General features: G+C 37.9%; 1 protein-coding gene across 1 annotated transcript; it reads right to left on the reverse strand.

The window, feature by feature from the left end:
* Positions 1-19,214: 19,214 nt before the first annotated feature.
* Positions 19,215-47,056, reverse strand: SEM1 (SEM1 26S proteasome complex subunit). Its single transcript, XM_033192098.1, is given in 7 exon segments — positions 19,215-19,291; positions 33,556-33,732; positions 34,824-34,929; positions 34,931-34,985; positions 35,813-35,839; positions 37,180-37,394; positions 47,045-47,056. Coding segments are annotated over 7 exon segments (669 nt in total).
* Positions 47,057-72,089: the final 25,033 nt, after the last annotated feature.

Consider the following 72,089-nt stretch of genomic DNA (forward strand, 5'->3'; position numbering starts at 1 on the left):
ACATGAGGTTTGCCCTCTTAAAATTTTAAGTGTACAATACAGGTACAATAAGCACAGCAGATCTCTAGAACATATTCATATTGCATAACTGAAACTTGATGCCTGGTGGTTAACAATTTCCAATTTCTCCCTCAGTCCAAGCCCCTGGAAATGACTGATTCTATGAGCTGAACTATTTATGATATCTTGTATGAGTGGATTCAGGCAGCTTTGTCCTTCTGTGACTGGCTTATCTTGCTTAGCACAATGTCTTCAAGTTTCATCAATTTTCTTGCATATTACAGGATTTACTTCTTTTTTAAGGCCAAATAATATTCAGTGTGTATATGCCAAACTTTCATGATTCATGCATCCTGTGGTGGACATTTAGGTTGTTTCTACATCTTGGCTATTATGAATAGTGCTGTGATGAAATTGGGGTGCTCATATCTCTTCAAGAATGATTATTTCAATTCTTTTGGATAAACACTCAGAAAAAGATTTATCCAGTTCTTTTGGATAAATGATACAACTGCTACGGAAAACAGTTTGGAGCTTCTTCTTTTTTTTTTTTTTAATTTTTTTTTTATTATACATTAAGTTCTAGGGTACATGTGCATAATGTGCAGGTTTGTTACATATGTATACTTGTGCCATGTTGGTGTGCTGCACCCAGTTTGGAGCTTCTTAAGGAGAAATGGAGTTGCACCATTTTTATTCCCACCAACAGTGTATAAGGCCTTCAATTTCTTCACATTTTTACCAACACTTGTTGTCTTTTGTTTCTGAGATAATAGCCATCCTAACAGGTGTGAGGTGATATCTCTTTGTGGTTTTGATTTGCATTTCCCTGATAATTCATGACATTGAGCATCTTTTCATATACCTATTGATCATTTGGAGCAATACCTATTCAAATCTTTAGCTTGTTTTTAATTGTGTATGTGTGTGTGTGTGTGTGGTTTTTTTTTTTTTTTTTTTTTGCTTTTGTGTTGTAGGTATTCCTTAGATATTATGGAAAATAATCCCTTATAAAATATATGGTTTGGAAATTATTTATTTCCCATTCTGTAGGTTGCTTTTTCACTCTGCTATTTCCTTTACTACACAGAAGCTTTTGAGTTTAATGTAGTTTCAGTTTTCTCTTTTTATTTTTATTTCCTATGCTTTTGATGTCATTTTCATGAAACCATTGCTAAGACAAATGTCATAAAGTTTTTTCCATGTGTTTTCTTCTATGAGTTGTAAACTGTAAGCTTCAGATTTCATGTTTAAGTCTTTAATCCATTCTGAGTTGATTTTTGTATGTGGCACAAAATAGGGGTCTAATTTCATTCTTTTGCATGTGGATATTGTTTTTCCAGCATAATATATGTGAGATTATCCTTTCTCCGTTGTGTATTCCTAACACCCTTGTTGAAGATCAGTCGATGTTCATATTTCTGCTTTCTATTCTGTTCCATTGGTTATGTCTGTCTTCATTCCAGTACCATACTATTTTAATTACCACTGCTTTGTAATATATTTTATAATCAGGAGAAAGTGTGATGAATTCCACTTTGTTGTTTCTCAAGATTGTTTTAGCTATTCTGGGTCTTGTGTATTTCCATATGAATTTTAGAATTATTTTTTATATTTCTCTTAAAATGCCATTGAGACTCTTGTAAGAATTGCAATGGAATTTGTAGATCACTTTGGATAGTATGGACATTTTAACAATAGTAAGTCTTCCAATCCATGACATAAGATGTCTTTCCATTTGTTTGTGTCTTCTTTATTTTCTTTCATCAATATTTTGTAGTTTCCAGTGTACAATTTTTTCACCTCACTAGTCAAGTTTTTCCTAAGATTTTTTTAAATGCTATTGTAAATAGGGGTGTTTTTCTTTATTTCCTTCTAGTATAATACATTGTCAGTGTATAGAAATGCAACTGACCTTTGTATGTTGATTTTGCATCCTGCCACTTTACTAAATTTGTTTATTAGTACTACCAGTTTTCTTGTGCGTATGTGGAGTTAGGATTTTCTATGTATAAAATCATGTCATCTAAAAACAGTGATAATTTTTCTTCTTCTTTTCTGATTTGTATGAATTTTATTTTCTTGTCTGATTGCTCTGGCTAGGACTTCCAGCACTATGTTGAATAGAAGTGGCAAGAGTGGGCATCCCTGCCTTTTTCCTGATCTTGGAGGAAAAGCTTTCAGTTTTTCACCATTGAGTATGACATTAGCTGCGGGCTTGTCATATATAGCCTTTATTACATTGAGGTATATTCCTTCTGTAACTAATTTGTTGAGAGTTTATATTGTGAAAGAAGGAATTTTGTCAAATGCTTTTTCTGAATCTATTGGGTTGATATGATTTTTTTGTTCTTTTAATGGGATGTATTACATTAATTGATTTACATATATTGAGCTATACTTGCCTTCCAGCTATACTTATTCATTTAATGTGTTGTTGGATTTTGTTTGCTAGTAATTTTTGAGGACATTTGCATCTATATCCATCAGAGATATTGGCCTGTAGTCTTCTTTCATTATGATGTGTTTGTCTGGCTTTAGTATCAAGATAATGCCAGCCTCATAAAATGCTAGCCTGTAGTCCTCTTTCATTATGATGTTTTTGTCTGGCTTTAGTATCAAGGTAATGCTAGCCTCATAAAATACGTTTAGAAATATTCCTTCCTCTTTAAGTTTTTGGAAGAAGTCAAGAAGGATTGGTGCTAATTCTGCTTTAAATATTTGGTAGAATTTGCCTGTGAAGCAATTTGTCCTAGGCTTTTCTTTGTTGGGATTATTCATTCCATTTTCATACTAGTTCTAGGGGTTTTTAGATTTTGTCTTTATTAATGATCCAGAGTTAGGTTGTATATTTCTAGGAATTTATGTATCTTACCTAAGTTATCCTAAAACTATTAGTGTATAATTGTTCATAGTAATTTCTTATGATGTTTTAAATTTTTCGTAACATGAATTGTAACTTCTCCACTTTTATTTTTGATTTTATTTATTTGGGTCTTCACTCCTTTTTTCTTAGTCCAGGCAAATGTTTGTCAATGTTTTATCTTTTCAGAGAAACACTTCCCTCTTAGCACTGTTTTTGCTACATCCCATAAGTTTTGGTATGTTGTGGTTTCATTTCTATTTGTCTCAAGATACAATTTTTAATTTTTAATTTTTAATTTTTTGAGACAGAGTTTTTGCTATTGTAGCCCAGATTGGAGTGCAATGGCACGATCTCAGCTCACTGCAACCTCTGCCTCCGGATCCAAGCTAATCTCTTGCCTTAGCCTCCTGAGGAGCTGGGATTACAGGTGCCCAACACCACACCTGGCTAATTTTTGTATTTTTAGTAGACATGGGGTTTCATCATGCTGACCAGGTTGGTCTTGAACACCTGACCTCAAGTGATCCACCAGCCTTGGCCTCCCAAAGTGTTGGGATTACAGGCATGAGCCACCACACCCAGCCATTGTTTCAAGATATTTTTGAATTTTCTTTTTGATTTCCTCTTTTACCCATTGTTTGTTGTTTAATTTACACACATTTGTAAATTTTCCAGTTTGCTTTCTGCTGTTGGTTTCTAATGTCATACCATTGTACATGGAAAAGATACTTGGTATGATTTTCACCTTCTTAAACTTGTTAAGACTTATTTTGTGACCTAATATGTAATCCTTGAAAATTTTGTATGTACACTTAAGAAGATATTTATATTCTGTTGCTGTTAGGTGGAATGTTCTGTATATGGCTATTAAGTCCATTTGGTTTATAATGCATAATGCATATAATGTTCAAGTCCACTATTTCTTTGATTTTCTGTCTGGTTGATAGCACGTTATTGAAAGTGGGGGCACTGAAGTCTCCTATCATTATTGTATTGCTCTCTATTTCTCCCTTCATTTCTGTCAACGTTTGCTTTATATATTTAGGTGCTCTGATGTTGAGTGCATATATATTTATAATTCTTGTATCTTCTCTTTGAATTGATCCTTTTATCACTTTATAATGTCTTTCTTGGTAGGGCTTTTCCTTGAAGTCTCTGTTGTCTGATATAATTACAGCCACCTATGCTTTCTTTTGGTTGTCATTTGTGTAGAATACTTCTTTTCCATTGCTTTACTTTCAGCCTATGTGTGTCCTTAAATCTAAGGTGAGTTTTTTGTAGACAGCATATAATTAGATCTTATTTGTTTTTAAATCCATTCAGTCACTCTATGTCTTTTAACTAGAAAGTTTAATCTGTTTCTATTTAAAGTAATCATCATATAGAAGGATTTACTATTAGTATTACCATTTCAAAAATTATTTTCTATTTGTCTTATAGTTCTTATGTCCCTTGTTTCCTCTCTCACCATCTTCCACTGTGTTTTGTTGATATTTTTCTATTGATATACTCTGACTCCTTTTTCTTTTGTGAAATCTTTGAGGTTTGTGTTGTTTTGTTTTGTTTGAGATGGAGTCTCGCTCTGTTGCACAGGTTGGAGTGCAGTGGCACGATCTCAGCTCAATGCAATCTCTGCCTCCTGGGTTTCAGTGATTCTCCTGCCTCAGCCTCCAGAGTAGCTGGGATTATAGGCATGCATCACCATGCCCAGTTAGTTGTTTTGTATTTTTGGTAGAGACAGGGTTTTTTCATGTTGGCCAGGCTGGTCTTGAACTCCTGACCTCAAGTGATCTGCCTGCCTCGGCCTCCCAAAATGCTGGAATTACAGGCCTGAGCCACTGTGCCCAGCCTCCACTTTATGTTCTTAGTCACAATTTACATCTATTTGTATTGTGTACCCATTAACACATATTTTTAATAATACTTATTTTCAATACTTTTATCTTTTAACAACTTTTATATTAGAATTCAAAGTGATTTACCCAGCACCATTACAGTAACATATTATCTGTATTTGTCTATATATTTAGCTTTATCAATGAGTTTTAGACTTTCTTAAGCTATTATGTTACTGTTCAGTGTTCTTTATTTTCAATTTAAAAATAAAGAATAAATTTATTCTTTAAAAATAAAAATAAAAAATGAAAAATAAATTAATAATAATAAATAAATAAATCTCTTTAGTGTTTCTTGTAAGGCAAATTTAGTGGCGATTAACTCCATCGACTTTTGTTTGTCTGGAAAAGTCTTTATCTCACCTTCACTTTTTTTTTTCCAAATTGGGCAGTCCCTGAGCCACAATAGGTTCAGAGAGACTCCCTCACCTTCATTTTTTGAAACACAGTTTTGTTGTGTATAGTATTCTTGGTTGATAATTATTTTTTTCTTTCAGCACTTTGACTATATTATCACACTTCCTTCTGGTCTTCAAAGTTTCTGCTGAAAAATCTGCTGATAGTTTTATGGTAGTTCCCTTGTCTTTGACTTTTGACAATTTGATTGTAATATGCCTTGGTGTGGATTTCTTTGGGTTCATCTTATTTGGGTCCTTCGGGTTTCCTGGATCTGGAAGTCCATATTCTTCCACCAATTTGGGGAACTTTCAGCCATTATTTCTTCGAATAAGTTTTCTGGTCCTTTTTTTTCCTTCTTCTTTTCAGACTCCCATAATGCATACATTGTTCCACTTGATGATATCACAAAGGTCCCTTAGGTTTTCTTCACTCTTTCTTATTCTTTTGTCTTTTTGTTCCTTGGACAGAATAATTTCCAATGACATATCTTGGAGTTCTTGAACTCTTTCTTCTGTTTGATCTAGTCTACTCTTGAACCCCTCTAGTGAATTTTGTATTTCAGTTATTGTATTGCTAAGCTCTGTGATTTCTGTTTGATAGTTTTTAAAGTTTTTTCTTTTTTAATCTCTTTGCTGAAATTATCATGTTGTTCATGCATTGTTCTCCTGACCTTGGTCAACACCGTTAATTTTTTTTAAAATTCTGTCAGATGAATTATATATTCCTGTTTCATTAGAGTCAGTTTCTATAGATGTACCTTGTTCCTTTGTTTGGTATATCTTCGCCTGATCCTTCATTTTTCTTGACCCTCTGTACTGGTGTCTGTGCATTAGACAAAACAATCACCTTTCTTAGTCTTTAAGGACTGGTCTTGTACTAGAGAGGACACTCACCAATCAGCCCAGTCGTAGATTCTGGGGGCTTTCAAGTTTCTGTGCAAGTCCACTTTTTTGTTCTTTGTGGTTCCTAGGCATCCTGGAGTATGCTATCAGTGCTCTGTGACAAGTGAGACTGAGGTCAATAATTCAGACAAACTCAAGATAAATTTGCAAGTGTGGTGCACAATTTCCCCTCCCCTGTTAGAAGTTGCAAGCTGGATTTTTTTTGTCTACTCACTCATGGTAAGCTGAGTGGAGTTGCTATGGTGACTACTAGCCCAAACTGCATTATCTGTTCTCAGTTATCCTTGGTAGCTAGAGTATGTCATATTCTATTAGCACTTTAAGACAGGCTAGTATGAAGCCAGTTCTCTAGGTAGCACTTGGAAGAGTTGGAACATTGGACACACGGTATACCGCTTTCCCTCCCTGGGGAGAATTTGGAAGCTTGGGGGTTTTGTCCAGATTCTATGGTACTGTGCCGGGGTTGGGATTATTGCAAGAGGATATCTCAAATTTTTCTACTGGCTTCAATTTGGCTGATTTTACACTTGCCTAAAATGCAGAAGCCTTTTAACTAGTTTCTGAAATTCTCAAAAAGGAAATTTGTCTATGAATTGTTGCTGAATTGGTGTGACCATGGCAGATGGGGAAGAAGATCCAGTGCTTCCTATTCTGCCATCTTGGTCACTAGTCTGGAGATCTTTCTGAAATGCAGATTCTGATTCAGTGTGTTTGAGGATGAGACCTAAGATTCTGCATTTTTAATGAGCTCCTAGATGATGCCGATGCTGTTGATTTCACATGTTCAGTAGCAAGATTAGCAAATTCAATAAGACAAGAATTAAATAATGCAAACTTTAGAAAAGAAAAATAAACTAGCTTTCTGCCACGTATTTAAATTTATATTTAGAAAATCCAAGAAACTATACTAAAAGATTAGTGAAATTTAATAAGAGCCTAATATTTGGTAAATATACAAAAATACCTATATTCTATGCTAGCAGTAAGTACCTGGAAATAAAAATGGGAACAAACTTAAGAATTGCACAAAATCCAATAAAAGAAAATATATAATATTGTTGAAGAACATAAAATAAAATCTGTAGGGGTCAGATTTAGGGTCAGAAGAAAATCGATTTTAGACATGTCTAATGGGCAGTGCTGGTGGGATGTTGTAATGGTTAACACTGAGCGTCAACTTGATTGGATTGAAGGATGCACAATATTCAGCCTGGGTATGTCTGGGAGGATGCTGTCAAAGGAGATTAACATTTGAGTCAGTGGGCTGGGGAAGGCAGACCTACCCTTAATCTGGAGTCAGGTGGGCACAATCTAATCAGCTGCCAGCAAATATAAAGAGGCAGAAACACGTGAAAAGGTGAGACTGGCCTAGCCTCCCATTCTCCTGTGCTGGATTCTTCTTGCCCTCGAACATCAGACTCCAAGTTCTTCAGTTTTGGAGCTCAGACTGGCTTTCTTTGCTCCTCAACTTGCAGACAACCTATTGTGGGACCTTGAGATGGTGTAAGTTAATACTTTAAAAACTCCCCTCTTTAGGTTTATATATATATATATATATATTTCCTATTAGTTCTGTCCCTTAATTAACTCCCATATATATGTATATATGTGTGGTGTGCATATATATATCCTACTAGTTCTGTCCCTCTAGGGAACCCTGACTAATACAGATTTTGGTACCAGGAGTGGTTCTAGAGGAACACAATATTAAGGATGGAGTTCTTTCACTGTTTTGGGGTTTCTGGAGTTAGCTGCTTAATATGGTTAGACCCCAAAATGCTAAGGAGTCTACTTCTAAAAGTATGGAGAATACTGATAGTCCTTGGTGTGAACTGTTTAGAGAGTTATGCAAAATAAATGCCTTTGACAATCCTGATTCACCACTAGTGAAAGGAGTTTAGTGACTGTATATGTAATACATTTGACCATATGTGGAAAGCCAAGGAACATAATGAAACTGGGTGGTTACTCCTAAGTTCAGTGGACAAAGTGATGAAAGAAAATGATGAACTCAGGGATTCTGTTTCCCAGCTTCAGAAGCAGATATTGAGCCTCAAATCTCTAAGACTGCCCTGAGTGAAAGTCTTATCTCCTGTAGAGAAAGAGCTGAAATTATGGAAAAACAGACACAAAGCTCTTACTATGTGAGTGGCCTACCTGCAATGAAAGATGCATGCACAGCCCCGCCAGGTGTCTACTGTTAAAGTGAGGGCATTGATTGGAAAAGAAAGTGACCCTGAAACTTGGAATGGGAATATGTGGGAGGACTCTGATGAAGCTGGGGACACTGAGTTTGTAAACTCTCATGGACTTTCTTTGCCAGAAGGAACAGCTTCCCCATACCCAGTAGTGGCAACATCCCCTCCCCGATCCATGCTGCCATCAGCCTTTCCACCTTTGTCTGAGGAGATAAACCTTGCACTGCCTGAGGCAACAATAATGGTCTCTGTTGAGGCAGTTGCCAGGCAATATAATGTTGATTCTGCTCAGGAGCCACCCCTAACACCCCTGTTTACTTCTAGACTTATAACTAGACTAAAGTCCTGGTGGGCCACTAGAGGTGAGGTTGAGAATGTGACCCATGAGGAGGTGCATTACACTCGAAAAGAACTGTTTGAGCTTTTAAATTTATATAAACAAATCTGGAGAACAGGCATGGGAATGGATATTAAGGGTATGGGATAGTGGTGGAAGGCACATAGAGTTGGATCAGGCTGAATTTGTTGATTTCAGCCCACTAAGTAAAGACTCTGCTTTTAATGTTGCAGCTCAGGAAGTTAAAAAAGGTTATAATAGTTTATTTGCTTGGTTAGCTGAAATATGGATTAAAAGGTGGCCCACTGTAAGTGAGCTAGAAATGCCCTGATCTCCTTGGTTTAATATAGAGGAAGGGATCCAAAGATTTAGGGAGATTGAGATGGTGGAGTTGATTAGTCACTTTAGACCTATTCATCCCAGCTGCGAGGGTGGTCCAGAAGATATGCCCTTGACCAAGGCCTTGTGAAATAGATTTTGAGGGCAGAACTTGCATCTCTGAAGAGCCCTGTAATTGCTCTTCTCTGTATGTCAGATCTAACGGTGGGAACTGCAGTCACTCAACTACAGAATTTACATACAATGGGAATAATTGGATCCCAAGGTGGCAAGAGCCAAGTGGCAGCACTCAACCATCAAAGGCAAGATGGGCGTAGCTACCATAATGGACACCAGAGGCAAAGTGGCAATCAGAATAGTCTGACTCATGTAGAGCTCTGGCACTGGCTAATTAATCATAGCGTTCCTAGAAGTGAATCACAGCGGTGACCTTTAGGATTTTTGAGCAAGGCCCTGCCATCTTCTGCAGATAATTACTCTCCTTTTGAGAGACAGCTCTTGGCCTGTTACTGGGCTTTGGTGGAAACTGAACGTTTGACTATGGGTCATCAAGTCACCATGTGACCTGAACTACCTATCATGAATTGGGTGCTTTCTGACCCATCTAGCCATAAAGTGGGTCACACACAGCAGCATTCCATCATCAAATGGTAGTGGTATATGTGTGATCAGGCTCAAGCAGGTCCTGAAGGCACAAGTAAGTTACATGAGAAAGTGGCTCAAATGCCCACGGTCTCCACTCCTGCCACCCTGCCTTCTCTTCCCCAACCTGCACTGATGGCCTCATGGGGAGTTCCCTATGATTAGTTGACAGAGGAAGAGAAGACTAGGGCCTGGTTCACAGATGGTTCTGCATGATATGCAGGCACCACCCGAAAGTGGACAGCTGTAGCACTACAGCATCTTTCTAGGACATCCCTGAAGGACAGTGGTAAAGGGAAATCTTCCCAGTGGGCAGAACTTCGAGCAGTCCATCTGGCTGTGCACTTTGCATGGAAGCAGAAATGACCAGATACGTGATTACATACTGATTCATGGGCTGTAGCCAATGGTTTGGCTAGATGGTCAGGGATTTGGAAGCAGCATGACTGGAAAATTGGTGACAAATTTGGGGAAGAGGTATGTGGATGGATCATTCTGAGTGGTCAAAATCTGTGAAGATATTTGTATCCTATGTGAATGCTCATCAATGGGTGACCTCAGCAGAGGAGGATTTTAGTAATCAAGTGAATAGGATAACATATTCTGTGGACACCACTCAGTCTCTTTCCCCAGCCACCCCATCATTGCCCAATGGGCCCATGAACAAAGTGGCCATGGTGGCAGGGATGGAGGTTATGCATGGGCTCAGCAACATGAACTTCCACTCATCAAGGCTGATCTGGCTACGGCCACTTCTGAGTGCCCAATTTGCCAGCAGCAGAGACCAACTCTGAGCCCTTGATATAGCACTGTTCTTTGGGGGTGATCAGCCAGCTACCTGGTGGCAGGTTGATTATACGGGACCTCTTCCATCATGGAAAAGGCAGAGGTTTGTCCTCAATGGGATAGACACTTACTCCGGATATGGGTTTGCCTATCCTGCACACACTGCTTCTGCCAGGACTACTATCTGTGGACTCACAAAATGCCTTATCCACCATTATGGTATTCCACACAGCATTGCCTCTGACCAAGGCATTAACTTTATGGCTAAAGAAGTGCAGCAGTGGGCCCATGCTTGTGAAATTCACTGGTCTTATCACGTTCCCCATCATCCTGAAGCAGCTGGATTGATAGAATGGTGGAATGGCCTTCTGAAGTCACAATTACAACACCAACGAGGTGACAATACTTTGCAGGGATGGGGCATAGTTCTCCAGAAGGTCATGTATACTCTGAACCAGTGTCCATTATGTGGTACTGTTTCTTCCATAGGCAGGATTCACAGGTTCAGGAATCAAGGGGTGGAAATGGAAGTGGCACCACTCACCATCACCCCTAGTGATCCACTAGCAAAGATTTTGCTTCCTGTTCCCATGACATTATGTTCTGCTGGCCTAGAGGTTTTAGTTCCAGAGGGAGGAACACTGCCACCAGGAGACACAACGATTCCATTAAACTGGAAATTAAGATTGCCACCTGGGCATTTGGGCTCCTCCTACCTTTAAGTCAATGGGCTAAAAAAGGAGTTACAGTGTTGGCTGGGGTGAAAGATCTGGACTAGCAAGAGGAAATCAGTCTACTACTCCATAACAGAGGTAAGGAAGAGTATGCATGGAATACAGAAGATCCATTAGGGTGTCTCTTAGTATTACCATGGCTTGTGATTAAGGTCAATGGGAAACTACAACAGCTCAATCCAGGCAGGATTACAAATGATCCAGACCCCTCAGAAATGAAGATTTGGTCACTCCACCAGAAAAAAACAATGACCTGCTGAGGTGCTTGCTGAAGGCAAAGGGAATACAGAATGGGTGGCAGAAGAAGGTAGTCATCAATACCCGCTACAACCATGTGACCAGCTGCAGAAATAAGGACTGTAACTGTCATGAATATTTCTTCCTTAAATTGTTAAAAACATGTTTGTGTATTTATACACTTGTGCTAAGAAAATATCTTCATTTTATTTCCTTTTCCTTTATCATGTGACATAAGATTTATTATATCAGCATTTAAATGTTAACTTTATATAATAGTATTTGGATTGGGGATTGGTTCATTTCCAGTTGTACGCAGGATAGTTGTATTATGTTAGGTGTAATTATGACCTTATTATGGTCTTTATTTGAAGATTATGTATGATCTCAGGAGATGTGTGTGCATTCAAATTGACAAGGGGTAGACTTGTGATGGTTAATACTGAGTGTCAACTTGATTGGACTGAAGGATGCACAGTATTCATCCTTCGTGTGTCTGTAAGCGTGTTGCCAAAGGAGATTAACATTTCAGTCAGTGGGCTGGGGAAGGTAGAGCCACCCTTAATCTGGTGTCTGGTGGGCACAATCTAATCAGCTGCCAGCAAATATAAGGCAGGTAGAAAAATGTGAAAAGGTGAGACTGGCCTAGCCTTTCAGCCAACATCTTTTTTCCATGCTGAATGCTTCATGTCCTCAAACATCAGACTCCAAGTTCTTCATTTTTGGGACTTGGACTGGCTCTCCTTGCTTCTAAGCTTGCAGATAGCCTATTGTGAGACCTTGTGATCATGTAAGTTAATACTTAATAAACTCCCCCCCATATATATATATACACACACACAAATATATATGTAAATGTGTATTTTTTATATATGTGTGTATGTGTGTATATATATATGTATATCTCCTACTAGTTCTGTTCCTCTAGAGAACCCTGATTAATACAGATTTCCAATTAAAGATATCAAGTAGGCAACCTAATTTTCAGGGCTTGCCCAAGAGAGATGAATGCAGATAAATTTTGGGAGTTGTTGGCACAGCAGATCAGGAATACTTATTGAAAGCTTCATTAACAAGGTTCAGAGTGTCCAAGAACATTCTAAAATGATCTGGAAAAAATTATGGTTGTGTATTTCTTTTCTGTTTCTGGGACAAGGTCCAGAATTTTCATCAGATTCTCAGAGGGATTCATGACCCAAAAAAGTTTAAGGACAACAGATATAGATGATGGTAGATATTCTAGGAATTGATAAATTACTCAGCAAGAATATGTAGATTGAGAAGATAGTCAACGATGGGTTCTTATAGTAGAACAACACCTACAGGGTAGTTAGAGGAAGATAGAAATGACCAGGGATATAGTAAGAAAGCCAGAAGACTGTAATGTTATAGAGAATCAGTGGAAGAGAGTATCTCAAGAAGAAAGACATCTGTAAGAAATTGAGTAATCTAAGTACAGAATCCCACCCACTGAATGGCAACAAGGAGATCACTGGTTACTCGCAAGAGTAGTTGCAGTGATTTGTTATTAATAGAAAACTTAGTTGGAAGTAAAATTGACAGAATGGCTATAAGCATTTTTTTTCTAAGAGATGACTGTGAAGCAGAGGTGGGGCACATGGCTAGAGAGAGGGATGTAAGGTCAACTGAGAGACTTAAGCGTGTGTATACGCTAATTGGAACAAAATAGCAGAGAGGGAGAGATTGAAGAGGTAAGACAAAAAGGAATAATTGATGGAGTTGTATCTCTGCAGATCTGGGAAATGGACACCACAGCATAAGTCTAAGGATTAGCTTCAGGAGGATGAAGTCTTCCACTGAGACAGAAAACAGTGAAAAGGCCAAGGGTGGATTTAGCTAATGTTATAGATCTGAGAGTGGGGAACTGAAGGAAGTCTCATAGGCTTATGTCCTCACTGTTTCTGAAGCAGGAAGTGAGGTCATGCCTTGACAGAGAGATAGGTTTTGAACATGCTGCCTGAGAAGATTGATGAGGTTTTGATATTATTATTTAAGGAGAGAATGCTGGCTAGGAATATATAAAGGATTTATAGGCTATGCTGAAAACCAAGCAAAAATTAAAGATCTAGAATGTGAAGGGATACCAAGTGCACTGTGAACGTGTATGCTCTATTAACAGTTGGTAGATCATGGAAGTTAAAGACAGGATTTTACTAGGATAGTGTGACAGAAGGATGTGGGACAAGGTTGTGGGGAAGAGTGTTAAAGAGGGACGACACGATGGAGCATGAGGTCTAGGCTGAACACAAAACGATGGACAGAAAGGAGAGAACTGAAGTTCCAGGATAGGCATAGTGGGAATGAGGGAGGTAAAGCTGGAAAGAGCCTGTTATTAGACAGTGGAACACTGAAATTCATTACTTTAGAGAATGATGGCAATGTCTGAGGTATGATGAGAGTAGGTGAGGAAGTGGAGTGGGGTTTATAAGGTAAGCAAATGTCACATATGGATATTGATTAGGATAGTCACCTGGACAGGACTTTAGGTAGACAGAAGTATTATGATTCAGGGGCCAAAATTTTTGACTAAAACCATGTCTAGGTGGTTGGTGGTTGACAGTTGAAGGAAAGGAGATGATATGGTAAATGCCATTATTCTCAAAGAACAAACTTTGTTTTTTAGACTCTAGGACTTGGAAATATTGGTTTGAAAGCTGCATTGGGGAGTGAAAAGAGCATAGGAGCCACCTCTTAGAACTATGAAATATGGAACATGGGAATATGGCCCTTGAGAAGGCCACCACAGCAGTGGCCTTGGGAGATGCATCAAATTTCAGTAAGGTGGAAAGTGTAGGATGTATTCTGTGTAGCAGCTAAGAGTAGAGGGAAGTCTGTTTACTCTGAAATAAGTTTCAAAGGGTTATGTGACGTGATGCTTTCAAGGGAGAGGAGGAATTGGGGCTGGGTCAGAAGAGAGGAAGCACAGAGGAGCTAAACTGACTGAAGAGGACAGCTGTCAGGAGAGGCTTACATTTTGAGGTGGTGGCCAAGAATGGCAGGAATGAAAGGCACAGAATTTGCTGACCTTCATGTACCTGGCAAAATCTGCCTTAGAGTTGTATCAGACGCAGGCTACCTTTCAAGACATGAGTCTTCTGACAGAGAGTAGCTTGCTTTGTGGAACTTTAATCACTGTATATTTGTCTGGTATTTTCTTTAAATTATGAATCTCTTTAAAGGGTATCAGTTAACAGATATTTGAGCAAGTACTATGTGCAAAGTACAGAGGTTTTATAAAGTAGTAAGTGGGAAGATCTGACCTCATGGAGCCTACAGACTGTAGATTCTCTGGAGGAATTTATCACTAAACAAATGTGTAAAATTCTACAAAAGGATTCAACATGTACAGGAGTGTATCTTATGATACTCAGCCTTGTGTGGGGTGGAAATGGTCTGCTTATCTTGCTCTTGTGTATGTAAAATAGGTAGTATAAAGAAGTGAGAAGCACCTAAGACAGACTGACCTGAAGTCAAATCTGCTACTCCACCAATATCACTATGTAAACCTGAATTGGTTTTGTTAAACTTTGAACCAGTCTTTTCATTTGTAAATTGTAGACAGGTTATATCTTGTAGGGTAGTAGTGAGTACTAAGCAAGTCAATGTAAATATAGCATCAAGTATAGTGGTTAGCACATGGCAAGTAAGCAAAAGGTTAGTTTCCTTTCCCTAGAGTACTTCCTATAGGCACTTTATAAAATAAAATGTGACTACAACTATAAATGAAGGACTGTATTCTATCATTATTCAAGCTACTTCTTTGGCTTATTATATTTTGATTAAGAAAATTATCTTACTCACTTAGGTGACAAAATTTTTTAGATGAAGTTAAATGTATGGTGAAGGAGTATCTGATGAAACTGACTTGGCAACTAAGAAAACCTGCTACTCTGTTTTTCTTTTATAAAATTGAATGCTTAAAACAATCTCTGTTTAGGATTGCCATGGGTGTTGTTTCTACTTTTCATTTAAACTGTTGATTTGTCTATATCCACATTGTATTTTTTTAGTGACATGTACAAGTTTCAAGATGACCCAGTGTTTAATGACTTTACCTAATGCTTCCAGTTGAAATGTTTCACAAGGGAAAGTCAGCCAGCCATTTTTATTTTGTGCATAGTATAGGTAGAAAACACCAAAGCAAGAAAAAACAAAGTTATTGACTAGTTTTGTTGTTGTTGTTGTTTGTGACAGGGTTTTCTGCTCTGTCACCGTTGCTGGAGTGCAGCGGCACAATAAAAGTTCACAGCAGCCTTGAACTCCTTGAGCCCAAAACTAGAGTAACTGGGATATCTCTAAGTGTTTATCATTTCTTTGTGTTAGGAACATTCTAATTCCACTCTTTTAGTTATTTTGAAATATATAATTAATTATTATTAACTATAGTCATTCTGTTATGCTGCTGAACACTAGATCTTATTCCTCTAAATGTATTTCTGTACCCATTACCCACCTCATCTTTATTCCGTCCTTCCTCTCTCCCCTTTCTAGCCTCTGCTAATCATCATTCTACTCTGTCTATCTCCATGAGTTCTTTTTTTTTTTTTAGCTCCCACATATTAGTGAGAACATGTGATATTTATCTTTCTGTGTTTTAGTCACTTAACGTAATGACCTCCAGTTCCATCCATGTTGTTGTGAATGACAAGATTTTATTCCTTTTATGGCTAAATAATATTCCGTTGTGCATATGTTTGTACCACATTTTCTTTATCTGCTTGTTTGTTGATGGCATGGGTTGATTCCATATCTTGGCTATTGTGAATAGTGCTGCAATAAACATGAGGGTGCAGATATCTCAATATACTGATTTTCTTTCTTTTGGGTATGTACCCTGCAGTGGGATTTCTGGACATACGGTAGTTCTCTGATTAGTTTTTTGAGAAACCTTCATACTTTTCTTCAAAGTTGATGTACTCGTTTATAGTCCCACCAATAGTGCCCAGGGATTTTCTTTTCTCCACATCCTTGCCAGAATTCATTATTGCCTGTCTTTTGGATAAAAACCACTTTGAATGGGATGAGATGATAGCTCATCGTAGTTTTATTTGCATTTCTTAGATGATTAGTGATGTTGAGCATTTTTTCATATGCCTGTAACAAGAACATTTCTGACCCATGTCTCATTTCTTTGATCCTTCATAGTAAAACTTTGCAGAAGAGTTGTCTAAAATTGTTTTCTACATTCCTCAGGTGTTTTTCCAGCCCACCTTAATTGGAGTTTAGTTTCCTTTTAAGGATCATCTATGATTTCCACTTTGCCAAATCCAGTGACCTCTTCTGGGTACTCGCCTTCCTCCTCATTCCAACTACACTTGACTCATTGACCACTTCCTTCCTTCTTAACTGCCCCTCCTTAGCACTTTCTTCTCTTGGCTCTTAGACCATACTTTCCTAGATTTCTCCCTGCCTCTTGTTGGTTGCTCCTTTGCTGTTACTTTCCTCCTCTGTTTTTCTCTACATCAGGGGTGTCCAATCTTTTGGCTTCTCTGGGCCACATTGGAAGAAGAATTGTCTTCAGCCACAAGTAACATACACTAACACTAACCATAGCTGATGAACCAAAAGAAAATTGCAAAAAGATCTCATAATGTTTGGACCAGGCGCAGTGACTCACACCTATAATCCCAGCACTTTGGGAGGCCAAGGCGAGTGGATCACCTGAGGTTAGGAGTTCAAGACCAGCCTGGCCAACATGGTGAAATGCTGTATCTACTAAAAATACAAAAATTAGCCAGGCATGGTGGTGGATGCTTGTAATCCCAGCTACTTGGGAGGCTGAGGCAGGAGAATTGCTTGAACCTGGGAGGCAAAGTTTGCAGTGAGCTGAAATTGCGCCACTGCACTCCAGCCTAGGTGACAGAGCGAGTCTCCATCTCAAAAAAAAAAAAAAAATCATAATGTTTTAAGAAAGTCTATGAATTTGTGTTGGGCCGCATTCAAAGCCATCCTGGGCTGCATGCCACCCCTGGGCCATGGGTTGGACAATTCAGTCCCTACAATACTTTGCTGATGACTTTTACAAGTCTACCCTGAACTTCTGCCTGAACTCTAGGTCATCAATGAAGCTTCCAGCTTGACCCCTCTACTTTGATTGCCTGTTTTTCTGTCTTCTTGCAACCGCCCTACTGCCACCATCATTCCTCTCCCCTCAGCTATTGTAACAGCCTCTTAATTCACATCTCTATTACAACTTTTGTTACAACTATTTGTTACAACTATTGTTACTATTTGCAACAACTATTGTTACTTTTTCAGAGGGATTGTTCCAAAGAAATGCCACAGCCACTGTCTACCAAGAAAAATGTCTTGTTTCATATTTTTCACAGTACTTATCTCTATGGAATATCTAATTTGTTCATCTGTCTGCCTCACTAGAATGGAAATTGCATTAGAGCAGAAGTCGTGTCTGTCAGATTCACTACTACTTTTTCTTTTTCTTTCTTTTTTTTTTTTTTTTTGAGACGGAGTCTTGCCCTGTCGCCCAGGCTGGAGTACAGTGGCTGGATCTCGGCTCACTGCAAGCTCCGCCTCCCGGGTTTACGCCATTCTCCTGGCTCAGCCCCCCCGAGTAACTGGGACTACAGGCGCCAGCCACATCGCCCGGCTAGTTTTTTTGTATTTTTTTTAGTAGAGACGGAGTTTCACCGTGTTAGCCAGGATGGTCTCGATCTCCTGACCTCGTGATCCGCCCGTCTCGGCCTCCCAAAGTGCTGGGATTACAAGCTTGAGCCACCGCGCCCGGCCTACTTTTTCTTCATGTAGAACCGTGCTTTGTATTTAGTAGGTGCTCAAAAGGTTATTTTTAAAAATAAAGGAGTAAATGAGTAATGATAATAATACTATTTAACTAACATTGAATAGCATTTGATATTTTGGGGTGTCCTTTCATTCGTGTTATCTGGCTTCCTCTCCATGATAACTTCTGAGGTAGGGACTATTGTTACGGTCATTTACAGATGAACTAAATCATTTTATGCCCTTTCACCTCTGCATCCGAAAGGGAAAGAAATTGCACTTTTTATGCCTCCAAAGAAAAAGAGTGTCAAGGAACTTCAGGAAAATTATTTAATAGGCTGAGCTAACCATCTGTGAACTTTTGCTTTTTGTGTTTTAACCAAATGTTAGAAATTGAACTACATGTGTTTCTATCCTGAACACTACAAACCATTCAGAGAAAATGTTCTCTATTATTCCTGGGTCCAGATGCAAGAGGTCCATGGTAGTCAATGCTCTGTAATTAAATGAGATTTTAGGCTGAGCTTCTAATCCCCTGAGACACAGAATGTGCAGCTGTACTAATAACATGGCCTATTATATGGAAAGCCAGCCGGGTCCTTATTTCTTTATGTATGCACACACAGACACATACACTCACACACATACATTCACATTTATATTTTTTAAAGCCAACAACAATCTAAACACAAGGTTCTCATTCTGTCTTTAAATATGGGAAATAATATTAGATTAAGTTAATGTAATCACTAACATCATGTTCTGTAAATTGAAAACTAATGCAGCTTTGTTCTCCTACTCCCAGTCTGCCTGAGAAACCAGAATTTCCAGAATGTCCAGACCCACACTTTCGATGATAAAATATATGTACCCCACTTAGAGTAAGGTGCATAATTTAATATTTTATTGTGTTTGATTTATAGGCTTTTTCAATCCTTATTAAATTTAAGTTTTCACAATTGAGGAAAGGCCGTAAAGAAAACATATTTTGTGGTTAAAGACATATCCCACATGTGCTGGGTTGGCGATTTAAGTCAGGATAACTCCTCTCTGGGCCTTCAGAGCACTGCTGAAAGCTCTGATTGTGGGGCTAAGGTTAGTAGGGCTGGAGGAGAAAGGGTCAGTGTTCAGAATCCAGATTGAGAGCAGTATCTGTTTCTTTGAGGTCTGATACTGCATCAAAATCCACTTCAAAATCTGGTATGGAAAATCTTAAAAAATTATATCAAAATTTGGCTTTTGTCTTCTTTAAAAAGAAAGAAGCTTTAGGGGGGTAGGGAAAGTGATTTGTACCGATACCTTTGGCAAGGCCTTCACTAAGTACTCTTTCAAAGCAGTAATTCCCAAACCATAAAAGACCTGGACATGACCTCAAGTATCTACAGCTTGAGAAATGTTACTTGGTGCCGCAGATGTTTGCAGGCAGAAATTCCAGATCCTGAAGAACAGTTGGAAGTATCTTTCCCTGAAAGCCTCTTCTGCCCTGAGGATGCTGGCCACTGAAAAGGATCCAAGCTATAGGACTGACATCACTGGAGAGTGGAAATATCCTTTCAGCATCTCTACGCTACCAGTCCCCACTAATCTTAACCAACTCCAATGCCTCCCAAGGTGTTTCTGAAGCCCTCATCCCTAAAGATTTATTTGCTCATGCCACTCCTGTGTTTTTGAATTTCTATTATGTCAGTGATCATATTCTGTCCTAACTCCTGTTCCATACAACAGAGATCAGGAGGCTTTGTTCTGTACTTCCTGTCCTCTTTCTCATCTCAAAGTTATCTTTGAGTCTTTCTTTTTCCACATCTGCTGCATCTTGTTAGTTACGGACTGTTCTTGATTATCTCTTCTCAATATCTCTTGAAACCTGTCTTCTTTTTTTTTTTTTTTTTTTTTTTTTTTTTTAGACAGAGTCTCACTCTTGTTGCCCAGGCTGGAGTGGAATGGTGAGATCTTGGCTCACTGCAGCCTCCACCTCCTGTGTTCAACAATTCTCCTGCCTCAGCCTCCTGAGTAGCTGGGATTACAGGCATCCACCACCATGCCTGGCTAATTTTTGTATTTTTAGTAGAGAAGGAGTTTCACCATGTTAGCCAGACTGGTCTCGAACTTCTGATTTCAGGTGATCTGCCCACCTTGGCCTCCCAAAGTGCTGGGATTACAGGCATGAACCACTGTGCCCAGCCCCTTCACTTCTTTATATTTCCATGACCCTCTCTGAGTCCAGGCCATCTCTGGCTCTTGCTTTTGCCCTCACAGCAATTGATTTGGCTTTCCTCACTCAAGTCTTGCTCCCAGCCCTCCCTTTACCTATTCATTCCTTACTCTGCAGTCAGAGTGATTTTTCTACAATCCCTGTGTGTCTGATCATCTCATTCCCCTGCCAAAATCTTTAGTATATTTCCACTGCCCTTGAGATAAATTCTCAACTCCTTACCATGGCTTACCAGGTGCTATCAGCATCTCTCCCTCATTTCCCCTCTTGCACTACACCTTACACTATAGTCATACTTAACTCCTACTCCTTTCTCAGGGAAGCCTGTGGGGGCCTGCGGTTGCCTGGACCTTTCCCTGTTCTGTTCCCTAGTTCTCTTCCTAGCTCTTTACCTGGGTAATTCCTCCTCATGCTTTGTTCTCAACTTAGAGTCGCTTCCACGTGGTCACCTTCCTAGACCTCCAGCTTATCTTGCTCTTTTTTTCCCATAGCATTTTGTCCTTCCTTGGCACAGCACTGAGACTTCATTATAATTGTGGTTTATTTTTTCCCTCTAGACTTGAAGGTCCCCAAGGACAGAAACTATATGTACCTTCTCTCTTTTACATCATCATCACCTAGCTCAGTGTCTGGCCTATAGAAAGGCATTTAGTAGCTATTGAATAATTATTCATTGTTGTATCTTCCACACTTCTTGGTATCAAGTTGGTATCGCTGAGTACCTTGCACACTGTGGATGTTCAATACCAATTTGATGAATCAGATCCAATTGACACATTGTTCAAATTGTCTGATAGAAAACCCAGGTCTACTGAGACACAGAGTAAAACAATAAGCTGGTTTAGGAAATATTAAAAGATTATTTTCTGAAAGATGAATTTGATTGGCTGACCAATCACATTGGACCACGAAGATGACCAGACAGACCATGTTATAGTTGCTATACTCTTTGTGCAGATGGTGTTTAGTTATTACTGTCTGTCTGTGGCAATTCTATCTATTGCCTGGAAATTGGCTGCTATAGAAGTGGGTAAGAATTAAAAATGACCCTAATACTGATTATATTAATAACTACTGATCATGTTCTTAATGTGCATCAGCTCATTTGATCCTCACAATGATCCTGTGAAGTATCTCCTGTTATTATTCTACTTTACAGATGAATGGTAGAGAGACAATCTGAACTTCTGCAATCTTACTCTGGATTTCATGCTTTTAAACATTCCTCTGCATTGCTGGTATTCTTCGCTGTGATCACTAACTAGAGACATAGCTTCAGAGATAGACATGCATTTATTAGCTATGCAAAAGCCTTAGGAGTCTTTTGCACAGGCAGCAGGCATAATGCTTAGGAAATGAGGTCAGTCTCTTGTCATACCTGCTGGACTTGATTTTAATAAAGCTTTGCAAGCAAGTCATAAGAGAAATGGGAGCAATTTGGAAATAAATTACTTCCATTATGCTGCAGAATCTCCTATATACTGTGGCATGTAGGAATTATTCACAGATGTATGTTTACAGTTTAAAAATCAACTATACTGTGCTCAATTATATGAGGGGAAAACTCTAGTAAACAGTTTTTAATTGGGTTGAAATTAAGATAAATTTAGGATAATGAAGGAAAATGTCTTAACAGCAAGATTTATAGACTGTGTGCAAAACTCCCATTGGAAGTGAAAGAAGCCCATTTTTTGCATTTGAAATGCAAGATTTACATGCACATGAGGAAAAAACATTATGTGTACAATCAGTTTCTATGTAGTCATGAAATTCTTTTGAAACAACAGAGTATATATGTATTATTCAATAGATACGAGCATTCACTGCTACAAAGCTCTATATTTGGTACTATGGGAGGTACAAAATTCTCCAAAATCTAGTTACAGATTCCAAGAAATTTATAATCTGCTGAATTATAGCACTTCTTTATTAGAGGAACTGTATTGTGTATCCATAAAATGTTCATGAAATGAGAGAACCAAATTGTAAAATATTCTTTTGGAAGAGATACTGTATTTGGTAAAAGAGAAAATGAGATCCCAGAAGCATATTCATCCTGAAAGAAGAGGAAAGAATGAAATTTGTTTTTCTTTTCATCTAATTCTAGGGTTTAAATGCAATAAAAGGTTAAGGAACATCCTATATGAAGCTTTAAAAGTAGATTCTTTGAAAATATTAGTAACATGGGGTGGATTTTGAAAGATGGGACTAGAGCCTACCTTTACAATCACGTAAATGACTTAGGAGAAACCATGATACATTCTAAACCCTTGCTACTCAGAGTGTGGCCTATGGATCAGCAGCATTAGCATCACTTGAGAGCTTGTTAGGAATGCAGAATCTCAGGCCCATCCCTTGCCCATTGAATCAGAATTTTAATTTCAATAAGACCCCAGGTGAAATTGTATGCACAGTAATATTTGGAAGTATTAGTCTAAATAATAAACCTTTGGCACCAGATATTTTGCATTTTGCTCTTTTTGCAACAGTAATTTGCTGAGGTATTCATCTACATTTCTAAGATCTTCTCTTTCTACTTCACTCTCCAAACTGTTCTCCCTAGAAGCTTTTCTGTCTCTACTGCTTCCTACAAGAGCTTCTCTTTTTAAAAAATTTGTTTTTATCGACGAAGTCTTACTCTGTTACCTATGCTGTTGTGCAGTCGTGCAATCATAGCTCACTGTAACCTCGAACTCCTGACCTCAACCAATCCTTCAGCTTCAGTCTCCCAACTAGTTAGAACTACAGGTATGTGCCACCCTGCCCAGCTAATTTTTAAATATTATTTTAGAGATGGGGTGTTGCTATGTTGCCATGGCTGGCCTCAAGCGATTCTCCTGCCTCAGCCTCCTCTGTAGCTGGGATTACAAGTGCATGTCACCAGACCCAGTAAGAGCTGCTCTTGACTTGATTGCTTTCCATTGTTTTTTCAGCCTAAGCCATGTGGAAAAATTTGCATTTTCTGAATATCCTGTGTTCTTTCATGGCTTCCACCCATGTTACCCTCCATATCCCCATTTGGACCCATTTGACCTTTGGGACTCAGTGAAGCCTCCTCTCCCTTTTTGTTATATATATATATAGATAGATAGATAGATAGATATAGATACACACACACACACACACACACACACACACCACAGTTTCTTTATCCACTCATTGGGCATTTGGGTTGGTTCTGTGTTTTTGCAATTGTGAATTATGCTGTTATAAACATGTTTGTGCAAGTATCTTTTTCATATAATGACTTCTTTTCCTCTGGGTAGATACCCAATAGTGGGATTACTGGATCAAATGGTAGTTCTACTTTTAGTTCTTTAAGGAATCTCCACACTGATTTCCATAGTGGTTGTACTAGTTTACATTCCCACCAGCAGTGTAGAAGTGTTCCCTGTTCACTTCATCCATACCGACATCTATTATTTTTTTGATTTGTTAAAAATTATGGCCATTCTTCCAGGAGTAAGGTGGTAGTATCACATTATGGTTTTGATTTGCATTTCCCTGATCATTAGTGATGTTGAGCATTTTTTCATACGTTTGCTGGCCATTTGTATATCTTCCTTTGAGAATTGTCTATTCATCACTTTAGCCCAATTTTTGATGGCATTGTTTTTTTCTTGCTAATTTGTTTGAGTTCGTTGTAGATTCTGGATATTAGTCCTTTTTCAGATGTATAGATTTTGAAGATTTTCTCCCACTCTGTGGGTAGTCTGTTAAATTTGCTGACTATTCTTTTTGCCATGCAAAAGTTCTTTAGTTTAATTAAGTCCCAGCTGTTTATCTTTGTTTTTATTGCATTTGCTTTTGTGTTTTTTGTCATGAAATCCTTGCCTAAGTCAATGTCTAGAAGGGTTTTTCCAATGTTATTGTCTAGAATTTTTATAGTTTCAGGTCTTAGATTTAAATCCTTGATCCACCTTGAGTTGATTTTTGTATAAGGTGAGAGACGAGGATCCAGTTTCATTCTTCTACATGTGGCCAGCCCATTATCCCAGCACCATTTGTTGAATAGGGTGTCCTTTCTCCACTTTATGTTTTGTTTGCTTTTTTGAAGATCAGTTGGCTGTGAGTATTTGGGTTTATTTCTGGGTTCCCTTATTCTGTTCCATAGGTCTATGTGCCTATTTTTATACCAGTACCATGCTGTTTTGGTGAATATGGCCTTATAGTAGTTTGAAATCAAGTAATGTGATGCCTCCAGATTTGTTCTTTTTGCTTAGTCTTGCTTTGGCTATGCGGGCTCTGTTTTGCTTCCACATGAATTTTAGGACTGTTTTTTCTAGTTCTGTGAAAAATGATGGTGGTATTTTGATGGAAACTGAGTTGAATTTGTAGATTGCTTTTGGCAGTATGGTCATTTTCACAGCATTGATTCTACCCATCCGTGAGCATGGGATGTGTTTCCATTTGTTTGTGTCATCTATGATTTCCTTCAGCAGTGATCTGTGGTTTTCCTTGTCTTTCACCTCCTTGGTTTAGTATATTCCTAAGTATTTTGTTATTATTATTATTTTTTGCAGCTATTATAAAAGTAGTTGAGTTTTTTATTTGATTGTCAGATTGGTCGCTGTTGTCATATAGAAGAGTTACTGATTTGTGTACATTAATTTTGTATCTGGAAACTTTGCTGAATTCGTTTGTCAGTTGTAGGAGCTTTCTGGAGGGGTCTTTAGGATTTTCTAGTTAAACAATCATACCATCAGTAAACAGAGACAGTTTGACTTTCTCTTGCAGTGACAGTTTGACTTGCCCTTTATTTCTTTCTCTTGTCTGATTGCTCTGGCTAGGACGTCCAATAGTATGCTGAAGAGGAGTGGCAACAGTGGGTATCCTTGTCTTGTTCCACTTCTCAGAGGGAATGCTTTCAACTTTTCCCCATTCAGTATTATGCTGCCTGTGGGTTTGTCATAGATGGCACTTTTATTACATTGAGGTATGTCCCTTGTATGCCAATTTTGCTGAGAGTTTTAGTCATAAAGTGATGCTGGATTTTATCCAATGCTTTTTCTGCATCTATTGAGATGATCATGTGATTTTTGTTTTTAATTCTGTCTATGTGGTATATTGCATGTATTGACTTGCATAGGTTGAACCATCCCTGCATCATTGGTATGAAACCCACTTGATCATGGTGGATTATCTTTTTGATATATTGTTGGATTCAGTTAGTTAGTATTTTGTTGAGGATTTTTGCATTTATGTTCATCAGGGATATTGGTCTGTAGTTTCCTTTTTTGGTTATGTGCTTTCCTGGTTTTGGTATTAGGGTGATACTGGCTTCATAGAATGATTTTGGGAGGATTCCCTCTTTCTCTATCTTGTGGAATAGTGTCAATAGGATTGGTACCAATTCTTCTTTGAATGTCTGGTAGAATTCTGCTGTGAATCCTTCTGGTCTTGGACTTTTTTTTTCTTTGTAGCTTTTATATTACCATTTCAATCTTGCTGCTTGTTATTGGTTTGTTCAGGGTATCTAATTCTTCCTGATTTAAGTTAGGAGGATTGTATCTTCCTAGGAATTTATGCATCTCCTCTAGGTTTTCTAGTTTATGTGCATAAAGGTGGTCACAGTAGCCTTGAATGATCTTTTGTATTTTTGTGATGTCAGTTGTAATATATCCCATTTCATTTCTAATTGAGCTTATTTGGATTTTCTCCTTTCTTTTCTTGGTTAATATTGCTAATGTCTATCAATTTTATATTTTTAAGGAAACAGCTTTTTGTTTTATTTATCTTTTGTATTTGTTTGTTTGTTTAAATTTCATTTAGTTCAGCTCCAATCTTGGTTATTTCCTTTCTTCTGCTGGGTTTTGGTTTGGTTTGTTTTTGTTTCTCTAGTTCCTTAAGGTATGACCTTAGATTGTCAGTCTGTGCTCTTTCAGACTTTTTGATGTAGGCGTTTAGGGCTATAAACTTTCCTTTTACCACTGCCTTTGTGGTATCCCAGAAGTCGTGATATGTTTTGTCACTATTGTTGTTCAGTTCAAAGAATTCTTTAATTTCCATTTTTGACCCAATGATCCTTCAGGAGCAAGTTATTTAATTTCTGTGTATTTGCGTGGTTTTGAGGGTTCCTTTTGGGGTCAATTTCCAGTTTTATTCCACTGTGGTCTGAGAGAGTGCTTGACATAATTTCAAGTTCCTTAAATTTACTGAGGCTCGTTTTGTGGCCTATCATATGGTCTATCTTGGAGAAAGTCCTATGCACTGATGAATAGAATGTATATTCTGTGGTTGTTGGATAGAATGTTCTGTAAATATCTGTTAAGTCCATTTGTTCCAGGGTATAGTTTAAATCTATTGTTTCTTTTTTGACTTTCTGTCTTGATGACCTATCTAGTGTTGTCAGCGGAATATTGAAGTACCCCACTATTACTGTGTTGCTGTCTATCTCATTTCTTAGGTCTATTAGTAATTGTTTTATAAATTTGGGAGCTCCAGTGTTAGGTGCATATATATTTAGGACTGTGATGTTTTCCTGTTGGACAAGGCCTTTTATCAATATATAATCTCACTCTTCATCTTTTTAAACTGCTGTCAATGTGAAAACTCTATTTGAAGAAACCCACCCAAACTTAGGTCTAAAAGAATTACTATTCCAGGAAACACAGGCAAGATTAAAACATATATGAGGAAAGAAGTCACCATTAGAAAGTTAGCAGAAACAATACAGACCAAAGCTATTAAAATTATTGGATAAATATATAAAATAACTGTATGAGATACACTTAAATAAAGAGACCATTAAAAATATAACCAAGAAAACAAGAAGAGACTATAAAAAGTACCAAGCTAATTTTAAAACCAACTAAATACAATTTCTGGAACTAAAAATATAGTAATTAAATTAGATAAGCAATGGGTTAAGCCAATCAGGACAAAAAACAAAACAAAACAAAAAAAAAGAAACAATGATGCAACAGAAACTCCAACTGAAGAGACTATTATGCTTTTTAGACAAAGATTAGAAATGCAAAAAATATGAGGGATTAATAAGCTTTCACATATGTCTACTGGATATTTCAAAGGATAGAGAAAAGCCAATATCTGAAGTGATAATGTCTGAGAAACTTCCAGAACTATAGAATAACAGGTCACATAAAATGTGGGAAGTTACACAAATCCCAAGAAGTAAAAATTAAAAGTTCTACTTGACATAAGTCAGAAATGCTGCCAGTATAATGGTTAAGGATACAGACTCTGAAGCCAGACTGCCTCGATTCAAATCTAGGCTCTATCACTAACAAACTAATTTCCTGAGTTTCCTCATCTATAAAATGGCAATAGCAATGCAAGTAGAGTGTCCCTAATCTGAAAGTTTGAAATACTCAAAAATCGGAAGTTTTTGAGCACCACAAGTAGAAAATTTCACACCTGAGCTCATGTGATGGGTTGTAGTCAAAATGCAGTCAAAACTTTGTTTCATGTACTTCATGCACAGAATTGTTTAGAATATTGTATAAAATTACCTTCAGGTTATTTGTATAAGGTATATATGAAACATAATTGAACTTAAATGAACATAAATGAAATAACATATCATTATGTAAGTGCAAATATTCCCAAATCCAAAAATATCTTAAATCAAAAACACTTCAGGTCCCAAGCATTTTGGATAAGGGATACTTGACCTACAATAGTACCTACTCCATTGTATGGACATGAAAATTAAATGACAGCATGTATGAATACAGCCAAAAATAGTCCCTGGCACATTGTAACACTATAAAAAAAGCTTTAATTGCTTATTATTGCTATTACTTATAGAGGGACTTCTCTAGAGTACAGTGAGGCCACAGGAGAGTGGAATGTTTCTACATATTTCTAAAAGAAAATAACTGTAGATTGGGCACAGTGGCTCACATCTGTAATCCCAGCACTTGGAAGGCCAAGTGGGGAGGATCAATTGAGGCCAGGAGTTCAAGGTAAGACTGGGCAACATAGCAAGACCCCATCTCTACAAAAAAAAGAAAAAAGAAAGGAAAAGAATTGTATACTCAGTAAAATTACCTCTTTTGAACAAGGTTGAATTAAAGTCATTTTGAGATTAAAAAAAAAGAAAGCTTACCATCAACATCTTTTTATTTATTTGTTTATTTAAACATTTATTTTAAGTTGAGGGGTACGGGTGCACGTTTGTTATAATAGTAAATTATATGCCATAGGGGTTTTGTGTACAGATTCTTTTGTTACCCAGGTAATAAGCATAGTACCCAATAGTTAGTTTTTTGATCCTTACCCTCCTCCTGTCCTCCACCTGGTGGAGGCCCTAGTGTCTGTTGTTTTTTTCTTTGTGTCCATGTACTATCAACATCTTACTAAAGAAACATCTAGAAAAAGTGCATTAGAAAGAAAGAATACGGTCCCATAGGAAAGCCCCAATATCTAAGAATAAATGTTAAAAATATCAGTATATTGAAATAAATAGGAACTGTATAAAATAATAATAAATGCTTAACATGTAAAACTAAAAAAAATAAGCAGAAATAGCATATTATTTGTTTATGGAGTGGTGGTATCATTATAATGAAAGCATTATAAAGTCTTAGTATTCCAAGAGAATGCAAAGACATGGACTTAACTTAAATATTAATGTTAATATTTATAGAAAATCATTAAAGAAGGGAAATCAAATTTATAATTTTTATACTAATAGAAAGAATAAAATGGAACACATTTTTAAATTGAGGCAGGAAAGAACATGACCAGAAAAAAACAAATAAACCAAAATGATAAGATTGAAGAAATGATAACACGGACTAAATATATCACAACTCACAATAAGAGTAAATAGGTTAGACTTTCTAGTTAAAAGATAATGACTATCATACCAAATTAAAAAATAAAATCCAGTTCAGTTATGTTTTCCCCAAAGGGACACCTAAAATATGGAGACATTCCACCAGAAGTGTTTAAAATTAAAAGATTAACAACAACAACAAAAATACTAGGAAAATACTGCTTAAGAGAAAGCTGGTGAAGAGAAAGTAATTAATATCAGGCACAATAAACTATAAGGCAAAAAATATTAGTGGAGGTCGTCCCTACATAATGATGAATGATGTAATTCACTGGAAGCTTTAACCATTCTAGGTGTATATCAACTTAGAAACAGAGATTTATTCCATCAAAAGGAAATTCTGATTACACTACAAGAAGTTGCTAAATTCACCACCATTGTGAGAAATTTAACACATTTTTCCATTACAATAATTAAAAGATCAAAAGACAAAAATTGCAAAGTATATAGAACCAAACGATACCACCAACACATTTGATAAGATGAATCTATATAAGAACATTGCTCAACAACTGGTAAATATGTATTTTTTCCAAGCACACAGAAAATTTATGAAAAGTGACCATGTGCTAGGACACAAAAGTCTGGTATCATACATTCTATATTCTTACAATTAAGTTAGAGAAACGCATACTTGTAAGTTTAAAAACTCCTCAAATAATTTCTGCATCATAGAATTAATATAATGGAAGATACTTGGAATCGAATGATTAACAAGACTAAATATCAAAACTTGAAGAAAAGCTGTACGTAGAGGAAAATGTATTACCTGAGTGCTCATATTGATGAAAGGTAGAGATTAATGAACTAATCAAACTTGAGAAATTAAAAACAGGAACAGCAGAATAAGTCCTAAGAACCTAAGTCAAAGGAAATAAAAGATCAGGTTGAAAATTAATGAAATAGAAAACATTGATCAACAATTAAGATTGGTTCTCTTAAGAAACTTTGAAAAGGAATAAAATTCTGGCTGCGTGTATTAAGAACAGAAGACAGATCATATCAGGAATGGAAAAGAGGACATAACTGGAGACAGTGAGTGTTAAAGGGGCTTAGAGGAGACCACACAGCATTTTAACTCTGAGCATAGGTTTGGGGGTCAAAGAGATTTGGTTTTGAATCCTAGATGTGCTGCGTTCCAGCAATGTGATCTCGGGCCAGTCTCGTGACCTCAGTGCCTCATTAGAACAATGGCAAAGATTGTGAATATAAAATGAAACAGAAAGTAAAGCACTTGGCACATTAAAAACAGGAAAAATTAGCTATACATTTTACTGTGATTTTTTATTCTTGGCATTAGAGATCAGTACTCCTGGGCAGCTTTACTGGTTTTTTGATGTATAAATAGGGCACCAAGTGCAAGAAACAGAGCTGGACAGAGACTAGAGGACATTTCATGGAGGACAAATGTGAGCAGATGCCTGGAAAGGGACACAGAAGGCCTGAGCAAGTCTCGTAAGTGGAAAAGCCACAGGGTAGAGAGTGTGTTTTTTAACGTCAAAAGCTTTGAACATACACAGAGAACACCCACATTTCTCCCTCTATGTACTCCCCAAACATATTCACTAGTACAACCTCTGCACTGGGGACTGCTGCTACAGAAGGATTAGATTAAAGCAGTAATACAAGGAAGAAAATCAGGCCAGACCACATTTCCATATTAAAATTTGGAATACAAATTTTGGTGTTTTCAATGGTCTAGGGCATAGAGAAGTTGTTTATACCCTCCGTCCCCTGTCAAACTGAATTTTACTTTATTCCACCTATAGCAGAACCTGGCCTTATTCAAACACCTAAAAAAATCTAAGGGCTCAAGAATATTGTGATTCTTCACATTCCTGTGTTTTAATCCTCAGGCACTAAATAAGTATTTGATAAATGAGGACAGCAATGAATAACCTGAACATTGATAGTACCAGACCTTGGACATTTTGTGAATACGTGCATATGGCAAGTCAGGGTAGAGTATGCCAGGTTTTCTCAAATGTGTGAACTTTCAGTGAGGTCTGAGCAGCATTCAGTTCTTCAGTATCCAGTAATCGTGTCTTCGTGAATTAACACCAGCTTCCCAGATCGATTTCTGATTGGGCGCTTTACGTGAGAATCCATCTAGGTTGCACTGCCGCCTTTAGAAACAGTCTGGAATTCTGAGGAGCTTAGAACATTTATAATTTCTCTCAAGTGAGATGCTTCCCAGCAGCTCGGTCCCAGAAGAAGATACACATCCATGGGCCCACCTCTGGCTTCAGCAGGGCTTTGTCCAGCTAAGCTTTGAGAAAGACGGTTGAAAAAAAAAAAGCAGAGAAGCCCAGCTGTCTTCACCTTAAGGTCCTCCTGCTTAGTAACCTTCCCAACAGGGGCCGCACAACCTTCTTCACTGGCTGCTTGTTTCTCTGAGTATTGTGCCTGGAGATTCCTCCGAAAAAACGTATCCCAAACCTGGGCTTCCTAGGCCTCTGTCCTTAGGAAGTCCAGGAGCCCTCAGACAGCAGAAGCCCGGTGTTTTGAGGGATGGCTCAGAGCTTTGCCCCTGCTGGTCCTGGCAGCCTTTATAGCTGGAGATTGCAGTTCAATGCAAAGGGAGCCATTTGACAGTGTTTACACCGTATCATTTCCAAAGAATCTCTGCTCTTGAGACAATCGGTGCTCTCAGCTGTCTGTCAAGTTCAAGGACTTTTTGTCTTAAGCATATCTGAGTGTTGGGGCTGGGGAAACTAAAGGAAACTCACCACAAGAGACTTTATTTGTGGGGCTCAGTTTTCCCCATGGTTGTATCTTTCTGCTATTCTTTTGTACCATGTCAGTCTGGGGACATAATCGGCCCTCTTCCTGTGGAACTGGCTCTTAAAGTACTTTATAATTCTGGCCTGGAGCTGCTGGGAGGTCTCTCTTTTGGTGAAACCACTGTTTCATGGTGAATCAGTCACTTCCTGCAGGCTGCCTTCTTTCTGTCCTGCCACGAGGTCAGGGATACTGCCATTTGGGGACAATCTGGGCTTTAATCTCTATTTCGTCTGGAATGGGAGACTGGATGGACACTCCAGTCTGAACAAATAGACCCAAAGGGATTGTTGAAGCTGACACTTGGAGGGGATTTTAGTTCTTTATTATAAACTATTATATAAAATATATTTTATCCTCCTACCTTGACAAATATACCTTATAGTGACAAAAGCTAAAGGATATATGTAAAGCTACAGTTTTTATATATCTGAGGGCTGGCAAAATGTCTGCTAAAGTTATTATTGCACACATCTGGCTTTTCTGTCTATGGGTTGTGATGGTTGAATGAGTAATAAAATGCATACATAACTTATAAATTTGTATTTGTTCCATCAATTAAGTTTTCTTGCCATTATTTCAGAAAAACTACTTCATTGTTATAATCAACATGTTTACATAATTTGTTTTCAACTCATTGTAATTCTCTGAAGGCTTTAAAAATTGCAATTATATTCAAAGTATACTTAAACATATTTTAATGAGAATATATAAATTAAATAGAAAAATAAAATCTAAAAGTTATTTTATATGTTTACAAAAGTCTTTTAAAATATTCAAAATGATCTATCAACTTTAAAAGGTAAAATTCAAGTTATAATTAATATATGCCAAAATTTCATTGCATATATTAACATTTTAATTAAATCTTGTTTTTATAGAGATAACACTATTCACATTGTAAACACTCTATGTCCACCTAGTTACCAATATAAAGAATTGGTACCATGATACACATATGATGCATGCATACAAATTTAAGGGTAATATGAAATGTTAATATTACAAAGTGTTCCTAAATCACCATCTGCAACTTTTCTGAATATTATGCTAATTGAGTAGCATGGGAAACAGGAATGTGAACAAGAAGAGAAGCATGAAAAAGGATTCTTGGCATTATTGAGAAATGACACTTTGTTGTAAAAGAATCTATTGTATTTATGTTATCTTCAGGGAGGAATTTGATAAGTTTTGTTCTTCTCATAACCCAGTACTATTTTTCTCTTACATCCTCCAAGAATTCTGAAGCAACGTCGTCATAATCTCTGATTTTTATCAACTTTCAAATTAGGTCAGCTTTTCTTTTAAGGATACAGGGAAGAAATACAGAGGTACATTTCCCTAGGACCTGAACAGTGTGGTCATGAGAGTGATGTTAAGTGTTATAGACTATGCTGGACCAGCTCTGAGTGCCACATCCTGAGTGATAAAGGCATCTGTGTGTTCTTTAATACATTTATTTGTGGGTGATTGTGGTATGTGGTACCCTCTAAAACATCTCTTGCCCAGGTCTATGAAAAGTACTTTATATATCACCCATCCAAATGTATACATCACACTCTGAGAGAAACTACTGCTAATATTTTGGAATATTTCCTTCCAGTTATTTTCTGTCCCTTGATTTCACATAGGAGAATATACCTTACATACAGTCTTGTATCTTACTTTCTTGATAAAGTTGCCAGTGGAAAGAGAGCTTCACTGACTGACCATTTGGTGCAGGAATTCCTGTCAGATGGTCAACGAACCTTACAGAACTACATTCTTTAAACATGGGGGCAAATGTGGCCCAGTCATGGAGGCTTATACCATGAGCGTTGGAGGAAGGATTACATTGTTTTCCTAATGGAGATGGCAGAAATTAAACATAAGAAGCATTCAAAACAAATAAAGATCCAGAAATACAGCTGAGGCACAGTGTTAGATGCAGTAGAGGATATTCAAATAAATACAAGACAGTTTCTGTCTCTGTAGAGGCCTGCTTAGAAACAACTAGGCTGGCTTTGTTCTCAGCAACAAGATGACTGATAGCTAAACTCTAACAAGAAGGATGAACAGGACATTGCAATGGATTAACCTGTTTACAGCTCAAATTTACAGTGGAAAGTTGGGATTTTTTGAGATAATATGGTCCTAGAAACTGCTTTGGAAAAATGGCATGGCTTTGTCAATTTCCTTTGTGTTAGTAAGACCAACTACTGTTTACTGAGGATATTATGGACTGAATAACTACTTCATAGGCATTATTTCATTTGAATTTTCATTTAAATTTAAATACTCGTTATTTAATTATTTCATTTGATCAATAACTCCATGAGAAAGGTCTTATTTATTCCCACTTTTAAAAGGGAAAACTGAAACACGGAGAGGTTTAGTAGCTGGCTTTATGCCACATGGGTAAGAAATGGTAGAGATAGAATTATTTCCAGAGGCTGCTGCTATCTAATAATAAGATATAACAGGTAAAACTCTGTTCCTCATCACAGTAGAAGTGGAAAGATTCTTCTGTTGTCAGGTTAGTCAATGATAATCATATTAGTTAGCATAGGTAAGGATGTGCTGCAGTAGTAACAAACCATCAAACTTCAGATGCTAAACCCAACAAAAGCTTTTTCTCATTCACCCTACATGTCCATATTGTATTCAGCTACAGACTCTGCTGGGCTCTGTTTTCACTCTGGAACCAGCATGGTGGAGAAGTCACTGTCTGAAACATCGTCAGTTGTGATGGCAGAAGGAAAGAGCACTAGAATATGTATTAACAATTAAATGCTACTAGTCATAACTCATCTGTCTGCACTTGTCAGGTGACCCACCCAGCCACACAGAAAGCTAGGAAGTATAGTTCTACCATGTGCCTTGAAGACAGAGAGCCAGGGATAACTGGTATCAGCATGATTACTTCAATAGATGTGGACACCATATGACCAGACTTCCATCTCTGCTATTGATATGCTGCCAGCAAGTTCTTTCTGCTGGGGCCAGATTGTAGAGATCACCTAAATGGCAGCCAGGCAGGCAAGAACAATCTTCACAGTGCTGGCACCAAGGATGGTGCGGGGCTCAGTAGAGCAGTGGGAAGAGTGAAGGACCCATGAAGAAGAATGATAAACGCTGTGGGCCAGGAATCATTTGATTACACTTCATGCATATTAACTTATGCAATCTTCACAACAACCTTGTGGGGTAGATCCAATCATCCCCATTTTAGAGATGAGAAAACTAGGGTACAAATGTTAAGTAAGTTCCCCAAGAAAAGATAGCTAGTAAGTGGCAATGTGGGATGCAATCGCTGGCAGAATAGGTCCAGAGGTTATGCTCTACAGAGTGTACTCATGTAGCCACTGAGTACATTCTCCTTCCTGCCTGTGGTCGCTGCTCAGAAAGGAATCTGAAAATCATATGCCTGTTTTCAACTTCATCTTCACCACAATGACTTTAACTCTCTATAGAGTGAAGTTCTTTTTCAAAGACACATCAAACTGTGGCATCTCTCTAACTGTGAAGATGAATGAGCAGCTCTTCATGTGAATCAGAGAAGACAGCCAGAAACCATAAGGTAAAATGCTAAGTGTGGCTACATGTGCCTCACTCTAAGTTAGTAAACACCTGAAGAGAATCACAGGCATGGCTTTATGGATTTGAATTACCTGTGTGTGTATAAACCTTGTTGATTCAGACTCCACTGGAAAGTATAAACACATCAGTGCCATAACCATTATGAACAGAAAAGGCACAGCCACAAGTAGATGCAGAAGCCAGCATGGAATTGACAAGGAGTTATTCCACTCACTTACCAAAAAGTGCCTCCCAAATCCTAACCCTTCCAAATGACCCCATTTCATTGGTATCCTTAAAAATCCTCTCACCATATAGAAAAGTTACTCATTTATATCCATTTATATCTTTGTTCCATTATGTTGCCCAATTCTTTTTTCTTGAGGTGGAACTGTAAATATTAGATTTCATGATTCAAGTCTCTGGAATCCAACTTTCTAAACTGTCTTACCCTGGTGGAAATGGGAACACCATAACCCCCAGTCAGCTGTTATTCCTGTTGAGACTGACAAAAAACATTTATTAAGTGCCTCATAGTATATAGCACTGACCTGGGTGCTGCCAAAGTGTCAGGCCTGTGCACTATGCCATATTCAGCTCAAACAAACTTTGAGGTCCTCCAAATACACAGCTAAGTAAATGTTTTGCCAGCTTTGAACATTTGCCACCAAATTACTTGCAAGACAAGGTCATTGCTTATTAAGTCTAGGCAAAATTTTTTTAAAGTCAGAATGACCAGTGTTAACCCATTACCAACTGTATTGGTTTCCTATTGCCACTGTAACAAATCTCCATAATTTTAGTGGCTTAAAACAAGGCAAATTGATTATTTTACAGTTCTGGAGGTCAGAAGCCTAAAACATGGGTGTTAGCAGGACTGTATCCCTTCTCAAGGCTTCAGGGGGTTCCTTGACTTTTTCAACTTCTAGAAGCCCCTCCCTCAATCCCTCCAGCCTCTTGCTTTAATCTTCTCAACTCCTTCTACTCACTCTGAGCCTCCTGCCTCCATTTATAAAGGCCCTTGTGATTGCTCTGGCCTCACCTAGATAAACCAAGCTAATCTTCCCATTTCTACCTTCTTTTTTTTTTTTTTTTTTTTGAGGTGGAGTCTCACTCTATCGCCCAGGCTGGAGTGCAGTGGTCCGATCTTGGCTCACTGCAACCTTTGCCTCCTGGGTTCAAGCGATTATCCTACCTCAGTCTCCTGAGTAGCTGGGATGCCACCATGCCCTGTATTTTTTGTATTCTTAGTAGAGATGGAGTTTCACTATGTTGGCCAAGTTGGTCTTGAACTCCTGAACTTGTAATCTATCCGCCTCAGCCTCCCAAAGCGCTGGGATTACAGGCATGAGCCACCATGCCTGGCCTCCCATCTCTACATTCTTCATCACATCTGCAAAATCTCTTTTACTCTGTAAGCCAACATGTTCACAGTGTACAGGGATTATAATGTGGACTTTTTATGGGGGGTGAGGGGAACATTTTTTAACTTACCACAGCCACCAAGGTTTTTCTGATATGTGATAAGCTGTATAACACTTTATTCTAAAAATAATTATGTATGGGCCAGGGAAGAATTGGAAGAAAGGAAAATATCATGTGTAAATATCATGGTTGAGAATGTCACAATGTTGTTGGTCTTTAGTTTTAGTATCTGGTGTCAAAGACTTAGAGAGTTAATTTTTTTTCTACCTTTTTTTTTTTTTCCTTCTGTGGCTGTCATCTGCTTACCTGCACACCCAGGCTCGCTCTGTTATCACTCCAGAGTTGGGCATCTCTAAGTTTATCTGTTGCTTTGCGAAGGCTGGATGCTTACTCTCATGGATCCAGGGTCCTCTGGTCTGCTGAGCTGGGTTTCTCATGCTGGGTCTCCTCCCTCTTTTTATGCCATGCTTTCTTCCCATTTTTCCTCCTTGTACAGCAAACACTGCACAAATGTTGGGGTCCTATAAAAGAAGTTAAAGGTATTATCCTAGACCTTTCAGGTTGGCAGGAGGTGAGGAAGTGGGCACCTGTTCCACCTGGCCCTGTGTCTTCCCCTTCTCATTACTGGATTTTAAGCAGCCTCCTTGAGTGAGGTGGGGAAACCAAAAGCAGCGTAAGAGCAGGGGCTTCTTTCTGCTCAGTAGATCACCCCTCTCCCCGACCCTCAGGCTTCTTTTTAATCATTCCACTCCCTGGTTACCAGCTACCCAGTCTGGGTGTCACTTATTCTTGCCTCCAGCACAAGAGGACTTGGTAACCTTGGTACATAATAGTAGCCTTTGAAAGAAAAAGCTACACATGAGGCAACTTGCAAATCCAAACTTTTCTGGGATGGGTGTGTAGTTGCAGGAGGAGTTCTTCCTTAAACAAAGGCAAATTTTCCAGTTATACCAGTTAAACTGGTTCTCACACCAAATATCCCAATGAAGAGTTCTTCTTCTGTGCCCCTGGGAAAGGGAGGCCCCTGAAATGCACGGTGCGCGTGCCTATGCCTGCCTTATGTTCTTAGGACCACATTCCCAGCATTCAACAGGCAGAATTTAGCTAGGATGCCAGCAGGGCTTTTTGACGTGAGCATGCAACTGTTTGAGGAAATGTTGGAGCTGGGAGAGTCCAAGCCTGGTAAAAACAACATGCATCTGCACAACCTATTCTAGATTATAGGGCTGGGACTAGAGAGAGACCAGTGAGTTACTAACCCAAGGTGCAGATTTTAAGGGAGTACCACACAGCAATCAAGAAAACAATATTTCGATGGAAGCACTTTTTAAAAATCAAAACTAGTGCAAAATATCTACAGTAAACACAACATCAAATTTTAAAATAAATATTAGTAACAATGTCATGCTATACTATGAATTTGAGGCCAAAAGAAAAAAATTAGTAACACTAACCCAAAACATCACAAGTGTTGATGTTTTGATCATTATGGACTTTTATGCACTAATTTTCATTTTAAAATATTGCATTATAATATCATTTATCTTGTTTATGGGTTTTTTTGGGACCCCCTTTAATTTTGTGCCCCAAGGTGAGTGTCCAACTCACCTTACTCTAGTGCCAGCCCTGTAATACAAAGGGCAGTTTGGAGGCTTTAACTCATTTGAGCCTTACAACTATTCTCTAAGGTGGACATGGCAAGTATTTTTACCTGCATGTGACAGTAAAGGAACTAAATCCCAAAACCAGAGGCACGACTTGCCCAGGACTACATGGCACATGGTGAAGATGAGATTAAAAATCAGGCCTGCCAACTCTGAATCTGGGGATCTTTCCATGACACCAGAGAGTCTCAATCTCCAGTGCACCAAAAAATAATCAGGAGAGTTGTTAACATTCAGATTCCTGAGTGCCAACCACTGAGACTCTGATTCAGAAGGTCTAGGGTGGAATGCAATAGTCTACATTTTGTTTAACAAACACACTAGCTGATTTTGACATCAATGAGCTACCAGCCAGTTGGGGCAACTCTGTAAGGACTCCAGGCAGATGTCCCCAAGCTATGTCTGCAAGAGCTTGCTGTTCTTATCATTCACATTTCCTCTTGTAAGAAGATGTCTGTACTTCATGTGGGTTAAAATATTACTTTATCTAGTAAGGGTAACATCATCAACCCATTATCTCTATTGTTAACCAAGAGAGAGCATGGTCATCTTAATCCACAAGACCAATGTACTATGAGACATGAGAGAAGAAGAAAAATCTGAAAAATGAGGGACCACTCCAATTAGATGGGAGTCCTGAGCAATCGTCTGCTTGTGGGCACTGGGTGCATTGGATGAGCACCCCAAAAAGAAACAGAAAGGGACTTCAAAGACAAACTTGGTCTACTTAATAATTTCTCTTGTACTGGCTAGAAATGAGAAGTTAATTCTTTCTGTCAGGGTAGTTTCTAAATCTAGATCGAGTAAGAGAAAGAGTTATAAGAAAAATTAGTACTTTTTACCTTGATGCTTGTGGAAATGGTACCTTAAGTTGACAATGGCAATACTAGGGCCATAAAGGCATAAGAGAAAGCTGAGCTGAACATGTGACTACAATGCAAGCAACTTGAGAAAGAATCTTGTCAATGCTGCCAGGGAAGCCTTTCTGCTTGAGGTCAGAAGCATGAAAATCAAGCAAACAAATAAAAATATTTAAATTGGATTCTTAAACCATTCATCTCTGAAAAAAATAACATCTAATATTTTCTTTTGTATCAACTGCCAGCCATGTGGATTTTACCAAGGCTTTTCATCAAGGGGGGCAATTTCCAGTTACCCCATCCTTAGTGGTTACTGTAGCCTCACATAGCTTGATTCTGGCAAAGAGCATAATTCCATGCCAAAATGAAATGTATTGGCCTGTTTTGTTCTTTGGGCTGTGAGTAAAAGAAGTGGCAAAGGGAGCCAGTTTTCTAATAATTGAATGAAAAGAAGTTGGCCTCAATGAAGTTTTTCATCTCAGGTGTTGAGATTGCCCTCCTTCTCTGCCTCCTGGGATGTGCGTAAAGATACAATCTTAATGTAGAGTCTGGGTGGCTATAGACCTGAATAGCAAGAAAATTGTCAGGGCCGCCCTCACATTTAAAAATAGTAGGTCTTCAAAAATTGCACTTGGAAGATGATTGATTGGACACATACCTCTAAGCAACACCAAGCATGATGTTGAGGTTTTCAGATGTACTGTCACCGTGCCTCCAGGAGAACACATGAACACTCCTCCCTTACTTTCTAAAACATGCCTGCCTATTGGCTTTGCTCCATTCTTGTTCACTGATTATTTTCCATTGCTCCCTGGATCCCCTATCAACCAGAACAACAGTTCTCAAACATTAACGGCATCAGAATGACTTGGAGTGCTTGTTAAGCTACAAATTGCTGGGCCCTGCCCCTAGAATTTTTAATTTGGGAAGCCTGTGTGGGGCCAGAGAATTTTCATTTGTAATAAGTTCCCAGTTGATGCTGATGCTAATGAAGACTTTGAAAGCTACCAATCTAGAGTGATGGTTCTAAAACATTAGAATCACCTAGGGAGATTTCATGAAAATACTGATGCCCAAGTTTACCCCAGGCCAATTAAATCAGACTGTTTGAAGATGGAGCCTATATTAGTTTGCTAGGGCTGCTGTAACAAATTATCTCAAACTGAGTGACTTAAAACAACAGCAATCTGTTCTCTCACAGTTGTCGAGGCTGGAAGAACCAAGTCAAAGTGTTGGCAGGCCACCATCCCTCAAAAGCTCCTGGGAGGGGGCTGCTTGTAGCTCCAGCTGTGGCCAGCAATACTTGGCCTTCCTTGGTTTGTAATTGCATCACTCCAGTCTCTGCCTCCACTTTCACATGCACATGGCCCGTGTGTTTCTATGTCTGTGCGCCCTCTCCTCTTTTCATATGGTTGACAACAACTGGATTTAAGTCTTAGCCTAATCCAGTATGACCTTTTCTTAACTTACACCTTAATTGTATCTGCAAAGACCCTAATTCTGAGTAAAGTCACATTCTGAGGTTCTTGGTGGACATGAATTGTGCAGGGGTATTGTGAGGAGACACTATTCAATCCTGTACAGAACCCTGACTTGACTGTAAGATCCCTGAGGGCCAGATCCATGTGTGTCCAACTGCCTTGAAGAGTCTGGAACAGAATGGGATGAAAAAAAATTTCTTGAATGGATGAGCTGTATACTCTCTACTTCCAATTCACAGTCATCACAACGTTACAGACGAAAAACACTCCTCATTTGTCTTAAAAGCTTGTTAAACTAACTGCAGATTCCAAGGACTTTAAAGTGTTTATCTCTATGACTATTCAACTCTAAATTAAAGACCTTTTCCTCAAACAACAAAAGATATTGAAGGCATTTCTTTGTAGAAAGACCTGTATTCTGTTCCTCAGGGCATTTTATAGGGAACATACCTATAAATAGCCCAGATTACACACTTCTGAGAGCTTTTAATGATAAGAAACAATGTTTTTGAACTTCCCATTATGAACTGGAAATAATATTTTCACATGAAACAAAAATGCTAAATTACTTAACCGCCTCCCTAGAGTTTTAAGTTTTGTACAGTGTAAATGATTGTTTTCCAGGAATTAAGACCACAAGAGCGTCTCTTTAAAATGCTTGCGATGTAAAGCAGGAGGCAGGATGCCTGTCGTCTGAGCTTCAGTTGGAGAGGTGATTATTCATGGGGTCAGGGTGGGGGTGGACTAACATGCAAACCACAAGCCCAAGCCAAATGTGGTCACATTGGAAGGTGTGGTGTGGATTGTCAGTCAGTTGGAAATCAGAGCGAGTGAGGTTTATTTTGGATGAGGTGGCATCTCAGGATCACCCTCAAAATTGTCCAGATGGCTTTATTTTGGACCCGTTATGCCAATATCGGATATGGGGGTGGTTTTGGGGGGTTCTTTGAAGACCACTCTGTGACCCCCTGCAGTGGCAGCGGATACAGTGGAACATAAAACTGAACTCAGGATTAGGAGCCCTGGATTCTGGTCTTAGCTCCAGCATACAGGATCTCTGAGATTACTTGCAGTTTTTAAGGATACTGATGTGGGGTATACAAATGTAATGAATGTCTAAACTCATGTATCTTGCTTTGTGTTGCTGCATCTGTTTTACAGAGGTATCTCTTTTTTTTCTTTTAAAGCAGAGAGGTTTGGTTACTTATTTAGATTTTTGGAAGTATTTTCTCATCAGTGGATTCTGGCTTTGACATCCTTTTTGATTAAAAAAATTTCTTCTTATATTAATCAGGAACATAATAATGTTTTAGAAGTCATGAAAATATCTAAGGGCTTTTGTAACATTTATGATATTTAAAAAATCCTTTCTAACCACATGCTAATAGTTATGATAATTTCCAGTTTTCTTTCTTAACCAGAGGCAGTGCTAGCTTTTTAACATGACATTGTCTTACTTCTCCCTTGAACCTCCTTCTCTACCAATGAACTGAGAGAACTGAAATCATCGGGGCATTTCCGAGCAAACTGTCAACTTTCTGAGAACTTGAAAGTTTTCTCATGTCTTATTAGTTTATTTAGTCATAAAGATTCTTTAAGATAAAAACCAAACAGTCAAGTGTATGTGACAGATGTTTCTGGGATTTGGGCTAGAGGCACAGGCAGGAAGGGAAGCTGCCAGACAAAGGCAGTCCCATATTTACTGCTACGTTTTCCTGTTTTTCAGTCTTTGCATAAGGAAAGAGGTGCCCTTCCTGCATGAACGAGGCTTCTCTTTGCTCTCTGACAGCTGCTGCACCTCTTCTTTGAAGTTATTCTCTGGCATGAAAGATCCACAGTAATATATCTGAAGTCTAATTCTGTCCAGGGAAAATGTTCAAACTGAAGAATACTTTTTTTTAACTGTAAAGAAAATTGATATTTATGGAGTACCTACCAAGTACAAAAGGAGTGCTACATGTTATTTCTTTTAGTTCTCATCATTGTACCCTTTTATAGACAAGAAAAAGAGGCACACAGTTAGTAAGTGGCAGTTTATAAGTTTGAATTCAGGTGTACAGATTCCACTTGTTTCTTGGAAGCCCTTATTTGGTTTGCCCTCAGTGTTTACACGGCCTTTTTTTATGACACTCATTTTTCTATTTGGAAATATACATAACATAAACTTAACCATTTTAGCTGTTGTTGAGTATAGATTTCAGTGGCATTAAGTACTTTCACATTGTTCTGCAACTGTCACCACCATTGTCTCCAGAATGTTTTCATCTGTCCAAACTGAACTCTGTACCCATTAAACCGTAACTCTCCATTCCTCTCTCCCTGCAACCCCTGATAAACTCTATCTACTTCCTGTCTCTAGGCATTTGACTACTATAGGTACCACATGTAAGTGGACTCATGCAATATTTGTCCTTTTGTATCTGGCTTATTTTACTTAGTATAATGCCCTCAAGCTTCATTCATGTTTTAGCATGTATCAGGGCTTCATTCCTTTCTTTTACTTTGAGACAGAGTCTCACTCTGTTGCCCATGCTGGAGTGCAGTGGTGTGTTCACAGCTCACTGGAGCCTTGGCCTCCCAGGTCCAGGTGGTCATCCTGTCTCAGCCTTCTGAGCGACTAGGACTACAGGTGTGAGCCACCATGCCCGAATAATTTTTTTTTTTTTTTTTGTAGAGACAAGGTTTCGCCACGTTAGCCAGGCTGGTCTCAAACTCCTGGGCTCAAGCGATCCACCAGCCTTGGCCTCCCAAAGTACTAGGATTACAGGTGTGAGATACTATGCCTGGTCCATTCCATTTTAAGGGTGAAAAATATTCGTGTGTGTGTGTGTGTGTGTGTACACCCCATTTTGTTTATTCCTTCATCCTTCAATGGACATTTTGGTTGTTTCCATCTTTTGGCTATTGTGAATCATGCTGCTCTGTGAACACGGATGTACAAATATCTGTTCAAATCCCTACTTTCAATTATTTGTGCTGTATATTCAAAAGTCAGAATGCTAGAGCATTAGAACATTTTGTTTATTTTGAGATGGAGTCTCACTCTGCCTCCCAGGCTGGAGTGTGGAGTGTAATAACGCAATCTCGGCTCACTCTAACCTCCACATCCTGGGTTCAGGTGGTTGTCGTGCCTTAGCCTCCCGAGTAACTGGGATTGGAGCCACATACCCAGTTAATTTTTGTATTTTTAGTAGAGACAGGGTTTCTCCATGTTGGCCCTGCTGGTCTCGAACTCCTGACTTCAAGTGATCTGCCCACCTTGGCCTGGGATTACAGGCATGAGCCACCATGCCTGGCCTAGAATGTTATATGTGTGTATATATATATATATGAATGTTAATTGAAGCTACCATACTCTCAAATACATTTTATAATTTTTGGAAAATGCATTTCCTATCCAAGTTACCAACCTTTTCATTTCTCTGGGTGATACCAGCGTTCTTCCAGCTTTCCAAGCTTGAGATCATGATGTCACCTTGGATGATTTACCAGTGCCCTTCTCCTATAGTCTGTCATATACTATTGTTTATTTCTTTAAAGTATCCTCAAGATTGGGCTATTTTCATTAACTCTGCCATAACCTCAGCCCAAGTCTGATCACTGTGGATCACTCCAAAGGCTCCTTGATACAGCTCCATGCTTCCAGACCATTTCCTACCAAACCTCCAATATCATTGTCAGAGTGATTTTCCTAAACACCTGCTTCATCATGTCACTCCCCACTCAAGAATCTACAGTGACATCAAGTTCAAGGTAGTAAATGAATTGATTCCCTCTCATCTGTCCAACATTATTTTACATGTCTTCCTTGCCTTCTTCTCTACTGAAAGGGCTCTCTTCAGTGTTAGTCTTATAAGCCAAGCTATTTCCCTAATCTATGCCATTGCTTTCTACTCAACTAATCTCTCAAAACCATTTCCTGTTGCTCTTCAAAACATATAGGTTCTCCATTTATTTCCTACATGTATTAGTTTTGCTTCCCCCTTCCCACATGCTAAGCTTCTTGAGTATAGGATCTTTGTCCTGTACTTTTTGTGAGAATCCTAAGAGTCTGGACAGATATGTGCTTGCTGGCTCATGAAATAAGACAGAGTAACAGGAAGACACAAATTGCAAAAGGTAGAGACAGAGTTTAACAGAGCCCTTAGGAAGAAACTGCTTTACACCCAGGAAGAAATCTCTTGTAGTGGTTGTCAAATACCAGAATAGAAAGAGTTCAGCTTAAATAGTTCCTTATGCATCTTTTGCATTGTGGTGTACAAACTCGGGCCAGTGAATTTTCAAGGCAAAATGCTACCCAGGTGAGTCTGTTTCTCATTTTAAATAATTCTCAAAATATGTGAAATACTTAATAAGTGTTCCTGCTCTTCTCCTAAGCATTTTGATTACATGCAAACCCTAGAAACACAGCATTCTAAGAAATTTGAAATGTTCTTACTACTATAAATTTTGGGAGCTTTTCTCAAGTAGCATTTTTGTCCAGTTAATAAAAAGATTTTTTTCTTTGAGAAGGGCTTAGGAGGAACAGTTTTATACCTTATAATAATTTCATAAATGGATAATTTGACACTAAGTTGGGAATACAAATCATTTTTCTGTAAGCAGACATGACATCCAGAAAGTTAACCCCAGAATCTGGCATGCCCTCCTCTTACATTAGCACATGGGTGTTAAAATCACAACATTGACCAATTCAAGTTTAAGACCAGAATATGTCACAGAAGGTCAGATAAGTGAGAGCTACAAAAACTCAGAGAGATAATGAGAGAGAAGGGGGTGGAGAGAGAGCAAAAGGAAAAGAGAGAGGGTGGGAGAATAGCACTGGAAGAATATTCTAATGATATTTCAGGCCATAGAAATATTGTGAAATTTTATGAATATGTCACAGAAGGTCAGATAAATGAGAGCTACAAAAACTGACAGAGATAATGAGAGAGAAGGGGATGGAGAGAGAGTAAGAGGGAAAGAGAGAGGCGGGAGAATAGCATTGGAAGAATATTCTAATGATATTTCAGGCCATAGAAATGTTGTGAAATATAACATTAATTAAAGGCAACCAGAATTTTTTGGTTATGAATAATGAATAAATAAAATCACACAGCCAAATTAGCTCATTTCCATCTCCTATTTATAGACATTGTATTTAGATAGACTTTTTCACAAATAAATACCAAATTTGGAGCTAACATAACTGAAAGCATCTCTACTTTCTGTTCTCTTTCACTGCTCTTAGGTGAGTCAAATAAGCTCTCAGGGACTTTACTTCAAACTGATATTTTTCTAATTCCTGTTAATGCAATCTGTAAGGCAGACATTAACAATGTATTTTGAGGACTCCTGATAGTACAGTGCTGTTCTAGCCACTACTGCAGTTATGAAAGTTAAAATTTAAAAATATCCACCATTATACCAACATTTAATTAACAATACTCTATCACTGTCAGCACCAGAGGACCTTGAATAAACTATTGTTGTGGCTTGGTTGATAGACAGCTTGTCAGGAAATGATCAGTATTGGCCATGATTTAGGGCTAATTTCATGGATGTTTTCCGGTTCCCGTGATCTTCCTTTCCCCTCTTCCAAACAAAAGTGCTTCTGAAAATTTCTGTTTAACATCTTTCACTTTGAATAAAGAAAACACAAAACATACCCCTTGCAGCTGGTATTGGTGAAATTACTTCTCTGGAGAGACCAGCAGATGAGGGTCTTGTTTGAGAGGCACCAGGCAGAGGTTTCATTCTGTATCAGAGACCACACTCAGACCTGCAACCTGAGATCTGTCTCTCCCCCTCCCTTCACCTACCTACACACACATACACCATCTAAATGAACACAGATGGCTGGCACCCAGAGTAGGCATCTAGGAAAACAGCTGCAGGCCTCTCTGTTTGCTGTCGTTTCATTGTACAAACAGACAGCCTTCGAGATGCTGGTGGTGTTTCTTAATCTGAGATCATTCTTGTTTGGAAGTTTACCCACTTCCTGTTGAGAAATACAGCAAAAGCATCAGAATACCCAGAGCTCGATTTGACTAAAACCAAACATTCATTTTGACTCGTTAGATAGTTAAAATCATAGCCATAGTACACTCAAGGTATACTAACTCATGTAGAGGATTATATTTAATGAAAGCCGTATATTGAAACAATCCATATCAGTTCCTACCTGGCAATACATGTTCTTCCTTCAGAACTGCATAGCATCATCTGATGTATTTGTTTCTCTGTGTGAAATAAATTAATTATTCAAATGTAATATAAAAGAGTGTAAAGCCAAACTTCACAAATGCTGAAAAATAATCTAAATCTTTATACCTCCCCCCAATCAAATGGAACATATGTTTTCTCCTATTTATTTCTGTATAAAATATGTAAATAATTACCTGGGTTTGGAGGACATAATTATGAAGAGGTTGATATCTAAAAAGTTATCACTGATTTATAGAACTTCCTAGTTTAATAGAAGACAGATTTAGGAATAAGAAAAAAATATTGCTTTCTCCAGGAACAATAAATGTCTCAAAGGGGAAACGTAAGATTTAAGAGTAACTTTTATTAGACATATATACTACAGTTTGCGAATCTAGGAGGTGTTTCTCATTTGAATGATTTCTATGTAATAAAAATTTTGTAGCACTATCTCACACTTTGCAGTATATTTTATATGTCTCAAAATGCAGTGATTAAATTTCATTTCAAGGGCATTTTTTAAAGTCTGAATTCCTCAGTTTCCCCTCATGGATTTATAATTCCCAGCCTGAAGATTAAATACCATATTAACAAGTATAAAATATTTATTTAAGCAAGAAATTGAGCTTAATTCTCCCTGTCATGCGTGCATATTCTTCGTGGGTCTCCTATACACACACACACACACACACACACACACACACACACTGTCATACACACACTTTCTACAAATTCATCTAATGTTAAACAATGTAATAATGCTTAATATTCGTATGATTCTGTGTAATAAAATTTAAACTTTGCACTGGGAGGATCTTAATACTTCAGCTTCATAGGTTGTTCAATTACAGTTGCAATGTATTTATGTAAGAGTAATCTAATTTTCAATATTCAGAGGATGGCATGGCTCAGAAAAAACAAAAGAAAATCAATTTTTTTTCTTTTAGGAAAATTTTAATTTACCAATTCATTCACAAAAGCCTTAATCACACCTTAAGCAGGATTTTAAATTATACAAAGCTTCCTAACTTGTGGCTTTTCATAAAGATTGGCCCAGTGTCAATAATTCAAAGATCAAATGTTTTCAGAAGTGAAAAACAAAAAGAAAAAGAAAATGGTGCATGCTTAAATGGATAGATGTATTTAATAACATCCTATAACCACATACACAAACCTGTACAGTCTGTAATGTCTCACATTTGTTACTCCTTTTAATCTGACTTACAGTGGAGGACCGCTTTATAAGTAAGACTGACTTTCAGATATAATAATAGCCAAAGACTTCAACTTCTGGCTAAGATGGAGTAACGTGGACTGGATTTATCCTCCCACCTTGAGCAACTAGAAAACTGGACAAAAAATGTGAAATAGCAATTTTTAGACATTGAACAGTAGGGAGCACAGGACTCTCATCCCTGAGAGAAGAGAAGCAAACAAGGTGAGTCCTATGATTGCACCAGTTTAATGACCAAAGTATTTCCAGACTGGGAAATGACAAAGATGAGGGAACTAACAGATGACGGAACTAACAGATGAGAACTTCAAACACTTATTATATTCTCTATGTGCTCAAAATTTTAGAGAAAACACAAGCCTGAAGAAGAGAGAAATGGAAAATATAAAAAGGATCCAAATAGAACTTTTGGAGATGAAAAATACAACATCTGTAATGAAGAGTAATAATAGCTACAATTTAATGAATATTGACAAGGTGACAGACCCTGCACTGAGTGTTTTACATGCAGCACCTCGTTTAACTACAGTCTTTCCCCTATAAAGCAGGTCTTACAAATGACGGTGCCAAGGATTAGAAAAGATAAATAATTGTACATTGTAGAGCTGAAACTTGAAATCACATGGCCCGCCTGCTAGGCTCATGCTTTTAAGCAACATTCCTATTGTTTATAGCAATGCTTGCCATAAAATATAATTTAAAGAATGAACCTTATCTATAGATGGTTATTGAAATTCATAGAGAATCTCACTAAAAATGACACGTTGCTTTGTGTGGGTGTGCACGTGCACACGTGTCTGTGTGCACGTGTGCACACACACGCTTGTGTGCATGATGTTGGTATAGATTTGCTAGAGATCAGATAGGCTTTTCTGAGAGTCTTACAAGGTTTGAGATGGAGAATGATTGAACTTATTTATATTCTGCTGTTTTCTCAGGAAGATACGATAGAGATGAATTGAGGGAAACTTGCACCTTAATCATAGAACAAAACAATATGAGATTGTTCAGAGCTTTTTTCTTGCTGTTAACGTATTCTGCAACTGATACTTCAAGTGTGCCAATAATAAGAAGAATATAATACTAGCTAAAGTTTATCAGATGATTGTTGTGTATCCTGCTCTGCTAACATACATGTGTTACCACATTTAATTCTTTGAGGTAGCTTCTATTCTTATTTATAGCGTAGAGGAGCAGGGAGATGTTACCTAAATTGTCCAGGTAACCCTGTAACCTTGACAAAGTTACACAAACAAAGGTCATACAGAGTATTTCTTGTAGAGAATCATTCTTGAAAATGAGTTTAATAATCGTTTCTGTCCCATTATAACTTTTCTGTACAAGACATTTATTTTAATAGTTTTTCTATAAAATCATTTTATATAAAGATGATTTAATAGACTAGTCTTAACTATAATAGATACTATCCAACTAATAAAGAATGAAAGCACATGGATTTTTCAAAAACCAAAATGTCTTAATACTCTGGTGTGAATACCTCAATGAAGTAATCATATTTGTTCTCAAAAGTACCTTAACTTAAATAATGGGTTTATCCTGAGATTAAAATGTTTCAGCTTCACAGTTTTTGAAGTCCACAGTTATGTCAAGAAATTTGTGTTCCTGAATAATGTTTACATACCTCATTCAGCATAGTGTCCTCATACTAAGACTATTAGGCAACAACAGTTATTTGCCACCTTTTCATTACCTGCAAGTAGGACAGAAAGTCCACTTGAGTGACCATTTCAGGTCACAGAATAAGTCAGTAATAAAATTGAGACTGAGACGCTCATAAGTAGATTATTGCTCTAATACTCCATCCCTTTATAAGAGCTACTTTTCACTCACAGAAAGTGAGTAGCCCTGTGCTGGGTGGCAGTTGGCTGAATGTGACTCACGGCGGGCAGGAGGGAACTGCGTGAGGGTTCCTTATGTGTCCTGAACAAAGCGAGTCAATTTTATTTCAACAAGCGTTTACTAAATGTGATGCTGTGTACATTCTAAGTCCTGATGCTATCCTACTACTAAGTCCTGATGCTATCCTAATTGTCTAAGCCAGGTGTCTACTTAACAAATAAACAAACAAGTCAGTTGTGCTTGTTTTAGTTCCAACTCTACCACATAAAATCAGGACTTTTTTCCCAGTAGTCACTAGGCATAGAATGGAAAAACAAACATTTGATCTGATTGTGGCAGTCACTTGTAGGCTAGATGCATTGTTGTTGAGTAGATCAGGAACCAGTTCCTACAATTTTGATTTCATGGGCTAGAAAAAGGTTTTGTTTTTTTTAAATTTTTTCTTCTTATTATTATACTTTAAGTTCTAGGGTACATGTGCACAACGTGCAGGTTTGTTACATATGTATACTTGTGCCATGTTGGTGTGCTGCACCCATCATCTCGTCAGCACCCATCAACTCATCATTTACATCAGGTATAACTTCCAATGCCATCCCTCCCCCCTCCCCCTCTCCATAATAGGCCCTGGTATGTGATATTCCCCTTCCCGAGTCCAAGTGATCTCATTGTTCAGTTCCCACCTATGAGTGAGAACATGTGTTGTTTGGTTTTCTGTTCTTGTGATAGTTTGCTGAGAATGATGGTTTCCAGCTGCATCCATGTCCCTACAAAGGACATAAACTCATCCTTTTTTATGGCTGCATAGTATTCCATGGTGCATATGTGCCACATTTTCTTAATCCAGTCTGTCACAGATGGACATTTGGGTTGATTCCAAGTCTTTGCTATTGTGAATAGTGCCACAATAAACATGCGTGTGCATGTGTCTTTATAGCAGCATGATTTATAATCCTTTGGGTATATACCCAGTAATGGGATGGCTGGGTCATATGGTAGTTCTACTTCTAGATCCTTGAGGAATCTCCATACTGTTTTCCATAATGGTTGAACTAGTTTACAATCCCACTAACAGTGTAAAAGTGTTCCTATTTCTCCACATCCTCTCCAGCACCTGTTGTTTCCTGACTTTTTAATGATTGCCATTCTAACTGGTGTGAGATGGTATCTCATTGTGGTTTTGATTTGCATTTCTCTGATGGCCAGTGATGATGAGCATTTTTTCATGTGTCTGTTGGCTGTATGCATGTCTTCTTTGAGAAATGTCTGTTCATATCCTTTGTCCACTTTTTGATGGGGTTGTTAGTTTTTTTCTTGTAAATTTGTTTGAGTTCTTTGTAGGTTCTGGATATTAGCCCTTTGTCAGATGAGTAGATTGCAAAAATTTTCTCCCATTCTGTAGGTTGCCTGTTCACTCTGATGGTAGTTTCTTTTGCTGTGCAGAAGCTCTTTAATTTAATTAGATCCCATTTGTCAATTTTGGCTTTTGTTGCCATTGCTTTTGGTGTTTTAGACATGAAGTCCTTGCCCATGCCTATGTCCTGAATGGTACTACCTAGGTTTTCTTCTAGGGTTTTTATGGTATTAGGTCTAACATTTAAGTCTCTAATCCATCTTGAATTAATTTTCGTATAAGGAGTAAGGAAAGGATCCAGTTTCAGCTTTCTACTTATGGCTAGCCAATTTTCCCAGCACCATTTATTAAATAGGGAATCCTTTCCCCATTCTTGTTTGTCTCAGGTTTGTCAAAGATCAGATGGCTGTAGATGTGTGGTATTATTTCTGAGGGCTCTGTTCTGTTCCATTGGTCTATATCTCTGTTTTGGTACCAGTACCATGCTGTTTTGGTTACTGTAGCCTTGTAGTATAGTTTGAAGTCAGGTAGCGTGATGCCTCCAGCTTTGTTCTTTTGACTTAGGATTGTCTTGGCAATGCGGGCTCTTTTTTGGTTCCATATGAACTTTAAAGCAGTTTTTTCCAATTCTGTGAAGAAGGTTATTGGTAGCTTGATGGGGATGACATTGAATCTATAAATTACCTTGGGCAGTATGGCCATTTTCACGATATTGATTCTTCCTATCCATGAGCATGGTATGTTCTTCCATTTGTTTGTGTCCTCTTTGATTTCCCTGAGCAGTGGTTTGTAGTTCTCCTTGAAGAGGTCCTTTACATCCCTTGTAAGTTGGATTCTTTTGTTTTTGTTTTGTTTTAAATTGGAGACCAACATAGATCAAGTAGAATAAAAACCAAAGAACAAACCACCATCAAGTATCACCATCAACACATATTTTGTTTAACATCAAATAATTAGTAAGGGTATAATTTTTTGTCCTTATCAGAATAAAGGATACTTAAATTTAATAGATTTAGTTTCGTGAAATATAATTCATTTAATTTTCTCTGTTTTTCTCATTTTTTCGTGAACCATGAAAAACCTTGTCAGCCTGGCATCCCTTTGCAAATAGGAGTTTAAGAACCCTTTCCACAGATCAATTTTAGTATCCATGATATAAACAACACTGGACTAAAAAAAGAGAGGTGCAGCCACACACCCAGGGCAGTCTTGAGAATGCAGTGTCAGCAAAGGGGACACTAGCCTTCTGATCAGGCCTTAGTCTCTTTGGTAGCCGCATCGAAGGCAGGTGGCTCTCAGGGCCAAGTGGGTCCTCTTTGGATATGAAGAACAGCAGCATGTGAAAATGCTGTGATTTCACTATTTACTACCTGGGTTTTCATGAGTTCAAACATTAAGGAAATATGTCTCATGAAGGTAACTACCAAATAATCAAGTCTATATGAACTTCACTCAGGCCAGTCATCATACATCTTTTTTGGATCACAGACTGCTTTGAAAATCAGATGAAAGCTATGAACTTTCCTCCCAGAAAACTGCACGTATGTGTCCACCTAAGAATATTTGGTGCATATTCCAAGGGGACCTCTGAACTCCATGAATGGATTCCAGGTTAGAGATCTCAGCTTTAGTGCATGAAGGGATTTGAGGTCTTCATCACTGCTATTCCAACTTATCTGTGCTTCCTTATACTGCTTTAGTTTCTACTTAATTCTCAAAAAGCCCTTCATGATTATCTTTGCTGCAGCTTCTTCTCATATCCTCTAGCACATGCTCCTAGAGAGGAGGTTAGATTTTCTTCTTGGCTCCTGGATTTCACTCCTTCCAGCTCCCTGTCAGGCCTGGACTACATTTGGCCATGGTCCTGAAAACCTTTCTAGCTCTTACCATCTTTCCTTCAAAATCCGGATCTTGTTCTTACTCCTTTTGCCACAGGTTTATATCTAGCTACAACTGGATTTTGTGAAAAAAGTCTCCCTCTTATAATGAAATCCCAAAGAACCAAGATGTTACCATCAGTTAACCTTCACATATTACTGTAGCCTAAAGACTATTGTGGTGCTCCTGCCGTGAGATCAGACTTATTGAATATCATTGCAAGTTGGAATCAGACCTAAGGTCACTATTACGCCTGTGCATGGTCTAAGTAATGGCCAAGATTCTCAGCTATTGGGTAGAGCTAGTCTGTCCCCTCTAGTCCTGATTTACTCTTTTCTGCATCCTGCCTTGCCAGAGAAGTCTCAGTAGGTCTGAAAGTTACGACGACATCCAGAGTTGATGTTAAGTCCACTTCTCTATATGGAAATAAATAGTCAAGGCAGGTTTTAAAATGTTTTCTCACTGACCTTTAGTAATATTAACTCCTACTTAGCAGGGAATGGATCTGAGCAACATATAATTGGCTAGCCTTCTTCAACTCTCTGATTTAGGGCATCTTAGTAGTATATAAACCTTTCACAAAAAAAAGCCCCAATCTTATTTTGATTAATCATTAACTTGAGGCTAATGAAGATTGTTTCACAAAGTTATTGAATTCAATGATGATAAGTACATCACTTAATGTTAAGAAAGACTAAAAACCATCCAAATGTGGTGGATATCAAGCTGCCATTGAGCACACTGAACTATTTTAACTAAAATGTGTTGGATGTTTAGTACATAATAGCTCAGCAAATATGTTATTATTATCATTATTAGGTGTGCCAAATATACTAAGTGCTTTATGTGAATTATTATTTTTTAATACATTCAACTTTTACTTTAGATTGAGGTGGTACATGTGCAGGTTTGCATAATGCCAATGTTTGGGGTACAATTAATCCCATCACCCAGGTACTGAATATGGTACCCAATAGTTAGTTTTTCAACCCTGACTGTCCCCCTCCCTCCCACTTCTAGTAGTCCAAAGTGTCTATTGTTATAACCCATGTTTATATCCATGAGTACCCAGTGTTTAGGTCCCACTTACAAGTGAGAACACATGGAATTTGGTTTTCTGTTCTTCTGTCAATTTACTTAGGATAATGGCCTCCAACTGCATTCATGTTGCTGCAAAGGACAAAATTTCATTCTTTTTAATGGCTGCATAGTATTCCGTGATGTACATGTGCCATATTTTCTTTATGCAATCCTATGTGGACTATTTTATTTAATTTTCAGAAATGCTCTCTGAGGCAAGTACTATTATCTCCAGTTTAAAGTAAGCTTAGAGAGGTTAACCTGCTTAGGATCATTAGCAGAGCCATAAATCAAATCCTGATTCTGGGGCCTAGGCTCTATACCACTGTAGTATATGGCATCTTTATTATACAGAAAATTTTCCTTGAAATATCCTCTCAAAGTAAATGCAGATCTTTAAATATGGCCTTTGTTCACTTGCTGTGGATAGGTAGTGGCAGTCTGGAACACTGATAAAGACTGCAGATCCTGGAGTGAGTCAGACTAGGTTTGATTCCAGGCTGTACCACTAACCAACTATAAGACTTATAGCATATACATTTTATTCTCTGTGCCTCAGTTTTCTATTTGTAAAAATGGATCATGATACCTGTCTCACAAGCTTGTGAGAATTAACACATGTAAAATGTTTATAATACTCCCCAATGTACAGTAAATGTTCAAAAACACAAGCTACTATTATTTGGGTTATGTCAAAATAGCCTAATACATTCTCCATTCCTTTATTTTCTGATGAAAGAGTAAATTCTAGAATAGAAAAACTTCTCTAGCCAGTGATTTCATGCTCAAATTCACTGATATGCTGCAGTAATTCATTCAACACATGTTTGAGTTCCTTCTACATGTAAGGCATTGTGCTTGGCACTGGCCATCTTGTTCTGACGTAGGGGCCAAATGAATGTGGATGAGTTATATAACTTCACCATAAGATGCATTCTATAATAGGTGATTGATTCTGTTTCAGTCTGAGAAATGGCTTGCATCTCTCAGTTTCTCTAGGGGCCCCTCCCTTTATCAGGCCAATCTAAGACCCAGCAGTGCTGATTCCCTTAAATAATGATTGGTCTTCTAACACCCAAGCATTGATCAAGTGCTGCATAAAATAACCCTGGATGGTCAGCAACAGAATACACTGGTCATTATTTCTCTACTAGAAGCATAAGCTTATCTTTAGACATGCAGGGTCTCCAAAAAGGCTATGATCAGCTCAGTTGTTAAAAACATGCCTATTTAGTGAGTTGTTAAACTCTTTGATCCCCATTATAACCTCCAAGGACCTATCAATCTATATGCTGTTCTGTTTTATAGTTGTTATTATTCTTGAACAATGAGCGTTTGGCGCCTGAGAGCTCTGGAACTCTGTGTCTATTTGAATATAATAGCACAGACTTGAAAGTAAAAATCTGCTTGCTATTCTGAAAGCCTCTTCTTGCTGGTGGCCCAAGTCACCACTGCAACTTTTTTTCCCAGCAGGCAAAAAGCCATGATTACCTTTTGTAGGAGAAAAAGGATTAGTCTAGGAAAACTCACCACTTTTGTTTTCATCTCGGAGACTGCATATCATGAATTGCATAAGTCACTGAAATGAATAAATCATTGAGAGACGCTAGTCAATGTCCCTGGAAGTTTCTATTTCATCTTCTCTTAGATGTCTGGTATGCTGAAGCAACACAGGGTTTCCTAAACCTTAGCCTCATTTTTTATTTTCAGCATCAGAAAGACCCTTATTGACAGTGCCTTTATGAAGCATTAGAAAATTCCAGGGCCAATAGATATTCTGAACAGAAAGTGCTGACTTGAAAATTCCCTAAACTGAGGATTGCTGCCATTACAGCCGCATGAGCACTGGCAATAGTTGTTGGTAAAGTGCGTGGGGTCATGGTTCACCATGACCTTTTCTTCAGCTAGAAGAGTAAGGGATGACTGACCACAGATACAACCCAGATACTGTGGTACTGCCCAAGTATCCAGTTTCACAGAGATCCTGCAGTGCTCACAGCTGCTCACTTCCTATTGGGTTGGCCATGGAACACATGGGTATATATCCTTTCTGTTTTCATTTCCCTGCTGCAGGTAGTAGTTCTTAAAAGTTCTGGAGGAAAGGGTTTCCTTTAAGGGTCTGATGAAGCTTGCACTTTCTTCTTATACATATGCACATATGGAGAATATCTTGATTACAACTTCAGGGAATTTGAAAACTTTCTGAAGTCCATGTCAGCACCCCCTGGGGTCCAAACATCACAGGTATGCTGTTTGAACAAGTACTGTTCCTGGAATTTATTTTTATGGTTTTCACATCATATCCTTTCCTAAAGTGACCCCTTTTCTTATAGAATCTGCAACTCTTGTCTTAGAAAAACTACAATCAGAGACTCCTAAGCAAAGCTTGATGTCTAAATTCCTCTTCCCCACTTTATTTTTCCCCAGTTAGGTTTTTTCAAAAACTTTTTATTACAGAAAATTTCAAACATATAAAATAGTATAACAAATCCCCGTGTGCTCATGAACTGATTCAACAATTACCAGCTTATGGCCAATTTGATTTCATTTATGTCTGTACCTCTCCTCATATTACTTCATCAATTAGTTACTGAAGTATACCATACATTCTTTCCTTATTATCTTGAATCAAAACCTATATACTAATCCTTTTCTAAATACCTTATTTACATAAGAAATCATGCAAATTATAAGAACAGCTACAGTACCATTTTCAAACCTAAAAAAAACTCAAGCAATTCCTCATGTTATCATACAGTGTTCATATTTCCAATGATCTCATAAATGTCATAAAAGTGTTTTAATGGTGCATTTGATTATATCAGAATTCAAGTAAATTTTCCATGTTATGATTTCTTGGTATGTTTCTGAAGTCACTTTTAATCTATGAATTCTCTCTCCCTTTCTTTCTGCTTGTAATTTACTTGTTGAAGACACAGGTTGGTTTTCCTACAGAATTTCATTGAGTTGGGGTTTTGCTGGTTGCATCCCCATGGTGTAGTTTAATATATTTCTTGCATATGTTTTTCTTCTGACTGTATTTCACATAAATTATTAGCTGGACCTAGAGATTTGTTGGATTTAAATTTGATTTGTTTGTTGAGGCTATTTCGTCAAAGTAGCGGTGGTTTGTATTTCTATCAGGAGTTTTCTCTCTTTTATTTATTTATTTTTTGAGACAGAGTCTCACTCTGTCCCCCAGGTTGGAGTGCAGTGGTACCGTCTCAGCTCACTGCAACCTCTGCCCCCAGGTTGAAGAGATTCTTCTGCCTCAGCCTCCCAAGTAGATGGGATCACAGGTGCACACCACCATACCCGGCTAATTTTTTTGTATTTTTAGTAGAAACAGGGTTTCACCATGTTGGCCAGGCTAATTTCGAACTCCTGACCTCAGGTGATCCACACACCTCGGCCTCCCAGAGTGTTGGGACTGCAAGGGTGAACCACTGCACCTGGCCTTATGAAGAATTATCTCTATTTGTGAGATATTTGTTAGCAGCTATTATTAATCCATTAGTTCATGAAAGGTTGCAAAATAGTAATATTATAATTCTATCATCTCTTCTTTATTTATTAGCTATAACACTTATTCAAAGAGCTATTTTCTTGCATTTCCTATTTTGTTATTGTTTTAGTCTGTTTTGGCTGCTATAACAAAATACCATATACTGGGTGGATTATAAACAACAGAAATTGATTTCTCACATTTCTGGTGGCTGGGAAGTCCAAGGTGAGAGTGTCAGAAAATTCAATGTTTAGCGAGGGTCCACATGGTAGAAAAGGAGAGGAGTCTTTCTGTGGTCTCTTATAAGGGAACTAATCCAAACTCTTGAGGGTGGAGGCTTCTTTACCTAACCACCTCGCAAAACCCTCGCTTCTTAATACCATCACCCCGGGAATTAGGATTTCAACCTACAAATTCTAGGGGGACACAAACATTCAGACCATAGCAGTTACCCATTGGCATATAATATATAGGGAAGGTGGAATAAATACTTGATTCTTTCTTTTTGTTTACCTATTTTCAAAATTATGAGTTGGCTTGCATTCTTCAAAGGTGACCATGGATTTAAACATATTTGAACAGTTTTAATCCATTGCAGTTTTTATCTGAATTGATGCACTATTTATCCTATTTCTGGTCATTTGAAGCCTCTTTATTTTGGTTCCTGAGTCCTTTTGAAATGACCGTAGAAGTCTTTTGATAGTTTACTTGATATCTACAGGACGAGATGTTCCCAGGTCATCTTGCATATTTCTTGTCACAGAATCAGCCACTTCTCCAAAGACCTCTGGTTCTTTTCAGAGGGGACATTTATTTGGACACATTAATCTTACTTGTGGATGTGTTCATTGATTGAGGCAAGTCTGGATGTGGGCTTTTAACGTTCTAATAAATTAATTGGTAAGAATATGTTTGGAGTACTGATTGAATGATAAGATACACCTATCTTTTCTGTGATGTAATTAAAATATTATGGCCTTTTCTTGGTCATTACATATGTCAAATTTTATATGATCATTATGTTCTAGACATACCGTTAGAAAACTTCAAAATGTCACCTCAGGAAACTCCAAAATTTAAATATCAGAGGATGGTCCAGTCCTATAAGTTATTACAAATGCTATTATCAGGTAATGGATCCCACTTATTAAATGTATTTAATATACTTACAACATCTAGTGATGCTGTTGAGAACTGCATCTTCAACAATTCTACAAGGTCAAACAAAGCCTTGGGGATTTGCAATTAGATAGAAGGGATGACAAGGGAATTAGGAACTTGCACATGTAATCGTAAGCATTGAGAGGTGGTACGACTATTTGATAAAAATTCAAGAACAACGTTGAGTACAAAAGATACATATGGAATAAATCAATGCTTATAAGTTTTAAAATACTGAACAGTATTGTTTATTAATTCAGGATGCACACAGATGCAATTAAACTTAGAAAATGAACATAAAAGATGCACCAGTTTGGACTACTGGTTACCTCTTAAGAGAGAGACAAGAAGAGAGAAATGAGATCAGGGAAGGGTGCCAAAAGGACTTAATTACACCTGTGATACTTTATCTCTTTATTAAAAAAAAAAAAGATTAGAGGAAAAGATAAGAAAAGACAACAGAAAAAGTATGAAAGCCTCTGAATATATGAAATATAGTAAGCAGTTTGACTTATTAAACTATGTGGTATGTGGCAAAGCAGTAATTTTAAGCTTTCAGCCACTTGCCTGCTCCATTTTTTAAGATAAAGAATATATATAATGTTTTCAAATGTGTATGTATGTATATATCCATATAGTTGAGAATTACTAAACTGCCTGAGTTTTGTGGCAGTATTCAGGTCAAGGAACCATGGGTCTTTATTTTTGCCAATAATATTTTATTGCTATAAAAATTACTAACTGCTAACTCTATCTTGAATCACTCAGCATATAACTACTGGAACCCAAAAGGAACAAAAAACACAAGCCCAAACAGCACATTCTGGCCAACATAACCAGTCTCCAACCTTCTCCTTTCAGCCTCTTTGCCAACATGACCTAGGAAAAAATTAAGATTTACCCAGGCAAGATGACCATTCTTAGTCCCTTTCAGCCCAATGCTGGACCTCTTCAGTGATGCTCTTTCTAAGGGGGAAGAATGCTGTGGATGATGGCTAGATATCCTTAGTCTTCTGGCACTTTTAATTCTGGCACTTTTAATTCTTCATTCTCTACCATCCTCTTCCTCCTCATGAGGTTAGATGAGGCAGAAGAGTATCCCCATGGATGTGACATCAGCCTGGACATCTCTTTGCTGAAAGTGGGGATGACAGCAACCCAGAAATGCAAAGATCTCTAATTCTCAAGGAAATCGCAAGTTTCCTTGAGAGGGCCTCTCAGAATTCTCAAGAGAAAACTCTGCTAACTACCTACTTGATAGGATGGGATGCATTGAGAGCAGTTTTCAGTTCACCCAGAATCCAATGCCACAGATCCCTGGGACTCTTCCAGTTTTCCTTTCTGTTTCCTAGTTTGCTTTTTGTGTTCTCTGTAACACTTCACATATTTCTCCCCTTGCCTTAGTGTATTTTAGAGGAATATTTTATGTTGGAAATATTTTATATGAAACTCAAGCTGGTGTAGGTATGAAAAAGAGGGTAGTGTAGAAATAAGGTGAGTCTCTACAATCAGGAAATGAATGAAATAAAAGTAGATAGGAAAAAGAACAAGATTAGGAACAAGAGAATGAGAGGTGCTTAGAGATAGAAGAGTGAAGATTCAGGGGAATCAATATTCTCTGTAAGTTTTCGAAAAATAATAAAATGCATTTATGTATTGCTCATATGATACAAATTTAGTACAATTTACTAAGAAATAGGGAAGATGGGGAAAGATAAGAGAAATAAATGGAAAGAAGAGAGGCAATGATATCACAACAATGTAGTAAAACACTTCTGGTGGCAGGACAGGGCAGGAAGCAGTTTGGGGTCAACAAGAACAGTGCAATTACAAAATACTCCACTCATGTATACATGGCCTAAGTGATGAAGCCAAGAATAAAACCCAGATTTCCCGATTCCTGGCCCTGGGCCTTATGTATTAAATCATGTTGCCTCTGCTGTCAGATAATCATCTTGCATCTGGAACATAAATACAGCCAATTCAAATATGCATCTTGATCTTATCATGTGGTTAGCAATCCACACTGTTATTACTGTCAATAGGACTGCATCCCATTAATACCATGTTCACTTTTTGGCTACAGAGCTAGTGGCATAAGGTGGATAAATAGAGTATAGAATGTGGTCAAAGAAAATCACCCTCATTCCAAATACCACAAGATATAAGAGGAAGCTCCCAGGTAGTGCTACTGTGCAGAATCTTCAGGAAGCCACATGGAAAAGCTGGGAAAATTTATTTTAAATAAAGATGTATTCAGTAATACATCTTTATTTGATAACTCTAAATAGGTGGAATTTGAAAAAGTGTAATGATTTGATTATGAATCTATTTTTAAATTAATGACAATTTTTACTATAAGAGACACAATCTTTTTGTGTGTGTGTGTGTGTTTTTTTTTTTTTTTTTTTTTTTTTTTTTTTGATACAGTCTTGCTCTGTCCACCCAGGCTGGAGTGCAGTGGCACAATCTCGGCTCACTGCAACTTCCATCTCCCAGGTTCAAGTGATTCTCGTGCCTCAGCCTCCCAAGTAGCTGGGATTACAGGCGAGCACCACCACGTCCAGCTAATTTTTTTTTTTTTTTTTTTTTTTGTATTTTTTAATAGAGACAGGGTTTCTCCAGGTTGGCCAGGCTGACCTTAAACTCCTGGTCTCAAGTGATCCAACTGCTTTGGCCTCCCAAGTAGCTGGGATTACAGGAGTGAGCCACCACTCCCAGTCAAGAGACACAATCTTTTCTATCATCTGTGCTCAGGTAAAATTGTCAAAATCCCCATTTACATTGCTTAGATTTCCTTTTCACATTAATAAGCACTAGTTGTTACGAAGACTGGAGGATTGATTATCAGAATTAGTTATTTGATATATGATGAGTTATCAGTGTCAATGTGGATTTGGACATTGAATCAGTGGAAGAATAAACCCTATAGCTTGTGCTTCTCCAAATGCATTGACCTCATGTTCAAAACGCTGGATTTTCTCAACAACCTAAACTACAGTTTGGACATCCATGTTCATAGCAGCATTATTCACAATAGCCAAAAGGTAGAGGGAACCCAAGAATCCAAGAATGGATAAGTGGATAAACAAAATGTGATATATACATACGATAGAATATTATTCAGCCTTAAAACGGAAGAAAATTTTGGGGCATGCTACAACATGGATGGACCTTGACAACATTATGCTAGGTGAAACAAGTCATATGCAAAAGGACAAATATTGTATGATTCCATTTAAATGAGGTATCTAGAATCTAAGGCAAATTCATAGAGACAGAAAGTAGGATAGTGGTAGCCAGGGACTGAGGGAGGGGAGGAACAAGAAATTCATGTTTAATAAGTACAGAGTTTCAGCTGGAATAGATGAAAATGTTCTGGAGATGGATGGTGTTGATGGTTTCACAAAAATGTGATATACTTAATACTGCTGAACTATATATTTTAAAAATAGTTAAAATGATAAATTTTTTGTTATATATAAATTACCAAAATAAAAACCACTAAACTAGATTTTATCAATCACTTTTAATTTAAATATATTGTATACACCCTTGGGTTTCCACAGGAAATTTGATTTAGTTATTTCTGATATTGATATTCACATTACAATAGTTTCTTGATAGGTGCATCACCTCTAAAGTACAGTCATGTATCACTTAACAACAGGGATATGTTCTGATAAATGCAATGTGTGTGATTTTGTCATTGTGCAAATATCATAGTGTACTTACACAAACCTAGATGGGATAACCTACTACAAATCTAGGCTATATGATTTAGCTTATTGCTCTTAGGCTACAAACCTGTATGGCATGTTACTATACTGAACATTACAGGAAATTGTAACACAATGATTATATATTTGTGTATCTAAAAATATCTAAATATAGAAAAGATACAGTCAAAAGACAGTATTATAATCTTATGGGACCACCATCATATATGTGGTTCATCACTGACCAAAACATGGTTATGTAACACATGATTGTACTTGCTTAAGCAAAGGAAACCAAACCTAATCTATCTCAAAAGAGAAGCTGTATGTTGGATCAAAGTTGGTACAATCTGGTGTAATCTGGATTACCACATAGCATGCCAATATCAGGAAAGGTAAAATTAACATGATATAATGTTATAAAATAAAGTCTGCTTTTGAAGTTAATGCCTTGAAAGCGCTATTTCTGAAGTTCAAAGGAGAAGCTCTGCAGGTGGTCATTGCAAATAGTTTAATCCTCTGGCTGCAGCTATATGCATCTCTTCTCATCAATGCTCCTTCGGGATCTTTTTGGATTTAAAAGATTATTTGGGTGAAATTATGTCCTAAAAGCTGATTGACCCTCAGTAACTGCATAAGCTAGAAGGGCTGTCATGAAGAGATTGCCTCTCCTAGAGGGCCTGGCTGCCCCTGCAGTCACTGGAACCACCATCAGTCTGGGTTTGATATAGGCTGAGGAAGGCTGACATTATCTTGTGGTTTTGATTCAAGCAAATGTCCTTGGTAGAGTCTAATCACTGCCTGAGAGTGTTATTTGAGAAGATATGAATACTACCACCTCAGGAATTAGCAAACAAATAGAATCACAGTTTTTAGAACTTAACCAGTCCTCAAGGAATAATGTGGTGATGTCCTGACCACAGATTCATTCATTCTTTCAGTCAGTTATCCAATTGTTATGAATCACCTGCTGAGTGTTTAGGCACTGTGCTAGTCCAATCGAGTGGAGAGAAAATGACTGCCATAAAAACAATATAATCAGTTTAAGAGAGGCATACAATCTCATAACGATGCCAAGAGAGAGATTCTTTTTGATTGAAGAATTATGAAAAGTCTTCATAGAGATGGACACTGAATGAGGAGAGAGTGTGAGAAGTCTATGCTAGCATGTCCAGTAAGGAAGAATGCATGGTGTTTGTCCAAGGATTAGCAAACACACCTATTGGACTGATGCATATAGTGCAAATTGGAAGAGGAAATGTTGCTAGAAATTTAGGTTAGAATATAATATAGAATGTCATATTGAAGATTTTGGGGAAATACATAGTGTTTGTGAAAAGAGGAGTAATTACAACCAAAGGATACCCAGGTTCTTACATCGAAGAGCACCTAAAAACGGGGTTAAAATTGATGGTAGCATGGAGAGTAAGTGCATAAAAGGGACACTACTTTTTAAAATAAATAGTATTCTTTTTTATTGCCTTCTCACTGGGTCGCTCAGTCTGTCCACTGATGTGAACATCACATGTGGAACCTACTGACCATTGCTTTCACAAAACTTCCTTTAAAGCAGGGTTTCTCAACATTTTAAAATGCATACAAATCACCTGACATTCTTGCTAAATTTGAGATTCTGACTCAGTAGTCTGGGGTGGGGCCTTACATTCTATATTTCTGAAAAGCTTTGAGGTGCTGCTGCTGCTGTTCCATGGGAGGACATTTTGGTTAGCCAGACTTTAAAGTCTTAAGTTTTCACAACCATTTCATCAAAAGACACAGCTTTTGGAGACTGTGCTCCTGCCTGGGGCACATAACCATTTCTACTGTACCCACAACTGCTTCCTGTCCCCACTCTCAGCCCAGGATCACCATTATTTAAGGCCCATATCAGGGAAATGAATTGGGTTTTGATAGAGTAGGGAGAGCCTGACATCGGGGGCTGCAGTCTAGGTGAGATGGCAAAGGCCTCTTGATGAAGAGAAACATATATAACATGGGGTGCTTGGAAGAAGTAAGACTCTTCTGACTTATGGTATGATCCATCTGAGATTTATAACAATTTTTAAAATTAGATTAGCAAGCCCACACCAACTACTAAGCTAATGAGCCCTCACCACCTGCCTGTTCCACCTCTGGTTGCAGGTAGCCTGTGAACAGGCTTGGATCAATTAGTCAATATAATTGAAGCCAAATGTAATTAATTATATAATTTCTGGCTGTCCAAGTTTAATTCACTAAATCACATTATGAAACTAGGGCATTATGAAGGATTAGTGAGAAAAAGGAAACAGACTTGAGTAAAGCTCTCACAGGAGCTATAATGCATGTATTATTTCTTGACCTGCTATCCTTAGGAGTGAAGCAGAGACTCTAAACTCCCACTATTATTGATAAAAAATCCATGTGTCTTGTACACTCATGAGTTTGTGATCCAGTGTCACTAGTGTAAAAGCATAAAAAGTCTGTTATACCTGATGGGAGGGGTCACTGGGTAGGAGAAAGTTCAGGAGAAAGAGTCAGAAAGGCTGCTCACATTTTGATATTTACAAAGAAAGCATTAACAGAAACATAGAAGGGAGGCAAAGAAGTTGGTGTGGGAGTGAAGAGCATAAACCACATTTTCTTAATTGCTTTCTTTACATAATTAACACCATGGATTGAATTACACACTGTCCCTCCCATATACTGAAGTCCTCATTCCCAGAACCTGTGAGTTCGATCATACTTGGAAATAGGATCTTTGCAGATGATCGAGTTAAGATGAGGTTATGATGATGGGTGCCAGTCCAGTATAACTGTGTCCTTATAGAAATGGGAAGTTTGGATTCAGAGACAGATACACAACAAGGGAAGAGGATGGGAAGATACCAGGAGAACACCATGTACAAGCAAATGATTCCTATGACTGCTTGCCGCTAAGAGAGAGGCATGGAATGGAGTGTCTCTTATAGCCCCAAGAAGGAACCAACTGTGACAACACCCTGATTTCAGATTTCTAGCCTTTGAAAATGTGAGGCAATAAATTTCTGTTGCTTAAGCCACCCAGTTTGCGGTACTTTCTTATAGCAGCCCCAGGAAACTCATACAAAAAATATATGATTGTTATTTAAAAATCCAATACTAGAGAAGTATAAAGTACAGAAATAAAGGGGGAAACTTTGTTCTTATCTGATAGCATTAGGGGGTTGATATGTTTCTCTCCAAGTCTTTTACCTATTAATATGTATACAAAGAATGTATAAAGTACAGAAATAAAAGGAGAAATTTTGTCCTTATCTGATAGCATTAGGGGGTTGATATGTTTTGATATGTTTCTTTCCAGGTCTTTTATCTATTAATATGTATATAAAGAATGTAGGCTGGGTGTGGTGGCTCATACCTGTAATCCCAGCATTTTGGGAGGCTGAGGTGGGCAGATCACTTGAGGTCAGGAGTTCCAGACTAGCCTGGTCAACATGGCGAAACGCCCTCTCCACCAAAAATACAAGAATTAGCTGAGCATGATGGTGTGCACCTGTAATCTCACTTACTCGGGAGGCTGAGGCAGGAGAATTACTTGAACTCAGGAGGCAGAGGTTGCAGTGTGTGGAGATCATGCCACTGAACTCCAGCCTGGGCAGCAGAGCAAGACTCTGTCTCAAAAAACATTTTTGTTATAAAAATGTGATTACACCATGGATATTACTATGTAACATTACTATAGTAATATTGTTACAATGGATACCACTCTGAAGCTTGCTTTTTTTCATTTAATAAATATATTGTGGACATACTTCCATATCAGTTCATACAGATCTACTCTTTCATTAAAATGGCTACATAGATTTTATTTTATAGATTTATCAGATGATTCATGATACATATTTGGGGAAAGAAAATTTACTATTACAAGCAATGTTGCCACAAACATATTTATTCAAATATCCTTATGCTCTTCTGAGAGTATTACTCTAAGATAGATTATAGAAGTGGAATTACTAAATCAAATGTACTTGTGCTTAACGTCTTGAAAAAAATTGTCAAATTGTTCTTTAAAATGTAGCAATTACCTATTATTTATTTATTTATTTATTTATTGCAAGAAATGGAGTCTTGCTATGTTGCCCAGGATTGAACTCCTGGGTTAAGCGATCCTCCCATCTTAGGCTCCCGAGTAGCTATGACTACAGGCACATGCTACCACACCCAGTTGCAACTACCTTTTCAACATCATACTGGAAGTTCTAGATAATGCAACAAGACAAGAAAAGGAAATAAAAGATACACAGATGGGAAAGAAGAAATAAAACTGTCTTTATTCACAGATGACATGATTGTCTCTGTAGAAAATCCTAAGTAATGACCAAAAAAACTCCATAAGTGATTATAGCAAAGTTGTAGGATGTGAGGTTAATATACAAATGTCAGTCACTTTCCTATATACCAGCAGTGAACAAGTAAAATTTGAAATTAGAAACATGATACCATTTATGTTAGCACCTCCAAAAATGGAGCACTTAGGTATAAATCTAACAAAATATATACAATATTTATATGAGAAAAACTACAAAACTCTGATGAAGGAAATAAAAAAGATTGTCTAAATAAATGAAGAGATATACCATGTTCATAGGTAGGAAAACTCAATTATTGTCAAGATATCAGTTTTTCTCACCTGATCTATACCTTCAATATAATCTCAATCAAAATCCCAGCAAGTTATTTTGTGGATGTTGACAAACTATAAAATTTATATGGAAATGCAAAAAGACCCAGGATACACAATACTTTATTGAAGGAGAGCAAATATTACCAACCTCAAGACATATTATCAAGCTGAAGTAATCAAGACACTATGGTATTGGTGAAAGAGTATGAAGAGATCAATGGAACAGAACAGAGAGCCCAGAAAGAGCCCCACATAAATATAATCAACTGATATTTGGCAAAGGAGTAATGTCAATACAATGGAGAAAATACAGTCTTTCAACAAATGGTGCCAGAACAACTGGATATCCACATGCAAAAAGGATATCCACATGGGCAAAGGATATGAACAGACACTTCTCAAAAGAAGACATTTGTGCAGCCAACAGACATGAAAAAATGGTCATCATCACTGGTCATCAGAGAAATGCAAATCAAAACCACAATGGGATACCATCTCATGCTAATTAGAATGACAAACATTAAAAAGTCAGGAAACAACAGATGCTGGAGGGGATGTGGAGAAATAGGAACACTTTTACACGGTTGGTGGGAGTGTAAATTAGTTCAACTATTGTGGAAGACAGTGTGGCGATTCCTCAAGGATCTAGAACTAGAAATACCATTTGACCCAGCAATCCCATTACTGGGTATATACCCAAAGGATTATAAATCATGCTACTATAAAGGCACATGCACACGTATGTTTATTGTGGCACTATTCACAATAGCAAAGACTCGGAACCAACCCAAATGTCAATCAATGATAGACTGGATTAAGAAAATGTGGCACATATACACCGTGGAATACTATGCAGCCATAAAGAATGAGTTCCTGGCCGGGCGGGGTGGCTCAAGCCTGTAATCTCAGCACTTTGGGAGGCCGAGACGGGCGGATCACGAGGTCAGGAGGTCGAGACCATCCTGGCTAACACGGTGAAACCCCGTCTCTACTAAAAAAAATACAAAAAACTAGCTGGGCGAGGTGGTGGGCGCCTGTAGTCCCAGCTACTCGGGAGGCTGAGGCAGGAGAATGGTGTAAACCCCAGAGGTGGAGCTTGCAGTGAGCTGAGATCTGGCCACTGCACTCCAGCCTGGGCGACAGAGCGAGACTCTGTCTCAAAAAAAAAAGAATGAGTTCCTGTCCTTTACAGGGACATGGATGCAGCTGGAAACCATCATTCTCAGCAAACTATCACAAGGACAGAAAACCAAACACCGCACGTTCTCACTCATAAGTGGGAGCTGAACAATGAGAACACAGGGACACAGGGTGGGGAACATTACACACTGGGGCCTGTTGGGGGGTCAGGGACTGGGGGAGGGATAGCATTAGGAGAAATATCTAATGTAAATGACAAGTTGATGGGTGCAGCAAACCAACATGGCACACGTATACCTATGTAACAAAACTGCACGTTGTGCACATGTACCCTAGAACTTAAAGTATAATAATATAAAAATCTTTTTTTAGAAACAAACAAAAAAAGAAACTAAAGACCTCATATACGTCACAAAAATTACTCAAAATGGATTTACAGACCTAAGTATAAAGTGCAAAAGTATAAAACTCCTAGAGGATACCATAGGAAAAAATCTAGATAACCAATGACTCTAGAGATATGACACCAAAAATGTGATCCAACAAAGAAATAATTGATAAGTTGAACTTCATCCAAACTAAAAATTTCTTCTCTGCAAGACAGTCTCACAGATGAAAAGACAAGTCACAGGCCAGGAGAAAATATGTTTTCAAGAGATACATCTGATAAAAGAGTGTTATCAAAAGTAGACAAATGATTCTTAAACCCATTAGTAGGAAAACAACCTAATTTAAAAAATGGGCCAGAGACCTAAACAGACACCTCAGTAAAGAGGATATTCAGATAGCAGATAAGCATATGAACAGATTCTCCACCTCATATATTACCAGGGAAGTGTAAATTAAAACAATAGTAGGACACTACTACACACCTATTAGAATGACTAAAATCCAGAACACTGACAACAGCAGATGCTGGTGAGGGTGTGGAGAATCAGGAACTCTCATTCATTGATGATGGAACTATAAAATGATACAGCCACTTTGGAAGACAGTTTAATGCTTTCTTACAAAACTAAATATACTCTTACCATAGGATCCAGTAATCACACTCTGGTATTTATCTAAAGGATTCGAAAACTTATATCCACGCAAGAACATGTACGTACATGTTTATAGCAGCTTTATTCATAATTGCCAAAATGTGGAAGGAACCAAGATGTCCTTCAGTAAGTGAATGAATAAGTAAACTGTGTTATGTAAAGACAATGGAATATTATTCAGTACAAAAAAGAAATGAGATATCCAGCCATGAAAAGATGTGGAAGAAACATAAATGCATATTTCCAGTGAAAGAAGCCAATCTGAAAAGCCTACATACTGTATGACTCCAACTATATATGACATTCTCGAAAAGGTAAAACCATGGAGACAATAAAAAGATCAGTGATTTGTAGGGGCTCTGGGAGGAAGAGATAAACAGGTGGAGCAAGAAGAACTTTTAGGGCAGTGAAAATACTCTTCCATGATGCTGTAATGGTGGATACATATCATACTACATTTGTCCAAAAGCATAGAATGTACAACACCCAGAGTGAACCTTAATGTAAACTATGGACTTTGAGTGATAAAGTGTGAGTGTAGGTTCATCAATTGTAACAAATGTACCACTCTGATGGGAGGATATTGATAAAAGGAGATGCTATGCTTGTTGGAGGACAGAGGGTAAATGACAAATCTCTGTACCTTCCTCTCAATTTTGAGGCAAAGGTAAAACTGCTCTAAAAGAAAACTTTAAAAAATGTTGCCATTATACTCTTGACATGGAGTTTAAGATTGTCCCTTTCTCTACATTCTTTTCAACATATGTATAGTTGAACTCTTAAAAGTAATGAAATTATTTATCTTTCAGGTTAGATATGTGTTAAAAATTTTAGCACATATGTCTGTAATCACTAGCGAGATGGGGAAACTTTTCATAGTTCTGGACATTTGAAGTTCTTATTTTGAGAATTGCCTATTTACATACTTTGCTGTTCCCTGATAGCTGTCTTTTTTTTTTAAATTAACATAAATATTTGTATGCTTGGGATAGTAACAAGTAGTCATGGTGAATATTTCCTCCCATATGTGTTAAGTGTGGTCTGTTAATATGAGGCAAATATATTCTCCCAATATGTTACATGTTTAGTTAACGTTTATTATGCTAAGATAATAAGACTACTGCTTTTCAGTCTAGTATATTTGACAGTAGTCAAATCTGCTAATCTTTCCATTTGTGATGCTTCCCTTTCATGTCTCACTTAGGTTATGCACAGGTATACATGTAGATGCAGAGGCATACTTGCATTCATTTTAAAACATGTAAGAATTTTTACTGTACTTAAGAGAGAGAAGGCATTAGGCCAGATGATACAAGGACAATTATCATATAGGATGGCATTAGAAATTAGAGAACATACAGTATAGGCTAGTCCAGAATGGTGAATTCTGTGGTTGAGGCAAATCACGGTTTACCTAATCTATATAGATCATAGTAGTAATTCGTTCTCTAATGCCATTGGCAATGGCATTGGATGCATGTAATGAAGATACAGTGTTGGGGGAAAGTCACCCCATATTATTCTTACTCAAATTGGGGGCTGGAGTGGAAAGGGTCTGCCATTATTACCACTAAGCAATAGACATAAAATAGAATCAGCCTACATAATAAACTGGAAACTTATAAACTGAAATTTTAATATGTAAAGTCCATGTGCATGTTAAAATAAGAATGAGTGAAAGATCGATGAGTATAACAAAAGTATAATGTTATCATTAAGTCAAGAACAAGAGTCAAGGCTGACAGCCTCTGCCACTGTGTCTGTGGCATGTGTAGGCTGAGGGTACTATGACCACTGATGTGACCATTTGGTCCACTGTCCGTATCTCTAAATACTGGAGTTGGGATATCACTGCTGCCAGTTAGTCACACCAATTTCCTTTTCTCTGAATTTATATTCATCATGCCACCCTTCTGTTCATAATTTAGTTTCCCAAGCAGACTGCCTTACCGAGAAGGCAATGCTTAAGTGAACCAGTGTCATTATTCTGATTAGCATGGCAGATATGTATCTCTTTGTGAATTATTCAGTTATTTAGTAAATGAGATGATGTTTTATGTCATCCCCCCCTCCATCATTCCCCTAACAACTGGTTCATATGGTAGGGGAAAGTTTACAAGCTAATACTGTACATGCAATGGCCTGCATGGCCTAGTATGTGCTGCCATTATCCAAATACCTCCACCACAAATGATTCTGTCCTTATGCTTGCAAACATTGAATAACTTTTCTTTTCCTTACTTTTACCCAGTGGTATCTACTGACCTATATACAACATTCCATGTAACACACATGTGCTGGCAATTATTGTGACAGAAAGTAGAGAGCAGGGAGAAGGGTCACAAAGGATGGAGGGGATGAAGCATTTCACATTTTTGTCAAGATATGAAAACTGGCACC

Source organism: Trachypithecus francoisi, unplaced genomic scaffold (assembly GCF_009764315.1).
Source record: "Trachypithecus francoisi isolate TF-2019V2 unplaced genomic scaffold, Tfra_2.0 Lachesis_group4, whole genome shotgun sequence".
In the NCBI taxonomy this organism is placed as follows: domain Eukaryota; kingdom Metazoa; phylum Chordata; class Mammalia; order Primates; family Cercopithecidae; genus Trachypithecus; species Trachypithecus francoisi.